We start from the raw sequence: 72,089 nt of genomic DNA, 5'->3' as shown, positions 1-72,089 counted from the left end.
CATTAGGACACACTGTCAGAGATGTAACAGGAGTCAAATCACGTAGGACCTTTTAGGTCAATGTAAGGACTGGTTTTTACTCAATGTGAGATGGGATGAATTGCAGGATTTTGAGTAGAGGAGTGACACGATCCCATTCAGTCTAAAAGGATCCCTCAGGCTGCTGTGTTGCAAATCTAGAGGAACAAAGGTGGAAACAGGAAGAACTATTAGACGCCATTACAGCAACTTGGGTGACATTTTATATTTGTTCAGACTAGTGTGGTAGCAATGGAGGTAGCAAGACATGATCTGACTCTGGATATATTTTCAAAGTAGAGCTAACAGAATTTTCTGATGGATGGATGTTGAGTGTGAGAAAAAAAGAGTCAAGGATGACTCTAAAGATTCTGGTCTGAGTAACTTGCAAGATAAACTTGCTGGCAACTGAAATGGGATGGCTGTAAATGGAGTAAGTTGTGGGAAAAGACAAGGAGTCTAGCATGGACATGTTGAGCTAGAGTTGTCTATAAGATATCTAAGTAGAATGCTGAATCTGAACTTTGGGAGAAATATGCTGGCTGAAGATATAAATTTGGGAGTCATTGACATGAGCCTAGAAGAGATTACCAATGAAGTGGATGTAGATAGAGAAGATAAAATGACCAAAAGTTGAGTCTGGGATACTCCAACATTAAGAGATCAAGGATAAGATGAAAGCTTTTTTTTCTTTTTCCAAAGAAAACTGAAAGGGCCATTGAAGAAAGAAGGGACTGGAGAAAACGTGGTGTCCCAGAGGCCAAGTAAAGAGAGTGTGTCAAGAAGGAGTGGATGACAAGTGTGCCAAATGCTGCTGACAGGTAACATAAGATAAGGACCATGAATTGCACAATACCTGTGGCAGTGTAAAGGTCCCTAGTGTACTTGGCTAGAGAAGTTCCTTTGGAGTGAGCAGAACAGAACCCTGATTGGTGTGTGTTTAAGTGATTGGGAAGAGATGAATAAAAAATAAGTTGACTATAGGCAACTTTTCCCAGAAGTTTTGATACAAAGATGAACAAAGAAATGAGTGATTTGGTAAAAAGTGGAAGTGGGGTAAAGATAATTTTCTTTTGATTTTTATGTTTTAAGATGGGAGAAATAGCTACATGTGTGTGTGGTGATGCAAATTATTGAGAGTAAAACATGATGATGTTGGAGGAAGAGGAGAAGTTCTTGAGTAGGTGAGAAGAGATGGGTTTTAGGGCACAAGTAGAGGGACTGGCTTTAGACAGGAGGATGGAGAGTTATCCTGTTATCAGACAGGAGTCAGAGCTTGTAGGCGCAGATGCTGTGGGTGGGGAGGTGTGGTGGGTGCAGAAGATGGTGGGTAGTAGGTGTGGTCAGTGGTAGGTGCGGTAGGTCTGTGCAAGTTTGCCTCTGATTAATTTCACTTCCCCAGTAAAGTAGGAAGTAAGGTCATCATCTGAGAATAAGGATGGTGGATGAATTGCTGAGGGTTTGTTCAGAGAAAAAAAGATTTGAATCACTGTCTGAGACTGAGAGAGGGACTGAGTTAGCAGTGGGTTAGGCATTGTATAATTGCGTACCAGCATTAAGGGCCCACTTGATGTTTACGGTAAGAAATTTAACATGAGACCACTCAGCCTGGATGTGCATTTTTCGTCTGCCCAATTTAACAGCAGGATTTCAGGCCCATAGGTGACAATAGTTGGATTCTCTAGGGTTATGATTCTCTCAAATATGTGATGAAGATAAAACAGCAAAGCACTGGGAACTGTAAGTACTAATTCACCATTTACGGAGGTGACATCTGGAATGTAGAAATGTTTTGAAATCTGTTAATAATGGACAATTAAGCATGTCAAAGTTATAGAATAAATAATTAAATTTCTTATAATACATACTAAATGAAATATATTCATGATTTCTAGAAAATTGGAAGTCCTTTCAATATTTCTAAAAGAATACTAACAATGTTATGACTATTAGCTACACCTTGTATTGTGAAATTAACTCTTTTTATGTTATCTATGTGTTTTCACAAAGTATATTTATGTGAATATATGTGAACTTATGTGTTTTAATGGCTAATGTAGTGCAGTTGTATTAATTTCTTACATATTCACTTCAAAATATTAACAGCTCCATTTTATCCAGAACCCACTATGCCCCAGGCACTTAACTGAACACTTTGAATACATGGTCACATATAATCGTTACAATAGCTGTTTAAAGCAGGTACTATGTCCGCTCTTCGAGAGGTGGGAAAACAGGATCAATGACTTGCCTAAGACTATGGAAGCTGGAAGCAGCAAGGCTGGGGTCGTATCCGGGTCTGTTTGGCTCCAAAGCAGCGGGCTACCCGTTGAGCTGTGCTGACCTCAGTGGTTTCTAATTCTCACCAGTCCCATTACTTGGAGAGGGACCGAGACAGAGACAGAAGCCATCCACAATCTGGGCAGATATTCCAAATGCTCGTGTTTATACTTCCATCCACATTTAGGTTAGAGGTCCCTCCAAATAACTCTATTTTCCTTGGCCTGTCACGAGGCCACTCATTCTCCCAATTCCATGCCTCTTACAGCCTAGTTTATCTGATTAGCATATTTCCTAGTTAGGTGCCATTGCTCTCACGGAGGTTGTTGAAATGTTTTATTGATGAAAACTTAGAGATCTTTCTTGTTCACCTTTGTGTCCCTAATAGGAATAGTGTTTCCAATACACAGGAGGCATGAATACACTTTTGTTGAACAAACTGTGAAACATCTGCTCCAGTTTGCTGCTGTGCTGTGCTGGTCCACAGGCTGCTTGTGCCCTGGTGCGTTCCTTGCTCTCCCCTGGCCTGCTCTCTGTTTTGTGAGGAAAGGACTCCGTGGCTGCCTTTCCCAAGCTGCCCTGCCTGCAGGCTTTTGCCTCTGTGCAGGGAGGTTGGAGAGCGAGAGGCAGGAAGTCGGAGTATTTCTCTCCTTACACTCTTCTTTTCTGAGCAGTAGCTGCATCTTCTCCCTGGGTCCAGGTCGCAGCAGACAGCACCTCCCTCCGTGTTTCCAGCTTTGGTGAGGAAACCTGTGGCGGCTTGAACTTCTGCCGGGTGGTCTCACCTCTGGCTCTGGAAACCCCACACGTGTCCCTCCAAGCCTGACGTAAATGGGGCTCCCGGCTGTTGCTGGTCCATGGCTTGCCTCGCTTCCCCGTCTGGCTTCTCAGCAATCCTAACACTTGGGTCATCAATTCCCTGGATTAGATTCCCTCTGTTTTACGTATAGGAGAGGCTTCTGTTTCCCTGGTTGGAGTCTGACAGATCACACTGAGCTTTATTTCTAGCTGTCTATTGTGCGGTTTAGTGTGGTAATACTAACTCAATATTTAACAAACTGTTGAATGTTATCCGGGGGGACCCTATGTCAAATTCTCATTTTACTGGCTTGAAGCACCTCCCCACTTCCCAAAATCACATGCGTTGTTTCCCTCCTCCTTGTGGGGAAAAAGTTCTCTTCCCTAGGCCCGAGGTATGTTTCTCACCTCCTTTCCATCTGGGCTACGCCTACAAGCGAGTCTACAGGCTTCCTGTCCGCGAAGGCGCTCCCCGCTCCGCTGTGCACAGGCTCCCCCACTCACCCTCGGCCCAGCATTCTCTGTCCTGGGCGTCCCCAGTTCCCAGAGCCCGCCTCGGCGTGAGCGCTCGTCACAGTGTGTTTGACGTGCACACGGACTTTTCTCAAGAATTCTGTGACCCACCATCGTCAACTGCATGCAGACCCCTAGAATTTCCACCTGGATATACACTTAATGACCTCCTTTCATTCATAAAGAATTTTTTCCAAATCATTCCTTTATGTTCAGGTTTAAAAATAGGAAATTTAATACCTGTGCTCATGTCTTGATGAATTACCTGCCCCTTCCGTGGTCTGGTCTCCTTTCTTCTTTTTATTTTGCCCATGTGATGTTTGTAATGTAAATTTAAAAAAACGTTTAATACATTTAATTTTCTTTTTAATTTAAATTTATCCATTTGAGTCACTTAAATTTATTTTAATTATTTAGATTTATTTCCTTTTTTAAATTACAAAGTAATATATAAAATATATGCTGTACTATTTCCATAGAAAGGGCTAAATTGTTATTAAGTTTTTACCCTATATTACCCAATGGTTGTTTACAGCTGCACCGTCCAGTGTGGTAGCCACTGGCCACGTGTGGCTATCAGGCACTTCAAATGCAACTAGTCCGCAGTCAGATGCACTGTGAGTGTAAAATACACACTGGATTTCAAAGGCAAAACAAGAGAGCATGGGAACTGAGGGCTGCCCCGTGGCTGAGCAGTTAAGTTCACGCTGTGCTTCGGGAGCCCACGGCAGCCCAGGGTTTTGCAGGTTCGGATCCTGGGCACAGACCTAGTACTGCTCATCAAGCCACGCTGAGGCGACGTCCCACATGCCACAACCAGAAGGACCCACAACTAAAAACTATACCACTATGTACTGGGGGGCTTTGGGGAGAAGGAGGAAAAATAAAATCTTTAAAAAAAAAAAGAAAGCATGAAAACTCTCTCAATGATTTTTGTATTGATTACATTGAAATGAAATTATTTTGGATAGATTAGGCCAAATAAAATATGTTATTAAGTCTCACCTATTCCTTTTACTTTAAAAATACTTTAAAATGATTGCTAGAAATTTTTCTTTTTTTTTGAGGAAGATTGGCCCTGAGCTAACATCCGTGCCCATCTTCCTCTCCTTTATATGTGGGACGCCTACACAGCATTGCTTGCCAAGCAGTGCCATGCCCGCACCTGGGATCCGAACCAGCGAAGCCCAGGCGGCCGAAGCGGAACGTGCTAACTTAACTGCTGTGCTACTGGGTCGGCCCCTGCTAGAAAATTTTAAATCACATGAGTGGCTTGCATTATATTTCTGTTGGACAGCGCTAGTTAGAACTTGCCAGCTAATGAGAAAATTTGCAGAGGCCACAAGACCTGCTTACTGGTCCAATGTCTGGCCCTTGTGGATTACACGCCTGGCTGGGTCAACTGATACAACCGTGAAAAATAATAAGGTGAAGAGCCCACTGGTTGCCAATGTCGACTAGTGTGAAGACAGTGATGTACTTTCTATTTCTTAGCGAGGGGGTCAGGAGGGTCAGTCTTTGTCTTAGCAGGTCAACTTCTTGTTCTCGTCCACTGGGGCAGTCAGATGGAACTTTATTTCATCAGATGAGACAGTAACACACTGTGAACAACAAAACGAAATCTAATGCTCATCTGTTGCATTTGCTTTTCCTCAGAGCAAGATGGAGCAAAGTGGCACAGAGTTCTCCTGATAGGAACTCGTTGAAAAGGAGAAATGGCACTCAGAATATTCCATGTAGTGTTCCAGTAACAAGTCAGTACGTCTGGTGTCAGTCAACTGATAACGCATGAAGCTAAAAATATTTCCTGGGCTTTACAGCAATTACATCTCCGATGGAGTAGCATTCAGTAAATACTTATGGATTTGATTTTTGTTTTGATGCTGGTTGGCACGTTTCTAGAAACTAAAGCATAACGCACTAAGAATGGGCTGCACATCCAAGTAACTGACAATTATGGATGCTTGACGGGGGCTGTGCTGAAAAGATAGTGATCTACTGACGGGCTGGCAGTTATCCCCAGCACAAAGTGCAGACTGCAGTTCTTTTTACATCTTTTTGTTTTAGGAAGGAGCACCTCATATATATGTACACACGTATACAAAGAGACGTAGGTAGAAAACATGATGTAACTGTTTATGGAAACGGTTTGCTTTCACAGCCTCCTTAAGCTCAGGCGTGTCCTTTAGGAAAGTGGTGTCTTCCTCATTTCACAGAGCACAAACCTTTCCTGAGCACTTACTCTGCATCAGTCACTGTGCTCAGTGTGCACATGCATGACACCACCGAGTGTTCTCAACAGCCTTATGAGGAACATGCATTGCTATCCACACATTACAAATAAAGGAATGAGGGTCAGAGTGGTGCATTAAGATGCACAGTGTCACAGTAAGCAAGTAGCAGGTCATCAACTCCAGACCATGCAAGGAGACTCCAGAGCCCCTGGTACTTTTCCTTCAGTCACAAAGCTATTTGCTAGACAGACTGGACTAGTGGAGGAGAATTCTTAGAATCTTAGGATGGGAGAAGGAAAAGGTAAGGAAACTCTATGATGAATCATTAATCCAAGGAGGCTTGTTAGAAAGCCAGATATGAAATTGAGGCAATAGGGTAAAACCCCAGGACACCAAAGAATGAGTTAACTGTCATTGGACATGTCAGTGCTAAGCTTAGTGCTAAGTACTTCATATGTACCATTTTAATTAACTGGATCTGCACAGGAACCATAAAGTAAGTGCTATAATTATGTCTGTTGTAGAGACGAGGAAACTAGCATGTTGGGGCCTTGTGACTATTTCTGGCCAGTGGGCTATGAGCAGAAGTGAAGCGTATTATTTGTGGGCTGAGTGGTAAAAACCTCTCACGTGACTCTCCAGTGCTCTCACTCTTTTCTGTGGCTTCTGCAGAGGCTGTGTCTTCCAGGTGGCACAGCTAGACATTGGTAGAGACTCTCACAGCTATGGCCTTGGGTGTAGGTACAGAGCAGTCTCCTCTGACTCATCTTAGATGTGTAGCATGGGGAAAAAACAAACATTTATTGTGTTAGGTCATTGAGAGTGTGAGGTTCTTTTGTTACTGCACTGTAACCCAGCCTAGTCTGACTAATAAGTCTCTGCCAGGTTACCTGGAGGGAATGTCAACAGTCTGCTTGACTTTGTGTGACACCAAACCACAGGGAGAGGAAAAAATTACACCGAAATCCGGGGATCTGCTCCAAGATGATTTTCAGAATTGTCCTCTTTGCTGTTCCAAAGCTGTCAATCCCCACCACACCTTCGGCTCACTCTGTGCTCTCTGTGCCACCAGCAGAGCAGGGCAGAACCATAGCATCTATACAAGTTGCCTTTGACGAGACTCCCTTTGCCGGATTTTCTCCCTCCCTTGATGCAGTTTAGCATTACTAGGTGCTTTCCAGGCATTCCGTCTTTCCACTGGTTTTCAACAAACAACAACAGAAGCAACAATAATGGCAGCAAGACTAAACACTCCAGAAAATTACAAAAAACACCAACTGATTTTATAGCTGCTCTGCTTGTCTTAAATGGCCAGGGTAGCTTCCTTTGCAAAACAGAATGGCTAGAACCGAGAATTTTGCTTAAGGAATAATAACTTCTGTTATGAAGATCTAATCGATATCTAATAATAACAATTAAATACAGGAAGAAGGTTGAGAGATGAGTTGATGGTGTGAGTCTTCATAAGTATTGGCAATTTCTAGAGAAACTAATGACCCTGTCTGAATCACCTAATACCGGACCATGCACCTTTGTTTCTGGTCCTTTTTCCTTTTGGCGTCCACCTGCCACATTTTCTTAAGGAACCTAAAAGGAGAGTGGAGATAATTTGAATGAGAGACACATATGTTTAAAGGAGACAAAAGATGATTTATTGCTTTAACTCAGCTTTGCCTTGAGAGTTATTCCTATCACACTTCAAAAATTACTTTCACCTTCACTATCTCAGTTTATTTCCAGCCGATCCTTAGAACAATCTTTTAAGGTGGCAGGACCGACATCACTAACACAATAAGGCAGGGAGTTAAGCCCCTGAGTGACTCACCTACAGTTCTACTGAGTGACAGGATTTTGACTCGTACCTCAACTTTTTATAAAAACATGGAATTTGAAGCATTCTAATTTAGGTGACTCCAGAGTTTATTCTTAGCACAGAAAAAGGTAGTGATTTCAGGAGTACCTTGTGACAGAGACTGCTAGTTGTCCCCTGATATCCCTTCTCCCATAGGAATAGACTTTTTAGCCGGGGATATGGCTGCCCAGAACAGAGTTAAATGTCCCTACCGCCTACAGCCAGGGATGGCCATGTTCTGAACAAAAAGATGTACTTAAAATGTTGTGTGACAGCCTTCAGGGACTTCGGGAGACAGGTGGTAAGCACCTTTTGCCCCTTTTCCTTCTTCTTTTTCATGCTTCCTCCGTCCTGCTCCTTGTAAGGAGGATGCGTCATCTTTGCGCAGAGGATGAGGGCCACGCTCTAGCGTTGGCGGTGCAGTGACCTGGAAAGCCCAGGAGCTGCCCGTCCCACCGCACATGGCACAGCTTCAGAATTGCACGTGCAAGGGAAGGCAATCCCTCTCTTGTCTAGGGGCTGTTGTTTTGGGTCTCCATGACTGGAAGCTGAATGAATTTAAGTGACACATGTGGTCAGAGCCATGCCCTCAGGGAATAGCTCCCATTCTAGGGTCAAATGCTTGGGATGACCAGCTGTCGTCAAGTCTGTGGAGGGCAGGGGGTGCCTGTTGTACTTGAGATGAGCCTGAGGTTGAGTCTTGGCCCCACGATCTTGGAAACAACAAAACTAGGGAACTTGCTACTTTAAACCTGCAAATTTCATCTTCTACAAGATGGAGATTTTGATCATCTTTGGTGCAGTTAGACAAACATGCATGTGACAGGAGGGATTTTCTGTGTCCACTTCTTTCATTCTTTTCCCTTCTTGCACTGGCAGAAAAGAGGTCTTTTGTTAAAATGCAGCAAATGGAATATTTGGCTTATAGATGCTCAGCTATGAAGAATTTGAAAAACCCAATCTACAACAATTGAGGAGCTAGAAAGAAAGGTATATAAGGCCTTGGTCTGGGAGAGAGCATGGAAACTAGCAGGCCGGGGCCAGAAGGGTGGGAAAGAGAAGCCAGAGGGAGATGAGGGAGAGAGCAGATTCCCAGATGCTCCTTGAGCTGACGCGGTGTGAAGAAGTGATCAGGACGCTTGAGGGGATGGATAGAAGCCTCTCCGAGGACTCCTGAGAGACTAATAAGATCGTTGTTTCCAATAATACATCCATTCACCTTTGCGTCTGCCCATGCTGTGGGTCATAGGAGAAGAGGTTACATAAAGCCAAATATTTCCTATGATAGGGACATGTTTGTGGAGGTGTGATGGGGAATGATTGGGAGGAAAATACTGTGTTGGTAAAATGAGAACATGGGGAAATCTATTTGTAATGACTAGGTTTACACTGCCCCAATGAGGAAGAACTGTTGCGTGTTGTCCGAGAAAGATGCGTGGGTTCTTGTTTGGGGAATTGCTCCCAGAAGATAAAAGAAATGTTTTCTTTGGGGCCCGAGTGACTAAGTGTGGCACAGAGCTGAAGGGAGGGGAACGTTTTCCTACCTCTGCATGGCAGCCAGCATCCCTCTCTTTCCCCGCTGAGTGGTCTCAGCAGCAATGTCCTTGGCAAGAACTTTGGCGTTCATTCGACTGGCATCGTGTCCAGTGGAGACGGCTCTTGAGTCCTGGACAGGGAGAGCCAGGGCTCAGAGGAGCAGGCAGACACGGGCAGAGAGTGAAATTGGACGACTGGTTTACGGCAGGTGAGGCATCCCTTGGTGGGCCTCCTAAAGAGTCGGTGCCACTTTGTAGGGGAGGCAAGGATCCTCCCTGAGATGGTGGGAAAGGGAGGGGGTGAAGGGTCATTAAAATCTGGGTGGACGGTGAATCATGGGGCAGTAGGATGGGAATCCATCAGAACGGCGGACTTGGGGCAAAGGGAGGAGTCTGTGCAAAGCCAGCGCCTCCTAAGAGCTCTAATGTGAACGCTCTGAGGGGCCCCTGGGGGACTGACTTCATATGGGACTCTCGACTAGCATAAATGCCAGCTAATCAGCAATGGGTTAGCCCTCAGCTCCTCTTCGGGACCAGCATTCTGCAGAGACTCTGACGGGGTTATTATTTTTAAAAACAAAAAGAAACTGGCTACAGTCAACAGAGAATCTTCTTACTTAGATTTTAAAATATGAGTTGGGATTTTTATAGCAAAAAAAATCTCCCTTTTGTCCCACAGTGTTTTTATTCAGTATCAGTCCTTTTTCCACTCTCACACCAACAAATTTCTCCCAAAAAACTAATAAAACAGTTTCAGTTGAGTACTTCTACCTCTGAGCAATTTCTTTTGATGTGACATTTTTGCAGATATTGCTATTTTAAAAAGGCAGAAGCCTGAAAGTATAGTTAGAAAAAAAAAAAGACAGTGCTTCTATGTGGATTGGCACATTTGAAGATTTAAAAAAGAAAATGGGTCACAGGGCTTTTGAAGAGGGTGAAAAGAGCATATATGACAGTGTCGTGTACCATTCTGGAGGACGACAGGCAGCGTAATTTTCATAAACTCAGTTGATCCTAGAATGATGAAAGAGGTGAAAGCCCACTTTGATTTGTAACTCGAGCCGAGACGGCGTGAGAAACCTCCCCTCTGTTTCTCACTCTTCCGGATAAACTGAAATAACACCAACCTTCACATAAAAAGTTCTTTGAAATTTCTTACTGCTTCATGAGGATCTTTCCAGATGCATCTTTCCACACGAGACTACGATAAGCAACCATATGGAGGCAGGGCTGGAAATGACCTCTGAGGCTGCATGGTCTCCACGGTAGGCTAATAATGCCCCCCACCCACCCCCGTGTCTACGTCCTAATTCCCTTAGCCTGCCATATTGCCTACGTGACAAAGGGACTTTGAAGATGTGATTAAAGGCCTTGAGCCGGGGCGACTGTCCTGGATTTTCTGGATGGGTCTCCTGTAGTCATCAGGGCTCTTACAAAAGTGAGGCATGAGGGTCATAACAGGAACATAGTAGGTGAGGCCATGTGACCACAGAGGTAGAAGCAGAGAGAATGTGATGATGAAGCAGAGGTTGGAGTGATGCCAGAGCTGGAAGGGGCCACAAGCCAAGGAATGCAGGTGCCTCTTAGAAGCTGGAGAAGGCAGGGGAATGCATTCTCCCCTAAAGCCTCCAGAAGGAACGTGGCTCTGCTGACACCTTGATGTTGACACAGTGAGACTCATTTCAGACTTCTGGCCTCCAGAATTATAAGACAGTAAATTTCTGTGGCTTTAAGTCACTAAGCTTATAATTCTTTTTAAGCTTGGAATTGCTTTTATTGGGGGCAAGAGCTGCAGAGCCCCCAGTTACGACTGAGTTAGTGTTCTGCCCTCATGGAAGCAGCTGGAAGCCTGGTATCTCTACCCACTGTGTGCCCTGCTTAGTGGACCACACAAAGCTCAGTCGGAGGTGGAGGCAGGGGTGGAAGCCACCAAGGCCAAGGGCTGGGTGGAGCAGGAGGGTGGAGTGGCACTGGGCTGGGGTGCCTGGGTCAGTGCAGACAGCCCAGCCAGCATCCCTGGGCCATGAAGGGGCTGAGGCTGTTCTGGAGGCTGAGGATCCCTGGGAGAGATGGGCAGGCAGCACCCCAGGGTGGGTTCACAGGCTCCAAGGGGCCACCAGGCCCCCAGAGGAGGACAGCTCTGCAGAAGTCCCGCAGCCGTACCCAGCCTGGCCCCGGGCTGGCACACCTGAGAGTGTGGGATAATTGGTTACAGCAGCCATGAGAAACCAATACAGTCACTCTCCTGACTCCTTTCCTCTCATGCCTGCTCCTCCGCTTCTCTCTTTGTGGGCTCTCACTGTCATTTATCCTGTATTTGACTCTGTATACCATCAGCTTCCAGTCTGTATCCTGATCTTTTAGCTCCACCTTCTTCCAATTCCTGGAACTTTCCTATTTTATTCAGATTTCCAGGTGAGAAAAATTTTGATTGAATCAGATCATTTTATGAATGAACCTCCTCTAGGGTCAGTTAACCTGGTGCCATCAGATCTGCTCCAGGATTAGGTTCACCCGGTTAGTGTCAGACTGGCAGAAGCTGAGAATGGGTCAGGCAATTATAAATATGTTTAGCATGCAGGAAATGGGAAAGAAAAGATTATGGTCTAATATTTCGTAGTTACTGTGCTAGACTCTTTACAGGGATTATGCCCATTCTACAGGAGAGAAAACTGAGGATCAAAGCTGAAGTAATCTGTCCAATGTCTCATATGTGGTGGAGTCAAGACTTAAACCCACGTCCAGCCCCACTGTGCGCTTTCCTCTGCATCTAGCTCTCAGAGAACCCGGGAGCTGGTTAAACACTCAGAAAAGCAACTGGCTGTTTCTAAAGGTGTAGACAAAGGAAAAATACTTTTGCTAAGGATAAGTCTGACCTCCTAAATGCCAAATTGATAAACTATTCACTTCTTAGACTTTATCTTATATGACTTTTGGATATTATTTTTACTATTGACTACTTTCTTCTTTTTTAAAAAATAATTTTTATTTTTTCCTGCATTTTTCCGCTCAACACTTTGTCATGAACTTTCATTCATGTCGCTAAACGTTCTTATAAAACTTGTTTTCAATTGTCAGGTGTACTTTGGTTGATCTAACAACCACTTTCCTACAATTAGACGAATTGTTTTCATTTTTTTCACTATTACAAGGAATATTGCAAACTTATTGCGCATGGCTCTTCATCTGCATCTCTGGTTTTTTCCTTAGGTCAGATGTCTAGAGGTAGGAATATGGGATATACGGATGCGGGATGCGGGCGCACGAGCACACAGACATTCGCACCCACACACACACTTAAAGTTGATGAGGATAATTATAGCAACGCCCTCCTTCCCCTGCTGGCAATTTACATTGAAAAGAAGATGTATGTATATCTGTGTGTGTGGAGTATTTGCCAGTTTGCCACTCAAAAAATTGTAACTTGTTTGTATTTTTTTTCTGAACTACTAGTAAGGTTGAATGTTTTCTCATTTATTTGTGGTTTTTTGGTGATTTGCTAGTTGATCTAATTTGCTTGTTTTTAAAATATGAGTAAAAGGATTATATCTTTATTTTAATAAAGAATCTTTAAATTTTAGTATAGCTGAATATAACAATATTTTCCTTCATAGTTTCCTTCTAATGCTTCAATGCAAATCAGTCACAATTCAAGTCACTAGTTTACTGTATCCTAGGTTGAGATGGTCAATTCATGGTCCCCACCCTTAGGGATCTCACACCCTGTGGAGGTGGACAGCTATGTGGATAAGGGCAATAATGCAATAAGGTCACAGGAACGGGAGCAGCTAGTCCCAGTTAAGGTCAGATAGGTCTTCTCAGAAGATGTTCGCAGGTATTTTCTGATGGGACATGGGAGTATTTCTTAGAGAAATATCTGTGGGGCGTGATCGGAGCATCACAGAGCAAGAGGACAGTCAGGTACTAAAGCGGGAGGCCTTAGAAGCCCAATTTCCTGAGATCAAAATTTGCCCAAGGCCAACCATGGGTCTCCTCAGGAGGTGCTTCAGAGCTGTGACTGTAGCTTTCATTTCTCCTGGCGCTCGACTATGCAAAAAGCTCTGTCAAATAAATGAGAGCAGACAGAGCACACCTGTGCAGCCTGCAGAGCTCAGGTGCCCTCGGACCAGCTGCTGAGGATAAGCCACAGAGTAGTCCTTGGTGCTTTGTGGCCTGGAAATGGGAAAGGAGTCCCTGGCCATGGCTGTGGCATTTTGGAGGAATCCTATTAGCAGTCTAGTTGGAACTGTCCCAAGGTTCACCTCTTGGTCACTTACATTCTTGACCTTTAAGTGAGTTGCAGTCTAAATTTCCAAGGTGAGGTGAGGGGTGGGAAGCTGACACCAGGGGCCTGAATGGTCTCTGCTGATCTCCACTGTGATCAGAGGCTGTTGCGAACAAGGATCAGGGACAGGCATCCTAAAGAGAAGTTGATGACATTAGGGAGGTGCGGGCTCTGGGTAAGTGGGAGAAGAGTCATGGTGATTGCACGATTTGGAATCACAGAGAAGACAGGAGGACCAACATACAGTGTACGAGGGATGTTGGACTGAAACTTGATAAATCTACCTCACGAACTTCATGGATGGAGGTCAGCTTTGCCTTGTTCTTTCCTGAACAGTCAGTAAGCTTTTACGGAACCGAGAAACCATCTCCATTCTAGGCACTGTTCACGACCAACAATTATGCTTCATGAAGAAATACTTTCAAAACGTAAACACGTTTAAATCTGAAATGCAGATATCAACATCAGAGGTTGTTTTAGTTCCTTTCCTCACTTGGAGTTTGGAGGTTTAAGACTTGAAACTTGCAATCGAGACTTAGTTTCTTCCTAGGAGATTTACCTCCTGCAGGTGGCTGCCACCGGGTGAGAGATGGAGCTGGATGTTGCCATAAGCTGTCGAGGCTTCCTGCTGTCTGGCAGGTGCATCTGAACACACGCCTGCCACAGCCTGGATCCTGCTGTACTGGCCTGTAAGTGAAACATGGGCAGCAAAAGTGAGCCCTATTCCTGAATCACAGATGCCCCCGCCGGAAGGCCCCTTGCAAAACAACAAGAATGTTCTTAAGTGTTAGATGATCTGTCACCTGTCTGAGCGGATGACTCTCACTGTGTCCCTGATAGCATCTTACTCTTTCCCAAAGCCTCTTTCCATGGAAACTTTCCCCACAGTTGTCCTCTGTCTACATTTTGTTGGTTTCCCCACTAGCACATCATTAATTTAGATAAAAGCCCTTATGAGAAGAACTGGACTAGTTACGTTGTTTTTGGAGATTCTCTAAGTCCATGTTGGAGTAAGGTGAGGTGTAAATAGTGATGGTCTGCCAGAGGCAAGCTATCCTTCTTCCAGGCCTGGACTGACACTCTGGGTGCACCTGAGACATTCTGGGCCTTGGAGGAGGTTCTGGGAAGGACGGATGGAGCCACAGCTGAGGCAACGCTCTATGAGTCTGTCAATCTGGAGCTTCTGGAGCATCGACAGCTTTCCTCCCTTGTAGACGAGTGTGGTATATACAGAACTAGCTTTAGGAAGCAGCGGGGTCCTGGGGTCCTGGGCCTCCAGCCAGCCTTGAGGTCTGAGGGAAACCACTGCAGAAGGAATAAAGAGCTGGGTTTGTAGGAGGTGGAGGAGTTTTGGGACATTCTGCTGGAGTAGGGCAAATTCTCAGCAGGCGGGCGTCTCCACCTTGCTCAAGCCCCATGGCTGATGTCTTAGCCAATCATGATGTCTCCACTTGCCTTTGCCCACGGAGTTCCAACACTTCTTCAGAATCCTACCGTCCAGCACCCCAGCCGGTGACTGCTGTGCCCACCACGGAGATGCCACTCAGGCCCCCTTGCAGGGAAGGACTCGCTGTCAGTCTCTGCCGGCAAGAGTGTGGTTGGTTAACAGCCCTCAGCTGTTAAATCCCTCAGCGTCTGTCTCAGCTTTGAGCTGAGGGTGTACCTTTCTCTGGGTCCTATCATCTTCATAACATCTACTGAGCACCTATCATGTGCCAGGAATCGTTCTGCATTGGCTCCTTTCCAATCCCCGAGCAGGGCTGTGGCATGATGGCCCAGCCATTTCTGCCCAATGCAGGACACCTCTAAGCGGCAACCTCTGCTCCTGAGCCACTAGATGGGCTGGCAGAGAGAACTCCCGCTGTCTACCCCGCTTCCTCTCCATGTCCTTTACAGAGATTCCTCCTTAAGAAACCTTGTGCATTCCTAACTCTGCAGCATGTCTGCACCCAAGTAACCCCAGCCAGTATAACTAGTAATCAGCTTAGCAAGAAAGACACACTGACATCTACTGAGCACCTATCATGTGTCAGGAATCGTTCTGCGTAATCAATATGTATTCTTTTTATTTATTTATTATTTTTATTTTATTTTATTTTTGAGGAAGATTAGCCCTGAGCTAACATCTGCCGCCAATCCTCCTCTTTTTGCTGAGGAAGACTGGCCCTGAGCTAACAGTTGTGCCCATCTTCCTCTACCTTGTATGTGGGACGCCTACCACAGCATGGCTTGCCAAGCGGTGAGTAGGTCCATGCCCAGGATCCGAACTGGTGAACCCTGGGCTGCCAAAACGGAACGTGTGAACTTAATCACTGTGCCACTGGGCCAGCTCCAATATGTATTCTTTTTAAATCTTCACACAACCTTCTGTGCTAGGAACTATTTTAACTGTCTTTATTTTGAAAATGGAGAAACTGAGGGACAGAAAACAAAGGACTTGCTCAAGCTCAAACAACTACTTGTATTCGACTTGAGGCTCAACAGGCTGACTCGAGTGTTCCTAACTGTTTACCTCAGCTAGCTTATTTGCCATTCCCAGGCCGAATCAACCACTTTAGCCAACTCTCAATACCACCATTTAAGCAGGCAGATTTGCCCAGGTGGCAGATGGTTATTATGTGAGTGGGAGAAGATGGGCCTCTTCATTCTCTTTCTGGGACTTCCAGCCCATAGTGTGTTTCCAGGCACATAATAGGAACCCAATAAAGTTTTGCTGTTGAATAAACAAAGGAGAATTGAACATCCTAGCACCCTACCTGGGATAAGGAACACGACACAAACGAGAGCGATTACTGTGGGACGAGATGATGACTGTGTGGGGCAGGTGTGACGTGGAAAGAGAGAATCTGGAGGCTGAAAATTATCTGTGCGCTTTTGTAATTTTGAGCTCACTCTAGTTTGAACATAGCTTTAGCTCCCATTAGTCTGGCCAGTGTGCTGATGTGGGACGGAGTATAAAGCAGTGAACTCAAATATGTTTGACGGTGTTGTGTGGATCCGTACTCTCCCCTAACCAAAACAGAACAGTGTCCTTTAAAATTCAGCGGGGATATTGACAGGGAAGTTTCTCCGAGAGGGAAGCTGAATTCATGTTTTAAGATGTAGTTTGGAGTCATCCAACTACCTTCTTTCTCCTTCTTCTCGTTCTCCTGCTGAAGTCCACACGGGGTGGGGACTCTGGAGGTACTGGTTAAGATGCAGACACCTCCCTAGACACCGACCCTGGGTGTCTGCTTAGGGATAGGATGGCTGGGGCCCTGCCAGCGAACCTAAACCATGGTGTGTTCACAGTTTGTGTGCTCGTCAGTCTGAATGGTGCCGTCGGTGCATCTCTGAAAAGACCACCCCCTCCAGACCTGTGATGAGCGTGGGTCTGAGTTGTGGCCCCTCCTTTGCGCTTCCTTTCTTTACTTCTCTTCCTGCTTTCTGAGCACAGTTGTTTGTCTCTCCTCCAGGGCTGTAAATTCCCAGCGGATAGGAACTATATCTCATTCACCACTGTTTCTCTGGCTGATTCCTAATCAATTTAAAATGATGTGCTTCTGTAAATTTTTGTTGAGTAAATGAAAAATAGCAGCTTGGGACAGCAAAGGGGCTGGGGCTCTGGGTCTTGAATCTGCCTTTGTATTTCACTAGCTGTGTGACCGCAGTCTTATTCACTTTTTTCTGAGTCTCTGCACCATTTTAGGTTAATAAGGAATAATATTCTTGGTGATAAAGTTGTGTGAAGAGTAACTGATAGGAGATACATATATGTGGATTGGGACTTAATATTCACCCCTTCAGTCTTTGACGGAACTATTGCCTTTGAGCTTTCCTTTCACGGTATTCTTAGTAGCCAGAGGAGTGGTTTCCCTCTCTGAGAGCACACAGGAAGCCCGCTCCGTCCCTGTCCTGTCCCGTCCCTGTCCTGTCTTCTGTGGATTGTCAGTTTCCGTCACTGATGGTGAAACTCTCGTGCTCGTGCTCTTCTCCCTACAACACAAATCCCGGGAAACGCTGCAACCAAATCCAGAGGGAGTTAACCAAAAAGGAGACTTTCTGATCTGAAATGTGACACCCATTTCAGCTGATAGTAAGGTTTGTAAATGTTTACATGGATTACACTTCTTGAAAGGACTTCTATTGAATTTAAAAAGAAAGCTCAAAGCCTTGAGGTTTAAATTCTGATTCTACATGTTTTCTACTTGTAGCAAAATCCTTTGAATCTTCTTCTCCTGTGGGAAAGGTTTAGCAAACGCTTGATGGACCATTTCCAGTAGGGAATTGTCTTTATAGCCATGAGGAGACTGGATATTTTAATTGATGCTTGAATTCTGGTTCCTAGGCATCTAAATGCTCTGTCTTCTAGAATGTGAGTGATCAGTTGGCTAACTCTATTTCATGACCCTGATTTATATACAGTTCACATAGAGAAGACATTTAACGAGTTTATCCTTAGTATCCTTAGAACATAGTTCTAAAAGCACAAATATATCCTAGAACGTAAGAATGATGATAATAATAATAGCAGTCACATTAGTTATGGCAACTAATATTTATTTAGTGCTTAATATATCCTAGGTAATTTTCTAAGGAGTTGACATATATTATTTCATCTAAGCTTCATAACAACCCTGGAAAGTAGGTGCTATTATTACCCCCAAATTACAGATGAGAAAGCTGAAAGTTGTGTAACTTGCCTAAGGCAATATTATAATTGGCCTGACTGTAATGTTATGATTCTGGTTCCCTTCGGATCACGACAGCTTAAGCACGACAGCTGGTAGAAAATAGGGGCTGGTGTGTGAAGGTCTGTTGGAAGGAATATGTTCCTCTGCGGACTCAGAATCTCAGCATTAGAAGAGACCAGAGAGGCCATTGAACCTCATCACTGATCATTTGTGGAATGCGGTTTCTGGAGCAAAGGTCTTGGTAAGACCCTGGCGTTGATGGACGAGACCTGGTCTTGTCGTGGATCGGACAACTTCCTACGTCTTCTTAAATAATCTCTTTGTGTCTAAGTTTTTTTAAACGCTTAAAATGGCAGTAATAACATTAGCCAAACTATCTCAAGGCAGTGTCACATGAGCTGATAGATATGGAAAGGTTTCAAAAAGCATCATATACAAGGTATTACCGTAATGAACGCCTTCACATCCTAACGCCACAGTAACGTTCCGGTTTGACTTCGATGCCAGTCTTGAAGGGAGCAGTACCCTAGCTTGTCTGTACATAGAATTACAAAAAAAATTGTAGAGAAATTTTGTATATAATCCTACAACCTAAGGTATATATTACCCTCAATATTCAGAGACTAACAACATGTTAAGAAGAATATTAACATGTTAAGAAGATTAAAATATTAATAATGATTAAATATTAATACATTTGGAAAATATTTATAGTATCAAAATTAAAAAATCATATCATTCTTAAGACTTAAAAGACCAGTGTGTGCAGGCTCTAATCCTCCTGTTAAGTGATTGGATTCAACACGAATAGAGAGTGAGAATGGTTACATTTCTACTGACCCTGAATTGAATATCAAAGGACACAGCAATATTAAATTCCAGACATCGTAATCCCACTGTACAAAAGTACCTGAATCCTGAGTAACTGTCTCTCCTTGTAATGAGGGGCCACATTAAAGAGGATCTACGTGTCTGGCAGATGTGAGAATCACTAAGTTGTCAAAGGAAACTCCTCCTTCCCCCAAACAGCTGAGTCAGTAGCATCGACATTTTCAAATGTCAGCTGCTGGATTCTTATTTAATCCTGCCTGGTACAAAACAACATTAGTTCATTCGTTCAAAAGCCATTTTTTGAGCACCTGCCATATCCCAGGCACCATGGCAGGCTTCAGGAGGAGCCAGAGATAAACAATAGACGGGATTTTTCCTGAAGAATCCACAGCCCGGTGCAACAGAAAGACACACACAGAACTGAACTTCAGATAGAGAAATTGCTAAGAGGGGCGCTGTCCTCGAAGGGAGTTGGGTCAGGATGAGCAGGATAAATGGGAGGGCATTCCTGCATGAGGAGGTAGTGTGCACAAAGGGACAGGGGCCACAGCACTCTGGGCAAGGGTGTGGGAACGCCTGTCACTAGTGCTGAAGGGTTTTGAAAGGCACTAAAGGGATAAAATTCAAAAGGAGTCAGAACCATCCCATGGAGGGCCTTGGGTGACGGGCTGATTGTTTTATTCTCAGGGGGAGCCCAGGTGGCAGCCTCGAGCTGAGGATGGAGGTGTGGCCCAAGAGGGGCCCTGGAAGGTCTGTCTGTAGGGTGCTTTTCACTTCCTACAGTTTGACACCATTGACCATTCTCCTTCTTGACACGTGTGTATCCACCTTCTCTTCTAGTCTTCCTCCTACTTCTGGGTCATGCCTTTTCTGTCTCCTTCGTGGGCTCTTTCCTTCCGTCTCCCTCTGTCATTTTCGCTCCTCATGCTACAGGCTTCCCTAGGTAGAGCTCCCTCGTACTCACACAGGAAAGACTCCCAAGTCTTTCCCTCCAGGCCCCGTGCGCTGCGCTCAGCTGCAGAGCCACATGCCTAACATCTTCCGAAAATCTCCCTCTGGATGCACATCCTTAGAGGCTGAATTGTGTCATTCACTCCCCACATTGTATGTCGGAGTCCTAATCCCCAGTACCTTTGAATGTGACTGTATTTGGGATAGGTTCGTTAAAGGTACTTAAATTAAAGTGAGGTATTAGGGCAAGCCCTAATCCAGTACCTCTGTGTCCTTGTAAGAGGAGGGGATTAGGACACAGACACACACAAAGGGAAAACCCTGTGAAGATGCAAGAGAAACGGTCATTTACAAGCCGAGGAGAGGCCTCAGAAGAAACCAACTCTGCTAACACCTTGATCTCAGACTTTCAGTCTCCAAAATTGTGAGAAAATTAATTTCTACTGTTTTAGCCGCTCAATTGGTGGTATTTTGTTACGGCTGTCCGAACTAATATGGACGTCTCGGACTTGACATATCTAAGGTGAAACCCTACCATCATCACCTCCCTCCCAGGCACTGAAAATGAGACCCTTTTAGGGGGCGAAGTTCAGTGTTAGTCTGAGGGCCATTGGAGCGCTTTCAAACATCTATCGGGACAGCCAGATATGGGAGGTGTGTTCTGATTCACTGGAAATAGTACTGGATTGGAAGTCAGGATTAATGTCTGGGCCACGAAAGGAAGGTAACAACACATAGATAAGCAACTAGAAAAGATAATAAAGTCACCTGAAATCCCACCACATTCAGATATATGTTTCCCAACTTTCTGTCATGCAAACAATGCATTTTTGGGGCAAACATGGTGTGTTACTATCATACTGTTCTTTAATCTGCTTTTTCCACTTGTCAATACCCTTGAATATATTTTTCAGTATGTATGTCAGATAGACAGGGTTTGTCTCCAAGCCAATATCATCTCTTGCTTGAATTACTGCTGTAAGCCGTTACCAGGTTTCTCTATTATTTTTCTTGCTTTCCTGCTGTCATCACCCATTTAGCAATCAGAGTGCTGTTAGAAACTGATGATAATATAAGGTTGCACTGGGTCATCTTGTCCTCTTGAACCCTCTCCTTCAGCCCTCCATCCCTTGGCTGCTCTGTGCACTTCAAATACAATCTACGCTACTCGCCGAGACCACAGAGCCTCACCCACGCCTTTCGGACCCAGTCTCACCCCGCCTGCTCACCGAGCCTCAGCAACGGTGACGTCTCGGTTCCCAGAGTGTTGTCAGGCTTCAGGGCCTGTGCATTTTCTGATAGCTCTTCATAGACTCCTCTTCTCTTTACTCTTTGAACGACTTTTTACTCCTCAGGTCTCAGTCTGCCTTATGAGGAACAGCATCTTCTGGGTCACTGTTACATTCCTCTCTTTACTTCTTTAGAGCTGGTGACACTTGCTGCGATGGCCGTGTCTGACTCTGGTCTGTCCTGACAAGCACGGCGTCTCCACAAGGGCAGTGACTCTGTGGGTCTTGCTCGTGGTGTCCAGAGGCGTGCCAGCATACAGCCAGCACTTACTGCGCATGTGGTTACCCAGTAAATGAAGAAGACCCACTCTTCATTGTCAACTTGAGATTATAACTTTTTTATAGTTTTTAATTGGGAGATATTTCATGCATTTAGAGAAGAGGACACACTCTCAACAAATGCCTCTATACCCATCAGCTGGTTTTATACTTCTTGATACTGTGCCATTTTGTTTTGTCTTCAGACCTTGTGTGTTGCTGAGAGCTTAAACACTGAAGTTTTAGGTGACCGCCCTGTGAGCCTCTTTCCATCGCATCCCCTTCCTTTCCTTTGTAGGGGTAACACTGCCCTGAAATTACTCATTGTCGCAGGAACAGGGAAGGTTTTTTTTAATAACTAAGAATATGAGTAACCCACAATTTCTGAAGAGTTTGCAATTATGTAAAGCTTAATTTCTTGTGGCAGAAGAAGAATCATGCCCTGATTCTAGAGTTCCAGAGGTAAATAGGCAAAAAATCCCTGAGCCGCCTTCCATGCTTCCCTTCCTCGTTGCTCAGAACCAGCCTCACTGGGCGGCCTCCTGGTAGTAACAGCCAGGCTACCCTCCTTCGTATGCCCTCCCAGGGAAGTGCATAACTACCAGCGTCTGACTAGCACCGATCACTCCACTTACTCTTCCAACCAGTGAAGGCAGAATGAGCTCGTGGACTTGGCTCTCTGCTCACAAGGTGGGTTTGGCTGCATCACTTCACCTCTTTTAGCTAAGAGACTGTTTCCTTGTCTCTTACACGGGAATGGTGGTTTTCACCCTCTATACCTGTTGAAAGTATTAATTCTCACACATAATTAGTGCCCACTAGCCCCTCCCTTTGTATGTTATATGCCTCTGATTGTGTGCATCTGGTTATAAGGGCCTTATTTGGGTTCTTGGAATTTATAGAAATGAATAATTGTCCCGAAACCCTGTGAAGTGTAAGCTTCTTTGAGTCAGGCAGGTGTAGATCATGTCTTTGCCACATGGAGTTCACCTCCCCAGTACTGTCTTCCCTGCATCCTTGCCAGTTTGTTTCAGGGCAGCAACACACCCAGCCCCAAGCAATGAATCACGACTTGGCTGAGCTAGTCTTGACAATGCCGTTCCCTATACCAGATACGAGATTTCACACGTTCCCTTGCAACTAGGTATAGCTATGGAGGCCAGCTTGGACCAGTAAGGCACACGGTGAAGTCTGATTGGCAGACAGGTGGGGAGGCTCCTGAGAAGAGGGAACTGAGGCCTTCGCAATCTCACGGAGCAGCTGAGCCACCCTGCCGCTGCCACTGCAAACTTCTTGCTATTGAGGCCATAAACCCATATTTATTGAGGCTACATTTTTTTAAATTTGCAGCTAAAAGCGTTCCTGTCTGTAATAAGGGCTTAGAGTAGAGATTTTTCCCCAAAGCGTCTATATTAGTTTTCCATTGCTACTAGGGTTAGGGAGAACAGATTCTCCTTCAGAATTCCCAGAAGGGTCCAACCCTGCCAACACCTTGATTTCAACCTTCCAGCCTCCAGAACTGGGAGAGAATAAGTTTCTGTTGTTTAAGCTGCCCAGCTTGTGCCGCTCGTTACGCAGCTCTGGGAACCTGATACAGCCGTGAGACGTTGCTGTGCCCTCCGACTCCGATGCTGGGCTCGGCCACGCGACATGCTGTGGCCAGTTGGATGCTGGCAGATGTGGTGCAAGCAGAGTCTTGAAGAAAGCACCTGCGTGCAACTGAAATTGCCTTTGCTTTTGTGCATCTTCCTTTGCTTAGAAACATGCCAGACTGGGCTGCTGGAGGATAAGGAACATGGAGCAGGGCCAAGTTGCCTGGTCATCCTAGGTGGGCCAACAGCCATACCTCTCCCAAGCATGCGAATGAGCCCCACCAATATCAGTAGAAGTACCGGGCCAAAAGCCAGTTAATTTCAGACACGTGGTCAGCACACTTTTTACTCCACTGGGGCTTTGTCATGATTTGCTACTCAGTGTTGTTGTGGAGGCAAATAATTGATACAGAGAATGATAGCAGCATGGTGATGGAACAACAGAGCCACCTCTGTGCAACCCAGGCTGCACCCCTGCACTACCTGGGGTACTGCAACGCAGTTTATTCAGCAGACTCTTTTGAAGGCCATGTCTTTAGGAGCCCACTTTTGGACCCAGACAAATTTAGGCTAGAATCATGGCTCCACCATTTACTGACTATAAACTGTGCACAGGTGATTCAACCTCACAGAACCTCAGTTCTCTCATCCCTAAAATGGGGGAAATAACATCCAAGTCAGAGACCTGTTGCAGGAACTAAAGAAGTTGGTGAACCTGCATTTAGCCCAGTTCTCTCCCCACAGCGCACACCATAGACGGAAGAGCACATATTGCTCTTAGCAGAGGAAGACACTGAAAGTGGCTTTATTCCCTTGTCCTTGACACGTAGACATGCTGCAAATCTCCATTTACTGACTTGAAAGTGCCTATATACATATACACACATATATACACACACATAATACAATAATGTGCGTGTGTGTGTTTACCTATATACGTGTGTACAGTCGTGCGCCGCATAACGATGTTTCGGTCAACGACGACCGCATATAGATGGTGGTCCCATAAGATCAGTACCACACAGCCCAGGTGTGTAGAAGGCTGTGCCATCCAGGTTTGTGGAAGTGAGTGCTATGATGTTTGCACAGCAACGAGATGGTCTAATGAGCCATTTCTCAGAATGTATCCCCATTGTTAAGTGACGCATGACTGTACATGTATTTGTGTGGACACAAAAAACATTCACCATTTTTTACAACATCCCTGTAATACATAATATTTCCTCAGTTTTAAGTGAATAAATAGAGCCTCTAAGAGATGCAGTGACTTGCTCATAGCCGCTCATCTTTGAACTGCCAATCCAGCTCTGTTTAGATAAAGTCCAGGAGCTTTCTGCTAGAAGGTTTGCCTCTTCTCGATTTTCAAGTGAAAGATAATCTCGAGGTGCTTACTGGTAGATGTCTTTGAAATAAAGCTGAAGATGTGGTATGTTACTCTGTCTTGCATGACTTGGAGAATTTCATCCCCTTCAAGTCTCAGTAATCAGGACTCTGGTGACAAAGGGCTGAGGAAGGAGAGTGTGCTTTGGGCAGGCGGCCACTAGGTGACAGTGGCGCACACCCACAGCCCAGGTCACCGTGCTGGCAGCCAGCCGCGTCCAGCCGCGTGGCTGGAGGTGATGGATAACCTTGTACACCACTGGCCTCTCATCAGCATCAGATCACACCGAAAGAGCAAGGCTCTGGTGTTTTGATGCAGAACGTTAATAACATAAGTGGATGGGAAACCTGAGAACTGAAAATGCCATCTTAGCCTCAAGCCCCAGGCATGGGACAGACTCACTGATTCCAAAAAGGCCCTATCACCAAATGAACCACCAAGATTAACTGTTCTGGGCCATCTGAAGATCACTTTCCCACTCCGGCTTGTGAATTCTTTTTATTTTGAAATAAAAAGAAGCCATGCAGAAAAACAAGGGTTTGTACCGTTGGGAACGTCGTCTCCCTTTGAGCAGGTGTCTCTCTGTTTCCCCATCCTTCCCTTCCTTCGATGCACTCAGACCTGTCATTCTCTGCCAGGGACAGCTGTTAGCACAGCACAGCTGCAGGAGGGGCCTGCACACTCCATGCAGACTGTGCATGCCGGGGTCTGGTCGGATGCCTCCTCCTTCCCCCTCTCATTACCTCACAGGAATGGGATTCCTCTACGAACCTCTGAGGGGAGGCACATGTGCCAGCGGAACCTGTCAACACAGCCGGACTGCTTCATGCTTCTCCCTGAAGGCCACCCATCCTGAGGCTAAGACCTTAGCATCAAAAGAAGATTCTCTTCCAGTCGGCCAGTGTTTAGGATTATTTGATTTGGCGAGTTTAAGTTACTGTAACCCAGTGTTTCAGACTATTCTACCAGCAGCATTTTTTTGGGTGATGTTTTGTGTGTGATGATGAAAGGAGTCCATTGTCAAATCTGTTTGTGGAATGCTATATTTGACAGTAGCAGGTGCTTTGTGCTGTTGCTCCTGGACTTCTTAAAACCACTAACTTGCATTAACGCAATGGAATCTTTAAGGAGGAGACACAGTGTAAGTGACCACCGAATTACCACTCCCACCCCTGCCTTCACTTTTTTCTCAGAAAATTTAGTGGTATCTCCCAAGACACGAGGGTTTCTCTTAGAGTGGTGTAAGAAATATTGGCCTATCTTATTGCTTATTGTATCATTTTTCTATTGCTGCATAACAAACCACCCCAAATTTGGTGGCATAAAAAAACAACCACTACATTACACTCAAGATTCTGTGGATCAGGAATTTGTAAAGGGCGCAGTAGGGATGGGTTGTTTCTATTCCGTGGTGTCGGAATGCTCAGCTGGAAAGACTCCAAGGCTTGGGGTAACTAGAATGCTGGAATCGTCTGCAGCCTCTTTAAGGTGTCGCAGGGGCAGGCATTCAGCTGTGGCTGTTGGCAGGAGCACTTACACATGGGGCTCCATGTGGCTGTTGGGGTTCCTCACAGGATGGTGGCTGCTTTCCATGCGTGAGCATCCCATGAATCCCACGCAGAAGTTATGGCACCTTTGATGGCCTTGCTTTGGAAATCATATGGTGGCTTCTTCCATAGTCACAAGCCCACCCAGATTCCACATGTCTCACCTCTCAAATGGGCAGAGTCAACATCATTGCAAGAAGACCGTGGGGGACAGGAGGTAGCGTTGTGGCAATTTTTGATATCCACAATCTGGCACACATCTACACTTTCTCTTCAGAAAGCCATTGATGAACAAGTGGAGGGATGATGGGACTCCCGTCTCCGCAATATCCAGCATTCCTTCTGTGGGTGGGGTCTTGAAGGATATTACATCACAGAATGTTGGAACAGAAGGGGGGTTATGTAGTCCCCTCTCCAGGGAATGTAACTTTCACTTCTGACAGGAAGCTTTGTAGCCAGCACCTCAGGATATCAAAATACATAAAGAAAATAAGGTTTCAAAGACGTAGTGAAGTACAGACTGGGATTCGAGGGCTCAGAGAGCTTAAGGGTCAGCATGGAGCGGGGAGGCGTCCTGTCCACAGAGACTGTGAGGGCAGGGCTGTTGGGGTGGGGTGAGTGCACCATGTTTCAGGAGGTTGAAGTGACTGATCAGTAAAGAAAGTGCAAAGTGGAGACTAAAAGGAATAACTGAGGCATATTTGTGCGTCGTTGTGCTGAGGAATTTGAACTTTGCCCTCTGGCCCACAGGAAACCATGCAAGGATTTTGAACAGAGAAGTGACAAGGTCAGGCTTCTGTTTTAGAAAGGTCCTCTCTCCCAATGCGGAGGATAGACCAGAGGTCTGGGGCAGCCAGAGCGGGAGACACCTTTTAAGAGGCACCTGTGATCCAGAGAGAGGATGACCCCCTGAGTTAGGAAGCTGGCGGGAGCATGGAGTGGAAGGGGAGGGTTTGAGTAGTGCGTAGGCCATGCATGAGTTAACGGCTGTGAAGCACCGGGGTGCGGACTGGCGCCGAGAAGCCCTCAAAAAGTGTAAGGCACTGTGAGCGTTGGTATTAGTTATCTTTGTAAGAACTGGATTTTCTGAGGCACTGGCTGTAAGGATGAGGAAGACAATGTCTAAGATGACACACATTCCTGATTTGGTGACGGGGAGCCGTTGGTGCCACTTCCCAACAGAGGAAACAAGGAGGAGCAGCAGCTTTGGGGAGGTACACAGTGAGTGCGTTAGGGAGATGGGGATTTTTAGGTGTTTCTGTAATCCTGCAGAGAGAAGTTTTAGTAGTTTGTTGGAAATATGGGTCTGGAGTGCAGGAGCAAGGTCTTGGCTTGGTGACCGTTATTGAACGTCCGTGGAAGTTGTAACGAAGCACATTTCATTAATCCGATGTTTCAGGACACTTGTCGTTTCCCCCGCCATTGTTTGCACCGTTCCTCAGGGGCTGCAAAGGCACTTTATTTATTTATATCCTTTTTAAAACACACTTTTAATATACCTCTTAAAATATGATAATATTCAGAAGGTACCTTGGCATAATTTTAACCTTAATAGACTTGAATGTGAAGAATCGTAAACTCTATTTTGATAGAATCCCACTGCTCTTTGCAAAAAACCCAAAAGACCCGACATTTCCTGTTTTCATGATTTATTTTGGTTCCAGGTTCTGATGATTTTGATTTCATTGCTTTGGTTTTTAGGCAATTTTATTAAACTATTGCTTTTGCTTTGTTAGTATAAACTGTGCTTTGCCAGAGAAATTCTATCCTGGCTAATCAATGAAACACGGTGGGCATTAATGTAGTGGTGAATAGATTAGGTGGAACCTAAGAGGTTCCAAAATTATCTTTGATCCAAAAACGACTGCACAGCCTGCCACTGGATCAGGTAGAAGGAAGAGAATTAGTCTCTGCTTTGGGCTAAGGCCGAACTGACAGACGTGTGACAACATACTGCAACTCCTCCCTTCCACATCTCTGGGAAATACGACGGGGCCCAGAGGTGGTCCCAGACCTATCCTGGAGCATGCCCCTGCAGCACCGATCGACCAGCAGGTACTTGTAACAAAACCAGCTGTCCACTCCATCAAAGGTAATGTCTTCATCAGGCTCCTGGAAGAGTATTTTATTTTAATATTTGTCCCACCAACACATTAGTGAGGATGATTCTGAGGGTGGTTAGGTATCACTGGCACAGAAGACCAGAAAACAACCCAGCGCAGACTTGCCCCATCCTGAGCATGTTCTCCTGGATATCTTTGCCCAATGCGTGGAGGAAGACAAAATAAAACCAAGCTAATCAATTTTCTGGGAGATGAACCTGGAATGTATACTTAATCATGAGATTCTTCTCAAATCTTGATAAGGTAGAATAAAGACGAAGGCTGACAAGATAAGATAAAACTGGTTAGAAAGAAGGTAAAGTTCTGCCAAAAGTTCCAACAAATCCATAATCCAAGCACAGACGGGGTGAGGGGAGGAGGCTAAGGATGTTTCTGAGGGGAAGCACAGCTCATGGTCGTTTCACAGACACTGTGCGAATAGGCGGCGGCTTTGCCCAAAGCCTGCTCCGTAGGAGAGACTATTCAACGAAAATGTCGGAATCTGTTAATTTTGGAAATGCTTGGTTAAGTTAAAGTCAGCAAGTGTCTTTATTGCAGGACTTCTCAGAACCCTAGATATGTTAATGTGCATTCTAATTCTAGAAGAGGAGCAACATTTTCCAAACTGATTTTATCAAAACCCATTCTCCCTACAGAGAAAATGTGCCAGCCGTGTGGCGCCTTCTGGAGAGGCTGCTTCAGGTGTTTTGGTTGGCTCAAGTTCAGTTTTAGCTAATGGTGGGGTCCACTGGACTTGCTGGGCTCGTACCCCGCCAAAAGCACCATGTGTGGGTGAAGGTGGAAGACAGTCCCACTACATTCTACTCTGATTAGGCCGTTTATTCATCGAATACTTACAAGATGCTTAATATGTGCTAACGTCTAGTAACAATACTATTAATTATCTCACGTTATGGATGAGGAAACTGGAACAAGAAAGGCTTGGTAACACGGCAAAGGTCACCCAGCTAACAAGTGGCAGAGCCGGGACCCAAGCCCTGGTGGTCTGTTTCCAGAGTCTGGGCACTCTCCTACCACTGCTGGAAACCAACTGTTTCCAGAGCTTTCCGTGTTGAGAGCCACACTCAGCACCCCAGTGAAACTGAATTGGTAACAGTATCACACACCATGTGGCAGGAGACTAAATAGAGAATGAGGACACACCAATGGCAAAACCCACCTTTAGTTAGCCCAAGTTTGGTGTCAAATTGCCATTGAGAAAGACCCCGAGTGTCTCTGAGAGAAGGCCTTGTTCTCACGGTTTAGGGGACGCTGGAATACTCCTGGAGTGTGGTCTTTCAAACAGCTTTCTGCAGAGTGGCATTCTGAATTATTCTGCATTTCTTTCAGACCAGTAGGCAGGCTGGACATATATTCCAAGCCAGGACACCTTTCTGACTGCCGCTGCGTCTCAGAGGTGTGACTGTGAGTCATCCAAAGAATTCAAGACAGTTTGAAGATATATTTAAGAGTATTTGGTGTATTACTGGCTGTAATAAAAAGTTCGGAAAAAAGTCCATGTCCAACATCTGGTTACAGAAACTGTAGTAAAGAAATCAATACAGAAAAATACTTGGCAGCCACCAAAAATATTATCGAAGGATGGATTTTATATATGTATTTAATATGGAAGGCTATATTAAATCTCAAATTTTCTCTAGAGCACTCTATCCAGTAGAATTTCCTATGATGATGGAGGTGTTCTATCCGTTTGTTGCCTGAGAAAGCAGCCACTAGCCGTGTGTAGCTGTTGAGCACTTGAAACGTAGCTAGCGTGACTGTGAAACTGGCTTTTTATTTAATTCAATTCTAATTAATTTAAAGGCAAATTTAAATTTAAGTAGCCATGTAAGGCAAGTGTCTACCTCATTGGACTGCACAGTTAGGGTGCAAGAACAAGTAATGTTAACATTTCTTCCTTTTTTGTACATTTATATATTTTTTAATTTTATAGTAATTTTTAAAGATAAAAATGCTGGCTGTCTATAAAAATGAATTCTCAATCTGAGGGGAGTAGGAAGAGAGAAACAGGGATCTAGAAGGTCCGAGGGATAGAGTTAAGAAGCCCACAGGATAGAAGTTTGGGGGTGTTCCAGCAAATTACAGCCTTCCCCGTCTGAGTTCTGAGCCAAACGAGAAACCAGAGAGAAGATTGAGCAAGTAGAGGCAACATATTACCTATATTATGCATAAAGCTGCCATTGCAGAATGTGTTTATATCGTGCTCATGGGCTTCCCAATAATAACCCCTGGGTAGAGAGGGACCACTGAGTCACAGGTAGCGCTGGCCCCTGCAGCCCCATTCCCATGGCAGGGCCTTGATGATGACCGTGTTTCCTCCATGGCTCAGGGCAGCGGGGAGCACATATTCTCTGCATGTGGGCCACTCCCCAGGTGAAGGAAGAGACAGAGCAGTGCTACAAGAGTACAAATGATGCCTCTCTCTTCTTCCCTGGGGGACAGTGATGGGGCAAAAGGCTTCAGAGACCTTGAACTAGTGGACCTCCCATTGCATGGAAGGAAGTATCAGGAATGGGAAGAACATTCTACCTGCTGCCCCCACCCCACAAACTCCACAAAGATTTAGGGTGGAGGTGTGAGGAAGTTGAAGCTGCATTTCATAGAGTAAATGTGGCCATGACCAGGGAACGTGGCTGAGACGCAGTCACTAAAAGAGCCCTCCTTTTCCAGACTACCTGTTATTTGTTTGAGTTAGAAAGCCAATTGTAACCTACCACATTTAAGCTCCTTAAAATAAGCTGACTTGCTCCCAAAATGTGATCTGGCAGCACATAAAATTTTGTCAAAGAAATAGATAACAGACCCAAATATGATAGCTAGGACTATAAAATTTCTAGAAGAAAATATAGAGGAAAATTTTTGTGGTCTTGTGTTAGGCAAAGATTTTTTACATAGGACACAAAAGCAAGCTATCAAAGAAAAAAAAATTAGGAAATTAGATTTCACCAAAATTGAAAATATTTGCTCTTCAACAGATTCTATTAAGAAAATAAAAAAAGGCAAGCCACAGATTGGGAGAAAATATTTTCAAAACATATATTTGATAAAGAATATGTCTTCAGAGTATATGAAGAATTCTTATAACTTAATAATAAAAAAGATGGGCAAAAGATTTGAATTGCTACTTCTCCAAAGCAGCACGTTAAAGCAAATGTGCATGTAGGTCATTAGTTAACAGGGAAATGCAACTTATAGCCACAGTGATATACCACAGCGCGCCTACTCGAATGGCTGAAATGAAGAAAACGGATAGGAGAATACTAGGTGTTGATGAGAATGTGGAGACACTGGAGTTCTCATTCACTGCCGCTAAGAATGTGAAGTGGTACAGTCACTTTGAAAAACAGTTCGACAGTTTCTTAAAAAGTTAAATATACTCTTCCATAAGCATTCACTCACCTAGAAATTTATCCAGGAGAAACGAAAACATATGTCCACACAAAGGCTTTGTATACAGATATTCACAGCAGAATTACCCATATTATTCAAAAACTGGAAAGCTCCAGATCCCCATCAACTGGTGACTGGATAAACAAAATGTGACATTTACGTATAATAGAATACTATCAAGGAATAAATTAGTGATGCACACAACAATATACACGAATCTCAGAAGCATCACGCTAAGTGAGGGAAGCCAGCCTCAAAGGACTGACATTTGGAGTGATTGCTTTTGTATGAAATTGCCAGGAAAGGCAAAGCTATAGTTAGACAAACTTTCACCAAAAGTAAATTACAGTCATTGCTTTGGGCTGGGGTGGAAATGAAGTTTGACTGAAAAGGAGCATTAGATAATAAACTTTTAGGGTTGATGCGAGTATGCTAAAATTCTGTTGTGGGGAGGGTTGCATGACTATATAAATTTACAAAAACCCATTGACTTGTTCATTTAAAATGGGTGGATTTTATGGTATCCTCAATACTGCTCCTTTTTTGAGCTAGCACAGGCTTTGGTGTTCTCTCTGCAGAGTGCTAGCAGGAGTTTCCCCTTGCTGCCCCAGTCTATTGTCTACACAGCATGCACAGAAACCAGAATGATATTTTTAAAATGTAAATCCATTTATATCATTCTTTGCTTAAAAACCTCCAGGGATTTTCCTCTGGCTTGATAGTTCATCTGACTCCTTACTGTGGCTTTCAAGCCCCTCCAGGATCTAGCCCCTCCCTCACTCTCTGACTCAAATTCTCTGATTACCTTCCCTGAAATCAGGCTTTGAATTGTTTTTCAAGCACACCAAGCTAATCCCTGCCTCAGGCCTCACACTTGTTATTTCTTCCGCCTGGAATGCTCAGCCACCAGGGAGTCTCACGGCTGGTCCCTTTTCATTCAGTTCCAACAAACACCTTCTCATGACACCTTCCCTGACCATCACTCTAAATGATTTTCCCCACAAAATTGGTCTCTGTTTTAGGCATCAACTTCTGTGTAACCAACCGCCCCAAATGTAGCGGCTTACAACAACACCCCATGACTGTGGGTTTCCCGGGCTCACCGGTGATTCTCCTTATTGTGTAGGCAGCTGTGTTCAGTGAGGAGCTGCTTGGAGCAGGAATGTCCAGGCTGGTTTCTTGTTTGCTGGCCCTCCCTCCATGTGGCCTCTCTCACTCTGGAGTTCGGCCTGAGATTCTTCACGGTATGGCAGCTGGATTCCAAGAGAGAGAGGGTCTTCTTAAGGCCTGGTGGGAAAATCTTGGAATGCCACTTCTGCTGTGTTCTGTTGGTCAAAGTAAGTCACAAGGCCTGCCCAGATTTAAGGGGGGAGGAAATAGATGTGCTTCTACTCAGAGGAGCGATCTGTATGTACTTGGATGTGACGAATTATTAGCCGCCATATTTTCAATCAACCTAGCATAGTCTCTAACACAGCATGTTCCCCATAACACCTGGTTTTATGTTGTCTGTTTACGTGTTAAATGTTTTATCATCTTCTCCCACTGCAGTTGGTGGCTATATATAAATTACCTTATCACTCACAACTATTGCATGACCACCAATGTGTGTCGCATTGTGTAGTGTGGTGACCCACAATCTGTTGGAGAAAGACACAACTAACTCATTACATTTCCTTTCTTTCTATTCCTTGGCTTGACTCCTGCAATACTGCATAAAAACCAAAAGTTAAAAGATAAACCAATATACTATTGTCCTTTGTATTCAGAACTTGGGCAGCTTGGCTCATGAATGCTGGTTAACTTAATATTGGTCCCTGAGTCTCACAAAGATGGCTGAATCTCCTTTATGTGACTCATAAGCTTTTAGTATTGTAATTACGAAAATCAGTTACTTTTAATTTGAGTGGATACCATGAAAACTGATTCTCTTGTCAACTTCATTAGCCAATCTTTGTATGGTATTTCTCCCCAAAAAGGAAAATAAAGTAAGTTTTGACTCTCTGTTTGGTTGGATCCCAGAGGAATAGAGTTTACAGCAGGTTTTAATCCTATTATTACCATTTTATGTTGTATTTTTCTTCTGCTCTTCAGTGAATTAATCACCTCAGGCACAAGTCACTGAAGTTCTTAATTCATATTAGAGCTGCTTCTTTTCTAAATGCCAGTCCGTGAATAGCTGAATGAGGAGACACGCTTGCCTGCTTTATCGTAGAATGCTTGGTGAGAGCGAGGTGCACCTCGCTCTGCTCACCAAAGCACAAAGGTGGGCGACTTTCTTCTATGGAGAAGAAAAGGTGGGCTTACTACGTTGATCCGTTTGGAGCTACTCTGAACTTCTTTGATTTGGTTTGGGAGCGGGATTGGCCAGACTTTTTCTATAAAAGGACAGGTGATAAGTATTTTGGTCTTTGTGGGCAGCCTGGTCCCTGTGGCAACTCCTTAACTCTGTCATTGTTGCATGGAAGCATGTGGGCAATATCTAAACAAACGGGCATGACTCTGTTCCAATAGAAGTTTACTTACAAAAACGGGCTGCGGACCAGCTTTGGTCTCTGGGTGGTAGTTTTCTGACTCTTATTCTAGGGTTAGTCTCAGGATAGTAGGGGTGGGAGGGGAGACGCTGTCTAGTGTAATGGAAAGAACACCAGCAACCAGAGTCGGGAGACTCGGTGTTCTGCCCTGGGTCTGCCAGTTTGGTTTGACTCTGAACGTTCGTAGAGCATTTACTGTAGGTGTGGAAACACTGAGCACCGTGCTGTCCCGCTCCTCTCCTGAACCTGTCAGCAGGCAGCACTGTTTAACCACAGCTCTTATCTACGCAGAGTCCAGAGGGTCTCAGAATCCTTCTCAACACTGCTCTTCAGGCAGCACTATCAGTGGGTTGGAGTTGCTGTGGGCGATGAGCTGACCTGTCACCCTGGAAACACTACGTGCCAGTTGCTGTGCAGGGTGATCAGCATGTCAGGATTAGTTAGACCCAGCACTTACCTTCAGGGGCTCAGAATCTGGGGCTGTTTCCCTAGGTTGGATCACTCCACACCTCTGAAGTCTGTAAAATGGGGGTACAGGGTGCTACCCATCTCTCCCACTGGACTGTTGTGAGGATCAAACGAGGCACGGTGAGTGAAAGCATTCTGTGAATGGCAAAACATGGAGTCACCTGTCTTTGCGTAATTTCAATAGTTGTTAGTGAGTGAAAGCCCCAGACAGGCCTCCGCCAGGCCTCACGTCATTCCTTCAAATGTGGACAGTGCCTGAAGGAGGACCATCCCTGCAAACTTCCAAGGTTTACCTGAAACTGCTCAGCAACTGGCACGCGAGAAATTTAACCACCCATAAAAATGATGTTATTTTGAGAAATTAGGCCAAAGATTTTGCTTCTGCAAAAGTGACGTGTGAATTGTGTTGCCTAAGGTGTCCTCTGTTCTCAAGTCTTACAAGCGCCAGGTGCCAAATTCTTCCAAAATAGTTCCTAAAGGACAGGGATCCGAGTGCAGTAACAGTAGAAGACGTTCTTAGTGGAGACAGCCATGGATGGGAGCCCTTCAGGGGCAGCTCTTTGAGACTTGCAAAGGACTGTAATACTTTTGAGTTCCGGGTAACAGAAGCCAACTTGCTCTCACCTAACAAAAGATAGGGAATTTATTTTAAAGAAACAGGGCTTTCTCTTAGAACTCAAGAGCAGCCAAACCAAATAATGCAGCCGGGAAGTGCCTGGAAGCAGAAACAGAAAAGCCGTGAAGCTGGTCTGGATGTCACTTGAGTCTCATGTGTGATTGTTTCAGGCCTTGCTTACGCTCTCTTTGTGTGGTTCTCTCTACACCCCTGGTCTGTGATGGAGAAAGATGGTCATACTTCACCTTCCAAATTTTGTTAGAGGCCTCAACTAAGTCGACTCTTGGTTGTAATTCCAAATGTCCAGGGATGGAACCGTATGCATCAAATGCCTTCTGGTTCAATCAAATCCAGTCAACAATTGCAAAGATATGACAAGAAGACATTTTGGTGAGTTGGAGGGATATATATTTTGCTGAGAAAGTGGGTAGGGTCATTTACTGACGTGTGGGGCAGACACTCCAAAGATGCCCTCTTCAGACTTCCAATGATAAGATGCCCTTCCTGCCTAGTAGTTTATGGCTGTAGTATTTGGTATAAAGTTGAGTTAGGGGGAAAAAGTGGCCCTGGCCATGTCACCTCCAAGAGTTTCACCTCAGAGAGCTTGGCTTTGCTCATCCCCTTCATCCTGGACCTGTGTTGTCACAGCCTGTGTCCTAGTGTGGATTATCGAGGGTCCTATGTGGAAATGGTGACTAATGAGTGTTCCACCAAGTGTCAGTAAATGGGTAATATGGTTCATACTTCTGTAATATTCTGCTGTTCAAGAAAAGGGTGTATAGCCAACTCTTTCTCCTAGATCTAATGAGAATCTTTCTAGTGAAGTGAGTTCTCAGAGCACTGCACCTTCTGTAAATTCTCGTCCTTTCATAAGTGCATCAGAAATCTCTGGAAGAGAAGAAAATATTTGTTCTTTTATATTTTCTCTTCCCCTCTGTTGCTGAAACACTACTGGGCACATGGCGGCTGCCCCACCAATATTCGCCAAGGTTGCTTCTCTGATGGGAGGCCAAGAAGATGGAACCGTAAGGAAGACTCGTGTGGCTGGGAGTGATCCAGAAGAGAATCCTTTAATATAGAAGCTGGAAAGGAATTTAGCTTCTAAACTAATGTGGCAGACTGTGTAATGACTCCCGTGTATGTCCGCTTCCTAATCTTTCGGAACCTGTGAATGTTACCTCATATGGCAAAAGGGGATTTTCGAATTTGATTGAGTTAGGGATCTTGAGGTGGGGACATTGTCCTGGATTATCTGTGTGGGCCCAATGTAATCATCGTGCTTCTTACAAGAAGGATGCGGAGCACTCAGAGTCCTAAGAGAAGGTGACATGATGACAGAAGCAGAGTTGGAGCCATGTGCTTCGGAGATGGAGCAAAGAGCAAGGGGCCACAAGCCCAGGAAAGCAGGAGGCCACTGGAAGCTGAAAAGGTAGAGACACAGACTCTCCCCTCAGAACCTCTGGAAGGGACCAGCCCTGTTTACACCTTGACTTTAGCCCAGGGAAACTAACACAACCAGCAATCTCAAAGTGAAAGTCATGGGCCACATCCAGCTAGCACAGTTTTATTCAGCCAGCATTGTATTTTGAGAAAGGAAAAGAAATAAGCCAACCTTTAATAATGGACATGTTTCACATAAAAATCTGTATTTCTGCCTTATCTGAAAACAAAAACAAAAATAAAATGCAGAGATCTAGAAATATAGGCTCTGCATTCCTGTGTGGTCGCCATCCACACGGTGGGTCTGTGCTGCAGCTCCTTGCACCGCTGGATTTGTGCCTGTCAGCTGCTTCTGCTCCACTCCTTAAGCGTCTCTAACTGGGGCTGAACGATCAAGACAAGATTGCACTCTGTTCTTCTTTAGCGGAGAACTATAACTCTGTTCTCATATCTCTAGATAGGCTGAGAGGACTGCATATTTTAAGAAAAAAGAGTTGTGATAAATGTATAATACTAATATAAGATGTTAACAGGAGAGGAAGCTGGGTGTGGGGTGCTATTTTTGCCACTTTTTTGGAAATCTTAAATTTTCTAAAATTAAAAGTTTACTAAATGAAAGTGAACATATTTCTTTCTGAAACTGGACAGTATTATTATGCATTAAACATGCAAGCAAAGCTTTTTTCCGTTGAAAGAATGGTCCCTCGTCATTACTCTCTGGGCCTCTTTGAGCATGAATTTGCAACCTGCAGCCATCTTCATTTTACAGATGAGAATTCTGAGGCCCAGAGAGATCAAGTAACTTGTCCAGGATCACAGAGCTAGTCAGGGAGGAGCCGTGAGTGGGACCCAGGCCTCCCGACTCCCTTCCAGCCAATGTTCTCTTTTCTGCTGCTGAGAGGGGTGATGGCAATAGGGAGAGCATACTAAGGTCTGCATTTCGGAATGCAGAGGAGTCTCACTTACCTTTCTAGAACCCTCTGTTAGAGAAGGAAGCAACACGAGACTCAGAGCAGCCTGCTTGCTTGCCTTTTTCGTTTTTTTTTTTAAAGTCCCTCACTTATATTTCCTATCTGGTATGTACGGGAAACATTCGACATTTGTCCAAATATCAAACGTACCTTGGATTTCTTCACTTTCGCATCAGCAAACTCCAGCCACGCAGGAGAACGTTGCCTCTGAAGGCGGGGGCCTCAGGGTTTGAGGATGTCGGAGCCCAGCCTCGTGATCAGAGCAGAGTGGCTGCGAGGGGCTCAGGTCTTTGCTGATGCTGTTGGGTAGAAGCCGAGGCCGGCATTCTGTGTGGGCTCCTGCCGCGCCAGGAGGCAGGAATTAAGGGATTAAGTGGATTTGGGAGGCTATGACTGCTTCCAGAGCACTGTGCGTTCCTGGCCTTGGGTCTAAAGAGCCTTTGGTGTGGCAGGCTCAGAGCTGGCCAGAAGGCCAAGTTCAGCTGTTGGGAGACTAAACAGGCTCAGAAACAGGCTGGCCGCTGGCCTTCCTCCGCAAGGCCATTTCCATGCTAGCAGCTTTCTCTGGGGCCTGAAGTGGTGAGAGTTACTGAGAGAGGTAGCTTTTCTAACTTTTCCTGCGGTTGAAAACTCTGGAGGAGTCTGGGGAAAAAGGGAAAGGGAGAAGTAAATGATGGCAGCTGCAGCTTTATTGAATGCCCCCTGTGTGCTCACGTGCTGTATGTGCTGTGTGTGCAAGCAAAGCGTTTCTCTATGGAAAGAGTATGCCTTAGTCTGTTTCATTCATTGCGTTACACTTTGGGCATCTCCAAGCATGAATTCATGACCCCTGGACATTTTCATTTCACAGATGAGGATTCTGAGGCCCAGAGAGATCAAGTAACTTGCTCAGTTTCACACAGCTGGTCAGGGAGGAGCTGAGAGTAGGACCCAGTCCCCCTGACTCACTCCTAGCCCAGTGCTCTCTTTTCTTTCTGCAGCTGAGGGGAGTGATGGCAATATGAGAGGCATAATCTTCAGCTCAACCCTCGAGTTCATGCTTCGACTAGTAAGGCAGGATGGTGCCATGGCTATAAGCAGAAACTCTGGAGCTCATTCTCTGTGTTTAGACCCCAACTTAACCACTTAACAGCTATATGACCTGTGCAAACTATTAAACTTTTCTGAACCTCTGTTACTTCTCCTATAAAATGGAGATAGTGATAGTACTCACTTCAAAGGGTGATATGAGGATTATGTGAGTTAAGAAATAAATAGTCCCCAGCTCATAGTAGCTGCCATATAAATGTTAGCTCTTACTGTGACATGGTTATAAATATTATCCCTGTTTTGAAAATGAGGACACAAGCTCAGAGAGGTAACCAGCAGCACACAGAAAGGAGTCAAGCTGGGATTTTTCACTCACATCTCTGCTCTAAATCATCTACTTTGCTACCTATTAGCAATGAGGGTTTTCTCAGACCAGTATTCCTTGGCCACTTCTCTGGGCAGCCTGTGGTATGTAAGCAAAGCTTCTGTGTTCATGTTGGTAAAATATCGGTAATCTGATAGGTCTTAGATCTTTCACCTTCTCCCTTTAAGTTCTTGTCTTGAATATTTTTTTCCTGTTTTCTATGTGAAAAGAAATGCAAGGAATAAATGATATAAAGTCCAAACTCAGTAAGCTGACTGAGTTTCGTTGGTAGGTAGTAACACCAGGTGCAAAGAAGAATGCTTATCTTTGAAATAGGCAAAAGGCTTTGTCTTAACGGTTCAAACCTCAGTAAGTAAAAACAATCACTTCAGGTTCACTTGAAAAGGAGTGGTGTTTGACCACAGGCTGACTACACAGACCCGTAGTGCTCAGAGAATAGTAAGACAGAGTGCTGACCAGGTCATTAGAGCCTCGTACCCATCAGGCATCCAGCCAGGAGCTCAGGACTTCATCGTCATGTATCCACGGTCTTCGAAGACCTTCCATTCACATCTGTTGTTTGTGGTTATTTACTGTCTTCTGTCTGGGTCTATTTTGCCCTTTATGAATCCCCACACTTTACACAAGTCCTTAACATACAAAAGAATATTGATCAGGACCATGGAAGGGCCTGTCTGGACACTGGATTATTCAAAGGACAATCGAATGAACTGCTAATCTTCAGGCTGACGATGAGAACATAGTTGCTCTCCTTATGTGAGTGGTGTTCAAGCAGGAAAGAGATTAATCTTGTTTTGGATGGTTCCAGGAGACAAAACTGGATAGAAATTGCAGGGGAAAAGATTCTCAGTTCAGTTTGAATCAATCCAATTAGACCACGAAAATGCCAAGGGTTTACACAGGAGGGAGTGAGGCAGACAGGATCCCTGCATCCAGGGAGCCGCTAACTCGTTATTTTGATGACCAGAGCTGCAGCGTGGTTTGGCATAAAAGTGTTGCAGAAATACAGATGTATGTGGTGGTCTACACTTTACAGTTAGCCACACCTGAATCAGCTAGTTTGGTTGACAAAGTGTTTGGCATAGTGAGAAATATTCCAAAGAGAGTCTAAAAATGAGGAGTGCAGAGTTGTAGTTCTGATCATCTTGCGGCCTTTGTGATCTCGGGCCCCAGTGTTAACAGCCAGTAAACGGCAGCTTTGAGCTGGAGGCTTCTATTCTCTCTCATTCCACAATTCTATTCAACTCTCATTTTGTCCTTACGTCTTTGTTCCATCAAAAAAATATAATCACATCTCTTCTTGAACAACAAGGAAGATGATTATTATGAGAGACCCACCAATTTAATATGTACTCAATTTGAGAATTTCAAATTGGATGAAAAAAAAACATTTGGAAAGAATAATCCTTTTTTTAAAATAATTTATTTTAAGTTCTTTTCCAGCTTTATTGGGGTATAATTGACATCCAACACTGTGTAGGTTTAAGGTGTGCAATGTGATGATTTGATATGCGTATTATATCGTGAAATGATTACCACAAATAAGGTTAATCAACATCCACCACCTCACATAGTTACCTTTTTGTTTGTTTATTTCTGTGGTGAGAACTTTTAAGATCTCTCTTAGCAACTTTCAAGTATACAACACATTTAACTATAGTCACCATGCTGTACATCGGACCCTCAGAACTTACTCATCTTATAACTGGAAGTTTGTACCCTTTGACCACCTTACCCATTCCCTCTGTCCCCCAGCTCTTGGCAATGACCAATCTACTCTTTGTTTCTATGAGTTCAATTTTTTTTTTTAATTCCACATATAAGTGAGATTATACAGTATTTGTCTTACTCTGTGTCTCTAGTTTCACTTAGCCTAATGCCTACAGGTCCATCCATGTCGTCTCAGATGGCAGGATTTCCTTTTTATGGCTGAATAATATTCCATCGCATATGTATATATATACACACATCTTATTTATCCATTCATCTGTCTACAGAAAAGTTGTTTCTATGTCTTGGCTATTATAAATAATGCTGCAATGAACATGAGAGTTCAGATATCTCTTTGAGATAATGATTCTATTTCCTTCTGATATATACCCAGAAGTGGGATTGCTGGATCATATGGTAGCTCTGTCTTTAATTTTTTGAGGAACCACTATACTGTTTTCCATGGTGGCTGTACTGATTTAAATCCCACCAACAGTGCACAAGAGTTTCCTTTTCTCCCCATCCTCACTAGCACTCTTTGGTCTTGCCTTTTTGATAATAGCCATTCTGACAGGTGTGAGGGGATATTTATTGTGGTTTTGATTTGCATCTCTCTGATGAGTAGTGGTGTTCAACACCTTTCATATACCTGTTGGCCATTTATATCTTGTTTGAAAAAATATCTGTTTAGGTCCTTTGCCCATTTTCTAATCAGATTATTTGTGTCTTTGCTATTGAGTCTTGTGAGTTCCTCATATATTTTGGATATTACCCTCTTATCAGATATGTGGTTTGCAAATATTTTCTTCCATTCTGTAGGTTGCCTCTTTATTCTATTGATAATTTATTTTGCTGTGCAGAAACTTTTTAGTTTGATATAGTCCCACTTATTTACTTTTGCTTTTGTTGTTATGTGTTTATGTTGTGGTGTCATATCCAAAGTATTCTATTGTTTTTGATGCTATTATGAATGAGATTGTTTTATTTTTATATTTTTTGCTGAGGAAGATTTACCCTGAGCTAACATCTGTGCCAGTCTTCCTCTGTTTTGTATGTGGGTCACCGCCACAGCATGGCTGACAAGTGGTGTATGTCCATGCCCAGGATCTGAACCCATAAACCTGGGCTGCCGAAGTGGAGTGCACTGGACTTAACCACTATGTCATGGGGCCAGCCCCTGAGATTGTTTTATTTTTTTTCAGATAGTTTGTTGTTAGTCTATAGAAACACAACTGACTTTTACATGTTGATTTTGTATCCTGAAACTTTACTGTATTCGTTTATTAGTTCTAACAGTTTTGGGGTGCAGTCTTTAGGGTTTTCTTACATGAGATCATGTCATCTGTAAACTGAGACAATTTCACTTCATCTTTCCTGATTTGGATGACTTTTATATCTTTTTCTTGACTGATTGCTCTGGTTAGGACTTCCAGTACTGTGTCGAATAGGAGTGGTGAGAGTGGACATCCTTGTCTTGTTCCTGATCTTAGAGGAAAAGCTTTCAACCTTTCACCATTGAGTACGATGTTGAGCTGTAAACTTGTCATATATGGCCTTTATTATGTTGAGGTGCATTCCTTCTATACCCAATTTGTTGAAAGTTTTTTTTTTTAATCAAAAAAGAGTGTTGAATTTTGTCAAATGATTTTTATGCATCTATTGAGAAGAGTAATCCTTGATATTCATGTGCTCAAAAGTATATTAGCTTGAGCTTTTAACTAGATTCCAAAAAAGACTTCCCACTGAATCTGAGCTACAGACAAATAAGATATGCTAAGGGTTTCCGATAATAAATCAATTTTAATGTAGACTGAGGGGTGAGGAGCAATAGGGATAAATTAAGAAAGTGATGACTTCAGAAAATGACAGAAAGTTTCACTGAAGCAATTTTGGTGGGTATATTTTAGGGGGAAAAGGCCACTAAAATCCATTGGAATTCTTATTGATATTTCCAAGGGAATGATGAGCACAGGTAATATTTACAGAAGCATTTTAAAAGATTTTATTTTTTCCTTTTTCTCCCCAAAGCCCCTCCAGTACATAGTTGTATATTCTTCGTTGTGGGTCCTTCTAGTTGTGGTATGTGGGACGCTGCCTCAGCGTGGTTTGATGAGCAGTGCCATGTCCATGCCCAGGATTCGAACCAACAAAACACTGGGCCGCCTGCAGCAGATCACGCAAACTTAACCACTCGGCCACGGGGCCAGCCCCTACAGAAGCATTTTAAAATACAGTTCTAATAATTTCCCACTAATATTATGAAAATACACATGTATGTGTCACGTGTGAGTAGTTCAAGAACGTGAAAAAATCTAACGTGCCTTTGGTAGATCACATTGTTGAGATTTAAGTATGTTTCAAAGTGGAGATCCTAAGAGTTAATATCTTTAAAAGCAATTTAATTCATGAAGCATTTTCAGTGTGTAGTCTTTTGAAAAGAATAGATTTGAGAGAACATATAGTCAAGTGACAAAGCAAATGCAGAGAGCCCAAAAAACACAGCTTTTCTCTCTAGACTGCCAACACTTTTTGAGAACTATTTCTGTGAAAAGTTAATTGACAACTAATTTAAGGTACCTTGTTAAGTTGCTTGATGTGCTGTCACATGGACTTTAAGGTTCCCATCCCACAAAAGGAGGAGGATTCTGGTCGAGATGGCACAGCAACTAGTGACAGGTGATGTCTGATTGCCTGAGAGGGAGTTTTGTGGGAGACTAGAAATTCTTGATCAAACTTTTTTAAGCAATAGACTATGTACGGGATAACAATTCTGGAAAAGATATTTAGTGGTTTTACCATTGAATTTCCACAGGCCCAAATTAATAGTTCTTGCCTTGGCTTTTAATTCAAATCTGAAATAAAAATTAAGATTTGGTATTTCAGACTGCAAATCCTGAATGGTTGCCCTGTTCCTGGCTTACCATTCTCCTCCCCTGCTCCCACCTGCACAGGTCAACAACAGCTTCTCTGCCAGGAAAACACAGACAAGGTGGAACTGATGCCGCCACCTCTGTGGATCAGCAGAAAAGTGGGCAGTCTTGGCTCAGTCGCCGCAGCTTCCTCACTATCCCCTCAGTAATCTACAACTAGACATAGAGCTAGGTACCTGCTGTATGATGCTATATAGCAGCATTGGCCGTGCTCCTGCAGGCCATGCATCTACTAGGAGATTGTGTTCCATTTAGTTCTCCTACCTAATCATCTTGAGACCTCCTTCTCGCAAGTCTAGGTTTCTCATCTGTAAAATCATGAGCATGCTCTAAAGGACCTCTAAGTCTATTCAAAACGGGAAACAACTTAATTCCAGTTGCATGAAACTGACAGAGCCCAGCCCTAGGACACAGGGTTAAGTGGTGGTGGGCTCCCGCCCCTGCCCTCAGTTCCTGCAGCTCCCGCTCTGCCAGGAAAGCAGAGGTCAGCAGGAGCTCCCACAGCTGTTTTCAGCCTGAGCACATGGGACACACAGACATTTTGGGTAACTTGGTCCTTCAGGACAAGGGCAGGCAGCCCACAGCGTCAGCGCTCTTTATTCCTTCATGTCACCGAAGGAGCAGTAGCTGGGCCCCAGACCTCGCACGGTGCAGTCAGTGCTGTCGCTATTACATTTGCCACAGTGACAGGCAGTGGCCACCGGGTACGTGTTCAGGGAGTCTGCGTGGTGAGCACAGCCAGGCACTTTCACTGTCTCGTACACCAGCTCCTTGAAGGTGCATGTTTTCTGGATGTTGGGCCGGGCTGGGTCCTTGTACACCAGGTCCTGAGGAGTTTAGGAAGGAGAACCTTAGGTTACAATATTCTGGAAGTTTCTGTTTGGCTTAATCAAAATGTGACAGGGATAGAACTGCTTGCTGGAATATTTGCTCTCTGAAAACCAGCTTCTAGGATCCATAAGCATAGGAACCTTGACCTCATAAAGGAGCTCTTCTGGTACCCCACTTTTCTAAACTGTCCTGGAAGTCACAGAAAGTGTAACTGCATCCTTTTGGCCACAGAAAATAAACTGCATCCTTCCTCCCCACTGTGATAGTGCTTACATATTTAATATTTCTTGTAAAGCTTTGAATTTGTACAGTATAAAAGAATATAAAGATGAAGGTATGACTTTTAGAATTTTAAGATGGCTTTTTCTTTGGTTCTTACTAACCTGAAACTATATTAATGATAGAAAAAAACACATAAGACTTGGGTTTAATTGCTCAGAAAAATACTTCCAAGTGTTCTTTTCCATGTATATTTGAAGGAGGAGTAACAGTCATAAGCTGACTTATTGATACTTGGCCTAAAGTGTTAAGGAAGTCTCATATCGGATTCTGGACATTCTATTGCCTTTCGGGTTCTTCATTGCCACTGCCTTAAATTCTGTATATTTGCAGGGTTCTTAACCCAAAAGTACATAATACAGTTTCAGTATCAAAACATTTAATTCAGGCCAAATCTTTTTCACTCTTTGACTTGCCCAATGAGAAAATAATTGGTTTTAAGGGAGAGAAGGGACTGCTGTTTAACTCATTTTCCTAACTGGCCACCAGGTCTGTATGCCACCAAAAGTGCAGTAAGGTGAGTTTTATTGATCAAATTAATTTAATATCAAATAAAGCATATTCCTTAAAATGCAGGCTCTTTCAGTTTCAGTTTGTCAAACTCCTGCACAGCCAGATGCCACAGAAAAATGGCAAAGGAGACACACTTTCCCCTTTAACCGGCCTGTTGTGTAGAGGCTGCGAGAGTGTACACACGCGGCTGGACGCCTCCATGCCTGGGTTTTCTGAAGAGTGTGAAGAAGGAAGTGGGTTTGCTGGTTCATTCTGGTTCTAGTCTACAGGGATTGGCTGTTCACAGGCTGCTGGTTGGCATTGGTATTACAGTGGACCAATAAAATAAATTTTATAATTGGCTGCTGGCATTTTTATTTGGTTTTAAATGAATTTTTGTGCTATCATACTGCAGAGGCATGCCTTTTATTATTGCAATTGGCTTTTTGAGGCTATTGACAGCATTCCATGATTAAATATAGATATGTACTCATGCCCATGTTTATCCCTCAATAGGTAAAGCTAGCAGAAAAATACTTTTAAAATGCAAAATTGGCGCATTACTGAAGCATTCATTTACATCCATCTGAGCTGCCCCAAATTTTGTTTTACCTAAATTAAATCCAAACCCAAACGAATATCGTGGTAATTAACCTCAATCACAACACAGACAGTGTTGGCTAAGGGATTCATGGCTGTTACTTGGGAAACTTAAAATATTGGTAAAGTAGAAATTAAGGCAAGTTGCCTCATCCGGACTCTCAGCACCCTCGCTTCAGCAAGGCCAAGCAATGGCCCGCACACCAGGTGGTGTTGACGCTTATGCAGAAGCTGCATTCCTCCTTCTCCATGGCGATGGGGATAGTGGTCAGCTCACAGCTATTGCAGCAGACTGCTTTCCAGCAACAGGAAAGCTAGCAAACCTAGACTGACTTCATCCTGGGCTGGAAGCGAACAATTAGAAACTCAAAGGATTTTAACTGCCATGGCCTTTGACCCAGTCAAAGTGAACTGAAATAAATCTGCTCCCCAAGCTGCACAGTCACGGGCAGCTTCAGCAGGCACTTTCAGACAAAGGGAGACAGATCACTGGTCAGAATTCCCCATGGAATTCTTGAAGCGGAGGTGTGGTTTTTTTTTAGGGTTACCTTAAAATGGGGATTACCTTAAAATGGAAGTGATTAGTTTGGAGCAAGGCAATTTTTGTCATAAGAGGTCCCTTTAATCTCAGTTTAATGACCATTTCAATTTTAATAAAGAAAATTTTGTACATGAGAATTCTTTTTTTGGTTGGTTTTTTGGGTTAACCTAAACATGGGCACATAATTTTGTTCAGATTTGATTACTAGAAGAATATTTCAAAGGCCGGGTTAATTGGTCTATAAAATTAGTTACTTGCCATCCCCGTTTTTAATAGATATACAAATTTTGAGAAAGCAGGCGGGCATGCCTGAACTCCCTACAGGACAGTAATGAAAAGCTCTTCACTGAGAATCTCAATTTGTTTTTTATCAATAATTTCAAAAATAACTATCCCCACTTGATGACTATAGAAGCAGAGAGGCCTGTCGTCTCCTGGGTTGGCTGAGGAATGCCATATACAGAGGCAGGTGTCAAGTTCACCATTTATACTAAATACACGATTCTATTTTTGTATTTTTTTCTTTTTAGATTGGCACCTGAGCTAACATCTGTTGCCAATTTTATTTTCTTCTCCCCAAAGCTCCCCAGTCCATAGCCGCATATTCTAGTTGTACCTCAGTCTGGCTATGCTACGTGGGATGCTGCCTCAGCATGGCCTGAGGAGCAGTGGTAGGTCCGCGCCCAGAATCGGAACCGGCGAAACCCTGGGCTGCTAAAGCAGAACACATGAAATTAACCACTCAGCTATGGGGCTGATTCTTATATTTGTAGTTTTTTGGCTTTTGTTTTTGTTTTCAGGAAGATTAGCCCTGAGCTAACATCTGCCGCCAATCCTCCTCTTTTTGCTGAGGAAGACTGGCCCTGAGCTAACAGCCGTGCCCATCTTCTTCTACTTCTATGTGGGATGCCTACCACAGCATGGCCTGCCAAGTGGTACCATGTCCACACCCGGGATTCGAACCGGCAAACCCCCAGCCACCAAAGTGGAACATGCGAACTTAACCGCTGCGCCACCGGGCCGGCCCCATTGTATTTGTAGTTTTATTCAATTATATTGGGTTTAATTTACTCTTCTTTTTCTACCTTCCTAAGATTGAAGCTTAGATAATTTATTTTGCACTTATCTTCTTTTATAATATAAGCATTTAAAACTACAAATTTCCCTGTACGTATGGCTTTAGGTTCACCCCCAAATCTTAATTCATGTTGAGTTGTCATCATCATTCAGTTAAAAATATTTTCTAATTTCTCTCTTTGACCCGTGGATCACTTGGAAACATATTGCTTAATTTCCAAATTTGGGGGGATTTTCAAGATTTTTTTTTTGTTATTGACTGATTATTTAATTCCATTATGTTTAGAAGATATACTTTATATAATTTTTATCATTTAAATTCTTTGAGATATATTTTTTAGCAGCCTATGGATTATTTTGCTGAGCATTTGTGTGCATTTGTAGAGAATGTGCATTCTTCTGTTTTGGGGTGGAATGTTCTGTAGATGTTAATTAGCTTGACTTGACTGATGGTGCTGTTTGACTCTTCTATATGCCCTCTCATTTGCTATCTGCTTATTCTATTGGTTACTGAGAGAGGAATGTTGAAATTTTCAGCTATAATTTTATCTATTTCTTCTTGAAGTCTATCAGTTTTTCCTTCATGCATTTTGAAGTTCTGTTATTAAGGGCATACGCATTTTGGACTTTTACGTATTATTGATGAATTGACCACCTTATCTTATGAAATGTTCCTTTTTATGCATGGCACTATTCCTTCTCCTGAGCTATACTTCTCCTGATGTTAATATGGTCACTACAACCGTATGATCAGTGTCTGCAAAATATATCTTTTTTCATCCTGAGTCTTTATATTTAAAGTGCTTTCATCTAGGCAGCAAATAGTTGAGTCTTGCTTTCTAAAAACATCTGGCCTTGTAATCCTTGCCTTTTAATTGGAGTCCTCGGAATCTTCACATTTAATATAATTTTGATATTCTTGGGTTTATGTTCACTATATTGTTATTTGTCTCATCTATTCTTTGTTCATTTTTTTCATTTTGCTTATTTCCTTTTGATCTGGTTATTTTTTAGTGTTTGTTTTATCTCTACTATTGGCTTATCATTTGAACAACAAGACAAAAATCATGACTACAGAAGAACTACACAACTTTAATGTAGACAATGAAGACGTTGAAATTGTTAAAGGTTTTGTTTACCTTGGTTCAGTCATCAATGTAAATAGAGACTGCAGACAAGAAACCAAGAAAGGGGCTGGCCCCATAGCCGAGTGGTTAGGTTCGTGCGCTCCACTGCAGGTGACCCAGTGTTTCGTTGGTTCGAATCCTGGGCGCGGACATGGCACTGCTCATCAGGCCATGCTGAGGCGGCGTCCCACATGCCACAACTAGAAGGACCCACAACGAAGAATATACAACTTTGTACCAGGGGGCTTTGTGGAGAAAAAGGAAAAAAATAAAATCTAAAAAAAAAAAAGAAACCAAGAGAAGACTGAGACTCAGAAGGGCAGCAATGAAAGAATTGGGACAGACAATCAAGCATAAGGAAGTGTCATTAGAGGCCAAGGCCAAGATTATCCACACCCTCGTAATCCCAATTACTGTGTACAGGTGCAAAAGCTGCATGGTGAAGGCTGACAGGAAAAAAATGGACTCATTTGAGATATGGTGCTGGAGGAGAGCTCTGTGGATACCCTGGGCTGCCAGAAAGGTGAACGTGTGGGTGCTAGAGCAAATTACGCCTGAACTATCGCTGGAGGGAAAATGATGCAACTGAGGCTGTCCTACTTTGGCCACATCATGAGAAGGCTGGATTGTTTGGAAAAGACAGTAATGCTGGGAAAAGTAGAAGGCAGCAGGAAAAGAGGAAGACCAAATATGAAATGGATTGATTCCATAAAGGCAGCCATAGGCATGAGTCTATAGGAGCTGAGTGGGGCTGCTGAGGACTGGACATTGTGGACATCACTCATTCACATGGCTACCAGGAGTCAGAGCTGACTTGATGGCACATAACAACCAATTGGCTTATCAGCTTGCTATATTACTTCTTTGTTTGTTGCTTTGTTTATTTGGTTGCTCTCAAGTTTAAAATGCATATCTTTACTCAAATAATATTATTCCACTTCACACATAATGAAAGTATCTTATAAACCTTCTACTTCCATTTTCCTCCACTCTCATCCTTTGTGCAATGTTGTCGTTTATTTTACTTTGACATTGTTCTAATCCCTCAATAAGTTGTTATATTTGTCCTAAATAGTTAATTATATTCTTTAAAAGCTTAAAAAATGAAAAGTCTTTTATATTTATATGCATATTACCTTTTTCAACACATCTTATATTGTTTTCCTTCTGCCTAAAGAACATCCTTTAAAATTATTGTCATGCACATTTTCTGGCAATACATTCTCTCAATCTTAACTTCATTAAATATGTCTAATTCAATTTAATTTTTGAAGGATCTTTTTGCTGGTTATAGAATTCTAGGTTAGCAAGTTTATTTGTTTGTTGATTGTTTTGTTTCCACACTTCATCTTCTTTGTTTGTGTTGTTTCTGATGAGAATTCTGCAGTCTTACCTATTTACTCCCTCTATGCAATGTGTCTTGTTTCTGACTGCTTTTAAGATTTTATCTTTATCACTAATTTTCAGGATGCTTTGCTGAATTTATGCTAATTTACGGCCTGCCTTGGTATAGTTTTCTTTGGGTTTATTCTGCATTGGTTTCAGTAGCTTCTTATACAGGTTTATAGTTTTGCTAAATTTGAGAACTGTACAGATAATTGCCAGATTCTGTTTATCATTGCCTTGAATGCAGAGTCAGGAAAACCATTCACTATTTCTTTGGCTTCTGTCTTCTGATGTTTCAAAATATCTTATTGTTTATTTTAAAAACTGTCAAAGTAAGCCTTAAAATAAAGACGAGAATCAGTCTCAATTTTGGTAGGGTCCTAAGACAAGCATTTTGAATCTACTTCTCATAATTCTAGGTGTAATAATTTTCTTAACACCACGTTCCTCTGCTAGACTGTAAACTCCATGAAAGATTAGTAGGAACAGAGAAGGCACTCAGTAAGGTTTTTTTTTCCAGTAAATGAATGAATAACACATGGCCTGCTAACTCAAAGCATGGGGGCAATGTGGATTTCTCAGAAACCAAGACAGGTGGGGAGCTCGTCAAGCAGGGGAAGGTGAGGTTTCAGGTGGGGAAACCACACTAGACATGTTGTCAGAGGTGCCTCCACAGTCTCAATCCAAACTCCGATAAAGGTTGGTGCCAGGCAGTCTAGCCAGGTGGGTGGGCTCAAGAGCAGCTAGAGACTCTGCCCATCTAGACTACATGACCCAACAGAAAGGCACAGATGTTTGGAACCCAACTATATTAGTTTGCTGGAGCTCTCATAATAAAGTACCACAAACCAGGCCTCTGAACAATAGAAATTTATTGTCTCACAGTTCTGGAGCTAGAAGTTCAAAATCAAGGTGTCAACAGGGTTGGTTCCTTCCGAGGTCTGTGAGCAAGAATCTGCTCCACGCTTCTGCCCTAGCTTCTGGTGGTTTGCTGGTAACCTTTGGAGTTATTGGCTTGTAGAGTATCACCTGATCTCTGCCTTCATCTTCATGTAGCATTTCTTCCGTGTGCATGTCTATGTCCAAATCTCCCCTTTTAAAAGGACATCAGTCGTATTGAATTAGGAATCCACCCTACTCCAGTGTGATCTCACCTTAACTTCACCAACTGTATTTCCAATGACCTTATTTCCAAATATGGTCACATTTTGAGGTGCGGGGAGTTAGCACTTCAATATAAGAATTTTGAGGGAACACAGTTCAACCCATAACACCAACAGATTTGGATTTGAATGCTAGCTCTTTCTCTTACTGACTTGACATGTTTTCACATCTGAAAATGGGGATAATAGTGACTACCTTGCAGGGAAACTGTAAAGATTAAATGAGATAATGTCGCCAAAGCACTTAGCTGGAACCTGACACGTCGTAAGCACTCAATCCATGGTGGCTCTTACTGTTCTAAGCTAAATGCCCATTGATTGATTGAAGATATTGTGCTCCTCTGGCATATAATTGAGAAAGAGGTCCATTTTCCATTGGATCCTCTTATCCATTAGAAATAGATCTGGCCTCTGTGAAACCTTTGCCAGTTTCCCTCTCAGTTGGTTTCTGGGGAGGCAGGAAGACTACAGAATCATAAGTGCTTAAATAATTAAGCCAAAGTGAGAGAAAGTTGATAATAAACACTTTTCTGTGCATTATCATTATAGAGCAATATTGCCTAGATAGTTGACCCAGGAAGCTTTATTGATTTAACTGAAACTTAATCAATTAACAACTCAGAAATACTGTTGGAAGTGCCTCTCCAGAGAGCGTGGTAATTAGCAGCTGGCCCCCTTCTGGGCAGTGGCGCTGCCACCTTGCTTGAGTTTGGTCAAGTAATTTTTCAGCTGAGTGATCATCCCAGAGGACATCGTGTCCCTTAATACCACTCCCTCCGTTTCACCGGCTACAGCAAATGAGCCCAGCTTTGCTCCTCAATGGTCAGGACTCTAACCTGAGCCTCCCTTCTCTTGGGAGTGAAGGACACACATCCAGAAATCCAGAGACTTTGGAGGGAGATCTGACGGTCCTGCCTGCTTCTGTGTGGGCAGCTCAGGGCTTCAGCCGCCTGGACGTTCTTCCAAATTTTCTCCCTAGTGTAACTGGGACTGGTTTTTAGTTTGTGTGTTCCTTTATTCCTTCTATAATCTTCCTGGTGGACTGTCTTTCATGAACAAGGAGCGTGCCTTTTTCCCCACTCCTGGTTTCCCATAGGAGCTGTCCTAGCCTCTCTCGAAATCTTTACTGCTCCCCACTGGGGATGATGGTTCTACCTGATTGTCAACTTGGAAAGAAATGCTGAGTCTGCTGGGCCTCACTCTGCCCTCCTTCTCTTAGACTTGGACTTGCCTACAGAGAGCATTCCTCCACTGCTCCTGTTCCTTTGTAGAGGAAGACCGGCCTCTCCCTCAGCGGGTGTCCGCCTAATTTTGGGGTGGAGTTGGCAGGCCAATATTGCTTCTCACACCACGCTATGTTCCAGCTTAGCCTCCATCAGTAATAAGGGGGTTACGTGGGATCCCGTCTGATATTCTCATGGCTCTGTTTCTCAAAATTTTGGGGACTTGTGAAGGGATGTGCAGTGCTATTTGTTTGGGTCTTGTAGGAGACAACGTGGGCCAGCCACTGAGGGTCATCAATAGAGTTGGTCTCTTTAGCCGAGTGGTGATCTCTGACCGGGAACCATTTCCACGTATCTCCTGTTATCACTTCAACCAGCGACTAGAGAATCTCTGCTTGGAAAGGAAAGTCCAAGATGGAATTTGAATATTAGACACCCAAGACACTTAGAGAAAGAGAAGGAAGAAGTAATATTCATGGAGCAGCCATTTTTTCGGTTCCAGATCCTGTGGTGAGCACGTTATTGACATAATTTCATTTAATATTGAAAAGGGCCAAAAATCAGAGGGGATATCATTTTCCCTGGCAAGTCTTTTCTGGTTTGTGAGAAAACAGTGGAAAACTAATCCTTTGTCATTAAACAGCCTCCTAAAGAATATAATTTCCCTGAGTGGACCATCTCTAGGCAGAGAACCAGGGGTTTTCCTAGTCTCTTTCTCATGTGAGTGATTCTTCTAATACTAATCCCGAATTTGGCCTGGCGAGTAGCTTATGATTGAGAGGTGGAAAGAGTGTCAGAGGTGATGAAGTTCTGGTGCTGGATTCTTTTTGCAGAGGAAGAACACATCCAGAGAGGTTAAGGAGTTGTCCAAGATCACATCGCTACCCGGTAGGAGAACTGGGATGAGAAGCACCGCGTCCGAGACCTAGGCTGACCCTCATCCTGCTCTGTCCTGCTGTCCCCTAACCTGGCAGCGACTGACAGCAGTCAGCCACCTCCACCACCAGTTCTGTTTTTAAGACCATCCTCTGCTGGTGAATGAGAAAACAGTCAGAACCCAAGAGCAGCGCTCGAAGGTGAGCCCTTCACTTCATAATGACTGATGTCAGTAGCTTGTGCCATTCTTGCCATTCCCAAGAATTAGCATCTACTGCCTTTCCTCCAGGATGCCAGGCAGCACACAGCTACCTGATGGCAGCTACAACTTGTCTTTTTGACAAGACGGACAGTATTTCAGCAGAATTATATTCTGTAGCATCGATCACCATGACAGGATATATGATAATAATCGGGACACTCACCATGCACCCCATTACACTTCGAAGTTGGTCACTGAAATTTACATTTTTACTCTTAGCCAGTCTTGTCGGCAATTTGTTGAAATTCTCCAATGGTATAATCATTTCTTAGGTGCTTTGCCTCTGATATTTAAGGAAATTAGTAAGGGTATGTAGTTGCTGACTTAGTTTTTTGGGAATGAGTTGAGAATCATTTGGGATTAAGCCCGCCTTAAATGCCGCCTTCTTTGGGGTGTGCGGGGAAGCTGTTCCTGATGTTGCCAGACTGGACCGCGGCTCAGCTCTGGGCTCCTGTGCACCTTGCATCTCTCTCTATCAGAGCCCCTATCACCCTGCACTGTCGTGGTTTCTTCGTGAGTTTTTCTCCTTTCTTAGAAGGTGGGTTCCTTTAAGGTGGGGTTTTTAGAGTCAAATGACCTGGATTCAAGGCCTGGTTCTGCCATTTACCAGTAGTGCATTTTTGGCCAAGTTACTTAAACCGTCTAAATCTCAGCTCATCTAAAGGATGGGTGAAATAATATCCTTCAGAGAGAAGTTTTGAATATTAAACAAAGACACGTGTGTCAAGTGCACAGCACTAGAACTGTACAAAGGAAGCATTTGATAAATGCAAGCAAACATTTACTTTTATTTTAATTATTATCATCCCAGGGCAAAGCATGATACTTGTCACATGGTAGGAGCTAAAAATGAGTGCATGTTGAATAAACGAAAGACCTTGGATATTGCTCAAGCTCTTCTGCTCTGACGTTATCCTCATGTTATGCTGGACGTTAGAGCTGTGTCTGCTTCTCTGGTCTCTTTCCTCCTGGAGCTTCTAGTCCAGGACACGCAGATTTCATCTTTATCAAAGGGGGAGAGATGTGCGATGTGATACAGGTGTGTGTGTGCTTGGTCTGGCCTCTATCCTGGCCTCCCCTTGCTCCAAACGATACCAGACGCCTGTCACCAAGTCAGCCAACCACCCCCCACAGATGCTTAATAGTCAGCAGGACCAAGATACACCCAGCAGGGGTCGGAATTAGAGCCAGAGTCTGTTGCTGAGCCTCCTGGGTAGATTGCCCCTTCTGAGAACAGGCTGGGGCTGGTCTGATATCCTGTGGTAGAGAGTGGAACGGCTGCCCTGGTTGTTAAAATGCTGAAGCACTCTTTATCTTGGGGTAAATGGTCCTGCCCTTGGCCCCCTGAGTGACTTTGCACACAGGTACCCAGCCCCTTTAGACCCTCTCCAGGACGTCTCGGATCTCCCCACAGTCGGGGAACTGAAGAGTTCGTGCCTACCATGGCCAAGGGCCCCCAGAACTGCACCCACTCTGATTGCTGGGTGCCCGCTCGCCTGCTTTTTAAGATTTAGAGTATCACCACCACCACCAAGTGCTCCCTGATCTGCTTCTCAGTCCTGCAGGCTTCTCCTTCTTTCCCAGTGTGCTGGTGTTCTGTCTTGGGGTGCCAGCAACAAGTCTGGGATCCGGGACCACCTTCCTTGCTGTGCTCGACCCCCCAGCACTCCTCTGTCCAGCATGTCCCTGGCGCCCTCTGCATACGGCATGTCTGCCAGTGGTTGAAGTCTCCTCCTTTGAGCCAAACTCCTCTCAAACCTCATGTTAATGGGCCAAACTTGGCCTTTGACTACAGGCCCCTCCCCTTGGGGCAGGTTGGCCCAGCATCCTGTGTAGACAAGGGCATGTCCTGTATTTAATGATTTTGACTTGAATCCTATGTTGACTTTGTGGGGACAGCCTAAGTGTCCTGATTTCAGCTTTTTTAAAAAAATTGAAAAACTATGACAATTAGAGCTATTTTTCAAATTTAATTGGGTATCTTGCTCCCCTCCTCACCCCCCTCATAAAATCTGGCAACCCTATCTTCCTACCTTGAGGACCACGATTTTACCTTCATTTTCTTGCCTCCCTATTACTTTCTGCTGGTTCTTGTTCCGTCTCTGAGCTAAGGGCTTCCCCTCGTCTACAAGGCTGTGTGGCCTACAGGCTAGGTGGGCTGCACCAGTTCCCTGCTAATTAGGACACAATGAGTGAATGGAGAGAATAATAAAAGGAAAGAGTTTGCTCCATAGGATTCTCTTTATCTTTAGGATCACAGCTCTCCGTGTTTAATTACCTTTTGTTTCTCCCTTAGCAATTAGTAAAGTGCCAGTCTGTCTCAGATGTGCTAAGGAGAAGCAGGAGAAGATGTTTTTGTCCACACTTGAGCCACTGTGTTAAAGGAACAGTGGTACACCTGGCGTGGGGGCTGTGGGGGAGTGGAGACAGAAAGTAATTAATATTTATTGAGTAACCACCATGTCCTTTTTTAGACATGATCTCATTTTATCCTCACAGTAACCCTGCAAAGTGTATTCTAGATACAGAGTCTTGTTGAGCCAGGCTAGGTCACTTGCTCACACCCTAGAATTAGTAAACAGCAGAACTTGAATTTAAACCTAGGTTTTCCCACGCAATGCTGTCCTGCCTCACGGTGGGGGCAGCAGCCGTGATCAAAGCCAGAAAACTCAAGGGGAGGGTAACACTCTAAGACAGAGCCAGGCCCACTCATCCTCTTTCTCTTTCACCCTCTTTCTCTTTCTATCTTCTGCTCATTCTAGAACATTCCTGGCGTAGTTCCAGATTCTCAGGATGCTGATGAGCTGATGAACGCAGTCCCTGACCTCAGGCAGTTATATTCTAGGGTAGATTTCAGAGATTGAAAAAGTAATTCCAAGCATGATGTAATCGTGAGAGTTATTTTGGAAGCCTCTAGGGAGATAATGGAGGATGGCAGGTGTTGGAGAGGAGGGGATCAGCAAAGGCCTTGTGAAGACGGAAATGTGAGGGACAAGAATAGTCGAGCTGTGCCAAGAGTCGAGGGGACAGTTGTTTCAGGCAGAAGAGGACAAAGACGCGATGCATTCAAGAAAGTGTGACGAGACTGGCTTGTTCAGTGCAGGGTCCCGCTTTATTTCATTAAGGGAGGCAGGCAGCCTGCCCCAGCAGGGAGAGGTCAGAGTCCTGAGTGCGCAGAGGGGCAGTCACACGGAGAACTACTTGATAGAGAAGGGCAGTCATGCGGGCTGGCTGGATTACAAGTGGTGAAGGAGGCAGAGGCAGAAAGTGGAGATAATGACACACACAAACGAAGGACTGGGGAGGGACATTTAAGTTGAATCATTTGATAAAGACAATCTCCAAGTGCAGTGGCAGCACTGACTTGGCTCGTTTTAAATTTCACCTGGAATGAGAAGACAGTAATATCATAAAAAGCTCCTCTACACTGGCGGAGAAGACAGTGAGTGGCAGCTGGGACTGTGATCAAATCCAGTGTCCCCAGTTCTCTCATTGTAAACCGTTTTCCGAAAGTGCAGGAAGGTCGGCCGACGAAAGTGCACACTCTACGGTAGGCAAGTGCTCCCTCCACGTGCCCCAAATCCAAGCAGGTCCTTCATCACGGAGCACTTTCTGTATTAAATATTAATCAAAATAACTTCATTTTTCAGATTCAATACTTCAAATACCTATTCAGATGATGGATCATGGACTTTAAAGCCGGAGAAAACCTTAAATGCATCTCCCCTCCACTCCCTGCATTGACAGAGGAAGGAGCTGGGATCCAGAGAGCACGACTGAGTGCCCAGCATCACAAAGCCAACTTATGGGAGTTAAACCAGGCTATTGGATTGTTCCGGGGAAAAGAAAAGAAAATCAGGTTGACATTGAGCTTCAGCTCCATCTGAGCTGTCCACTGATAGCATACAGAACTTTTCCTGATATTTCGTCCCATGATAAATATTTATTTTTCTGGCTTCTACCTCTAATGAAATCTCCATGGTAGAGTGCCTGTTGCTGTGAGAAATCTGGAAGGCGTCTCATGAAAAGTGGGGTGAGGGGAGTGTTCATAAAGGTGGCACGTGGAATTAATCATGGATGATGGAACATCCCGGAATCACGTTGCTCTCTGCTGTGTCATGACAATGTGCTCCCTAACCTGCAGAGTCATCGTCTGCTTCCCCTCTTTTTCATTCAACCCCACTGAGCACCTGCTTGGACCCCGGTTCTTTCCCGGCTACCAAGTGCTGCCGTGGAGACACACTCTAGTCTTAGGAAGTTTACCATTTAGATGATTTTGATAATGAGTAGGCAAAAATGGACATCTGTATTAAGGGAAAAAGGGGCAAATAAAATTGTTGATAGAGCTGGAATCAATACTCCTGCAGTGCAGCCTTCAGGGTGAAGCAAAACGAGACAACCAACACCTGGCACCTGGAGCCATTTCCCCGTTGGTCAGGGAGGAGAGAGCTGAAAACAGGGAGGGACGGAGCCGGTCAGGGGATTCCGCTGGGCTCTGACTTGAAGTTAGGAAGGGGCTGGAGGAGCTAATCAGAACTTTTCCTACCATCAGGGTTCAAGTCACTCCATGTTTCTTTGCTAAGAAAAGACTACGTGATAGGAACAGGGGGATGTATTACCACACAGAGATTATCTGGAACCGATGCCCAGGAACCCATCAGTAAGTGCTAACTAAGTCCTTCTCCTTCCACTTGTGCCCACTGGCAGACACTGACCAATCATGGTGTTCCTTTCCCTTTTGAGACTCAGAATCTTTCTCAACACCGTTTCAGACAAACACTAATATATGATTGGAGTTAGTGCATGAGATGAAACTGAATTCCAATCCTTGTGCCAGGGTGTAAAGTACAGAGTCAAGGGACATCAGTAATGCTTGGAGGATCCTGCGTGGCCCAGTAGAAGAGATGGCATGAGTTGGGCTTTGAAAGGTGGGCACATTTTGGGTAAGTGGAGAGCCATCTTGGGAGAGAGTGCCGTGGGACTCGAGTATAGAGATGGTGACGAGCGTAGCTGTTTGGGGGAGATTGAAGATGCTGACCTGAACCGAGGAAGGGGTATGTGCAAGGACTAGGAGGAAGTGTAGTTGGACAAGAGTGTGTCAGATGGTACCAAACATCCTGAATTTGTTGTGATAGGAAGTAGGGAGCTGTGACCGGCTAGTGCGGAATGGTGTATCTCTTTAATGCCTGACAGTGGGAGACAGCGGGATTCTTTGATCTTCCGCATTCACTTGGTACATTCAAGAGAAAACAAGTGTGAAGAAGGGGGATACTATCTTAGTGTTATTATGAAAATGGTTTTGACCTCGTGAATCCCCTGAAGTGGTCTCAGGGCACCCAGAGACCTGCTGTTCTGGACCCCGCTGAGGAGATGGGAAAGGGAAACTACTGGGTGGGGTGGTTAAAACAAGAGCGGTGACATAATCTGACATGTGTTTAAAGAATTACCTTGGCTAGTGTGCTGCAAAAGGATTGTGGGCAGGACGTCACAGAAGTGGAAGCAGGAGACACACCAGGTAGTTGTACCACGGTCCAGGGGTGAAGTGTCCTGGCTTGGATGAGGGTGGCGGTCCAGGGGTGAGGTGTCCTGGCTTGGACGGGGGTGGCGGTCCAGGGGTGAGGGGTCCTGGCTTGGATGAGGGTGGCGGTCCAGGGGTGAGGGGTCCTGGCTTGGATGAGGATGGCGGTCCAGGGGTGAGGGGTCCTGGCTTGGATGAGGGTGGCGGTCCAGGGGTGAGGGGTCCTGGCTTGGATGAGGGTGGTGGTCCTTGGATGAGGGTGGCAGTCCAGGGGTGAGGTGTCCTGGCTTGGAGGGGGGTGGCGGGGTGGAATGGGGTGGAGGCATGCCTGGTTGAAAGTGAGAAACATTTCAAAGGAGCGATCATTGGTTCCTGTTGCTTCTCCTTTGTCTCCTGTCTCCTTCTTCCCTTCACTGTTTCTTTCTTCCTTCTCATTCTATGAACGAGGGTGGCCAGGATATAGTGAGGAAAGGAGATTTAAAAAAAGAAGAAAAGTGGGAAACTGGCCTGCTGAATCAAAGTAGGAAGGCTTTTTCCCGAACCAGATACTTCCTCTCTGTTGTTATCGAAAGAATAAAACAAGAATTAACAGCAATGTTTTAAATATCAGGTGACCTATTAGTCTACCATTTTAACACAGTGAATATTTGGGTTTTTTTCTATCAGCTGTCATGTGCATAGATATTTTTACAATATTGCAATCTACATACATTTTACTCTGTAGTATGCTAATTTAACCTATCAAATATGTAATTGTCCATGTGTCTATATAACTTTAGTTTTAAAGGCTTGTTTTCTTGTGTCTTGTTGCTAAGCCATAATTTATAAAACTCTCTAAGGGTTAACATTTCCATTACTTACATTTTATTCTCTTCTAGATAAACTGTGAGGATTCTCACAAAGATGGTTTTCACTTTTATTAAACCATTCTGCATTTAGGATCTGAGGTGTGGAACAAGGGAGTCAAAAAGGATTGCTAGCTTTTTGTGAGCTTTCTAACCTGGGGAAACTTTCCTCTGGGTATTAAGGACTATCCACTTCTTCAAGAGAAATAGATTAGTAACTGCCAAGTACACGGGCCCCAGACCTTGGAGTCCTTCTTAGGGAGAAAGGGTGAAGGGTTTATGGAAGTTCTTGTACTAGCCTTGAAATTTGTCTATAAATTTGAAAATACTTAACAACCAAAAATAAAGCAAAACTTATCTTTTTCCTTAGAAAGAAAGGAAGGCATAAGCAGAAAGGCCAGACATAAGCGCTAAGAACACACAGAGACTCAGAGCCTAGGTGAGCTTCTCTCATTGTGCCGCATCCTACACTCAGTCCATCAGCAATCCTAGCAGTTCAACCGTGAACATAGAACCAGAGCCTGCTAGTCCTCCTGCCTTTGCCACTAGCACCCTGGTCCAAGCCATCTGTCCTCCTGCCTGGATTATTTCAGTCGCCTCCCCCTGGTCTCCCTGCTTTAGCCCTTGCATCTGTCCTCTCCCCAGGAGCTGGATGGTTCTTTTAAAGTGTAAGTCAGATCATGTCATCCCTCTGCGTAACCTCCTCTAAAGCTTCCCTTCTTATTCAGAGTCAAAGCTAGAGCTCTCAAAGTCACCTGCAAGGAGGGGACCATAGAATTTATTATCCAAAGTGGGACTGCTTGGGGAGAGAAAGAGGGCTCTGTTAGTAATTGTGTCTAGACGGCAGACATGAACGCAGACTGTCCGGGCGTACAGCCACCCTTCCTGCGAGGCTTCCCTGCGCTTCCCTCCACCTCGTGATCTCATCTGTCTCTCTCTCCACCAGTCCTCTCTGGCCACGCAGACCTCCTAACTGATTCTCGAACACGCCTGTCATGATGCCCTTCCTCCAGAAGGCTTCGCGGCTCCTTTCTTCACTTCCTCAGGTCTCTGTACAAAGTCACCTTATTAGAGAGGCCTTTTCCACCCATCCTATATAAAGCAGTGTCTCCTCTTCCACCCACTCCCACACCTCCTAGCCTCCTTAACCCATTCTGTTTTCTTCATAGCACTTACCACCCTCTGATAGGCTTGCTTCTCTGTATGTTGTTTTGTCTCTTTCCTCTAGAATGAGTGTCCATGCAGCAGGGAAATTGCTCTGTTCACTGTTGTATTCCCAGCACTTAAACAGGGCCTGGCATGTGGTAGGCGCTCCATAAATACTGGCTGAGTGAATGACAGAATGTGAATGGATGGTGGTCAGCTGCTTGGATTGACCTGTAGCCAGAAGCGACAAACTCATGGCTCAGCGTCTTTCCTGAGAGTCCTGTTCATAGCCCAGGCTGATGGCATCTCTGGTTCCTTCAGCTCTTCCTGCTCTCTTGGCTGAGGATGCACATATTCCTGTGCTCCAAGAGCAGCTGAGACTAGCCTTTCTCCCAAGCACATCTAATTGAACAGTCTGTGTTCCTACCTGAGCCTTTTCAATATGGAACCTCTCTGGAAAGTCTACTGGAGTAACAAGCAAACCTCTTTTCAGTTCTTCAGTGAATTTTTTCAAATCAAGTCAAGAAGTGTTTCCTAGGAGCCTTGGGAAGCAGCTCAGCCCTGGCCTCCTCTGCCTCCTTCCCCACTGTCTTGCTTCATGCCTCAGGTGCCATGGAGGAAAGCAGTGCCCTGGTTTTCCGGCCATGGGGTCTTGGCAATATTGTTTCTCTGTCTTGAATACTCCTCCACCTCCTGGTGGTCCTTTGATTCCTTAAAGCTCAACTCAAGCACCTCCAGAAAAAGCCTCCTTTGACTCACACGGGCACAGTTGATCACTCCTTCCTTTGTGTCATTGACGTTCTTTGTTACACGTCTGATATACTCACCACACGCTACTGCATATGTTTCCTAAAATACCTCCCCCATCAGACACGGTACTCTGTAAGGACAAGGACAAGGACTACATGGCATCTTCTCTGCTTGACAGTTCCTGGCACTCAGCAGGCAATAAAAGGGCAGAGAAACTAGAAAGGAAATGCCAGGATGGCTCCACATTCCAGGAACAGCAGAGATGTCTCAGCAAGCCCCGATGCTTATTGATAGCGCTCAGAGTGATGTGCTTGAAATATGCTGTGTCTCTTCGACACTCTTCCAGACCAAGGAGGGAGAATAGAACAAAGAAGGGCTTCCTCTTGTATGGTCCCCGATTTCATCAGCACGTAGAAGCCTGGCCCTCACTGGTTAGACATGTTTGCGAGGTGGCTTTATCTTCCGAGAGTTTTTATTTGCTGCTCTTTCTCCTTCATGGTTCAGCAGATGATATTTCAGTTTCTTGGTTGACAGAGTATTTTTACCCTCTAAGTTTTGGAGAAATGGGAACGTATATCTAACCGCGAGACCAACACAAAGGCTTGGCACGTGTAACGTGGTCCGTAACTGCCAACGTGAGAGGCAGCGGGCCCTGTGGGGAAGCAGGGGCTTTACGGCCAGGAGAGTTAGCATCAAGTCCCGACTGCATGATTTTCTTGCTGTGTGACTTTGGGACCCTCTGAGCTTTAGTTTCTTCATCTACAAAACAAAATAATTTCAATCACGTCGGGTGGTCATACGAACTTGGCACAACGCTCCACAGAAGCCGTCCGGTGCATGGCTGTCCCGTTATTTTCGGGGAGCTTGCATTTTAATGACAAGGCAAAGGTCACATCTGAAATATTTGGAAAACAATCACAGCAGTGAGTAACCGAGAAGGTGTGTTTGTGGGCTGGGACAGTCAGGAAAACTTTCCCAAGAGAAAAGAACTGATTTGAGGAGGACCTCCAAGGATGAGAAGGAGTGGACAAGACAGGAGGAGACAGAGCCTTTCAAGGAGCCAATGAATCATTTATGGGGATTGGGTGAATAGTAATACCAAATGTAAAAGTAAGCCGGCTAAGCCTTGTCCAGTGCATGGAAAACACAGCCTGTTGCTGCTGTCACTGCTGTTTCCCTTGGTGAGGACCTCTCAGGCCAGCAGTGAGCCAGGCTCCAGGAGAGAACGTGTGCAGAGGATGTTGGGCTCACAGCCCTCCCTGGGTTCCTCAGGCTACCTTTGGAGCATCCTGGACCCTGTGCATCAGAGCTGCACACTCTTCTAGCCTATGGGCCCGATGGAAAATACCTGCAGCTAAGGAGCTATGGGGCTTCCCTTCTGCCTGGCTAGGTTGACACACGGAGCTGGGCTGAGCAAATGCTCTTTGTGGTCAGCTACAGGAAATCCTGTGTCTTGGGGAAAAGCTGACGCATTTTGAGAACATCCTTCAATTCCTGCTCAAAAGCAGCAGAGACAAACTCATGCTCGCATGCGGAAAGGTACAGCATTGAACTGCTCCCTGCAAGGCTGACAAGAAGAGCAGGAAAGCAATTTCACACATTGCAACATCGTAGTTCAGGAGGTTTATCCACAGTTCTGCGATTTCCAACAGTAAATTCTAGAGTTAGTTTGACTGGAGGTTCACCCTCTCAGGGTGACCATGTACATATCAACCCTTTGTGATCTACTTCCATGGCAGCCTGCTCTCTCCATGGGCGCAGTCAGTCATCTCTAGGTTGAAATTCAGTGACCTTTTCTCAGTTCTCAACCTCCTTGCTTGAGTTGCCTCGTTTTTTTCTCTCCTTTGAATTTTTCCTGTGCAAGATGATCGTTCACCTTGTCTTAAAGCTGTTGGTTGCTTTTCTTGCCCATAACTGGAAGATAAGGAATATATCTTACTCATATTCCTAACCTGCCCACCCCAGTGACTTCTCCGTACCAATGTTGGGACTGATGGATAGCTCTGCTCTTTATATGAATTGATGAGTTCTGCAATGAGTTACGTTATTCTGTCTTTCTAATTTACACTCATCACAGACTTCTGATGGCCTTTTTACTAAGCATGAGCCAGGGCCCTTACCTGCTGTCATCATCAACAGTGCTTACAATCACAAGGTCATCCATGAGTTTGGAAGAGCAACACTGGATGTAGAAACTCTGAGCCATCTGGAACTATAGTCAGATGAGAATTTTGAAGCAGCTGTGTACCGGGAGTCAACAGAACTGCAACCTCACATCAGCTGAGTGACTTTAGACTCCCTGTTTTTGAGATGAGCAGACAAAGCACAGGGAGATATTCACCTGAGAAGTTTGTCACGAGGGTTCAATGAAGACATATTTGTGAAAACACTATGTGATACATGAAGTGCGATTCATGTCGGTTTGATGATGACAGCGCAGGGGTCCCACCCTGGACTGTGTGTTAAGTTGGAGAAGGTTCAGTAGAGAAAATGCAGAAACATAAAGCTGTTCAAAATATATTTTAACATAAATCAAAATATATATCACTTTCCTTGAATATGGCTTCACCTTTGTGAGGAAACCATATTGTTAGTTCCAATCAACAATGTCGAAAGCATTTTCTGCAGATATGTGAATGACCAGCATTCCTTGGTTGTATAATTTGGAAAACATGGAGTGAAAGTTCATCCAGCTTCTATACTTATAACTTTTTAGACCTTTTAATAAGCCAATTTTATTAAGAAATTTCCAAAACATTTGTGTATGTATGTTTGTGTGTGTATGGTCGCGTGTGTGTGTGTTGGATGTATCTTGCTGTATTTCCTAAATATATGTGACTGTGGAGTGCCCTCTCTCTTTTTTTCCACAGAGCATCTTGGGTCTAGAATTCCATAGAATACATTTTAGAAAATGCTTCTGCAGAGGGTGGATGTGTTTGTGACCCACATATTTCGCTGGAAGGTAGGCCTGAAAGAGCAGTTGATAACTACAGGCGTAATCCATCAAAGGGACTATATATTCTTGAGATGTGACCAAGAAGCTTGATCAAGCCTCCGTTTGATTTGGCAGCAGAAGTCATTACCCTCAAGCAAATGGGCCAGCTGAGAGGGAGGTCCCAGTGGTCAGGCTAGGATGTGGGTGGCACTCATTAGAAAGACTTCCCAGGCTTCTCAGTGATAACTCCAATGCAACTATGGAAGTCAGCCCCGCTCGTTACTCATGGCATCGCTTCTCAGTACTTGACTTTCTCCAATAGACCCAACAGATGATTTAAAAGAAGAACGTAATTTTATAGGATTCTATTTGGGCAATGCTTCCTCGTGATTCATGTTTGCTGTAAGAATCTACAAGGTATTTGGACCGATAAGTCACACGTACAGGGTCCTAAAAGGCCAGGAGTGGAACTTGGGTTGGGGTGGCTGTGGCGTGCCTTTGACAGAAAGGCGTCCCTACCAAGATGAGCTGAGAGCCAAACAATGAGAAAAGGGGTCACAAGCTGTCGGTCACTGGCTGCAGCCAGCTCTCAGGTATTTGCTGCTTAGGCCATGTGGGTTTCAAAAGTGAGGGAATTGTACCACAATTGAGATTTTCACTTTCTCTTAAGAACTCAGAGATTTCTCCGTGCGGGACTGCACTGCTGCATGAAAGCCATCACTGAGAGCCGAGTAGCCCTGCCCGATTTAGACAGGCCGTGTGCTTTCAGTTTGCCACAGTCCCCCGCCGTTTCTGTTTTTGGACATGAGCCTCTTCACTCATTTTTTTTTTCCTGCCTACGTGGCCCTGTAGGACTTTGTAGGTGGCGACCCTGCACTGGAAGTACTTCTTCAGAGCTAATGGGCACTGATACTTTTTCTGACCACTCTGTTTAGGAATACAATGAGCAGGAAAACGAAGGAAGCGTGGAGTTCACCCATCAACATGCAGTGAGCCTGCCCACCAGGCTGTAAGCTTGGAAGGGTGAGGGCTTGCTCTCTTATTTCCTCTCATAGCGACTGCTGAGCACAAGCCCGCTACGTAGTGGGCACTCAGATGTGTGCTGAACGACAAAAGAAGTAGGGAAAGTAAGAGAGAATAAAAGCGAGACTGAATGAAAGAAGGAAGGAAAGACACAATAAAAGACAGAAGGAAAGAAAGAGTGAAGGATTTAAGGAAAGGAAAACAGCAAGAAAAAGCGAAAAAGAAAGAAAGGAAGGGAAGGAGAAAAGGAGAGGGAGGGAGAGAGAGAAAGAAACTGTTAGGGTCTGATCTGGGCGTTGCAGATTCAAAGATGCATATATTTTTGTTCCCTACTCTTGAGTTTATGACAATATTTTCTCTCTCACATTGCTACTGAGGTGGAGATTTCTGGATATTTACTTACCTGCAAAGACAACATGGAGATAGTGTGACAAAAGAACTCCTTTTGCTGTTAAAAAACTATTGTTAGCTGGTCTTGGAGTAGAGCCGGGGAGGCAGGAATGAGGAGGGTGCCCTGAGAACTGGGCGCAGCTGTGGCTGATTTGTGCAGTCTTTTGCGTTCTTCTGCGTTGTTAAGAGCGTATGTGGCTCCTTCTGAATTTCTATATTTACGCAAGACTTAAAGCTCTTTAATAATAACAATAATATATGAAAATAATAAAAGATGTTGTTGAAGACTTTTTTTTGGATCCCCTATTGAACTTCTACCCATGTAATTGCCACTTCTGGCAACGATGAATCAATCATGAATTATACAAAAATGTTTAAGCTCAAATCTATTGGCATGTGTATCCAGGGACCTGGGTCGGCCCCTGGACTAAGCCTGCTCATACAATTTCTCTAGGGCAGAATAAAAAACAACAATCCTCAAGCCGCACGGGCCTGGCTGTGGCTGAAAAATACAACCACAGCAAGCCGCTCGCAAACCACCTTGAACTTTATGGAGCCCATGAAATTAAAGAAGCATGAACATAAAATAGCTGAAGTCACAAGGATGTTAAAGACCAAAAAAGAGAAATCTACTGAGGTTTAATATGAGTGGTAAGCACGGCTTGTGAGTGGTGTCTCATGGAGTTGTGCAATGCCTGCAACCTATGTGGCCATTCACTATGGCACTGGTGGTAACTATGAAAATACCTTAAAAGTGTTCTATTAGTGCTGCTTGGCGGTCAAGCCAGGAAGGCCACTAGGATTGCCCCCCATAAGCACAGATGTTTGGGAAGCCTGTGGCAGTCTGCTTAGCTGTCTATCTTCTGGCCCCTTCTGCATATTCCAGACTATGCGCTTCCTGATACCCGAGTTGGGCCTTTTGGAAGGCAAAGTTGTGGATGCTTCATGCAGAGCCCACAGACTGGGATGCTGGGAGGGCTGGCTCCTTTGTGGTCCTTTCTGGGAGGTGGAGCTGACAAATCTTTGATAAGCAGTCTTCACTGTATGTCCTGAGAACTCAGACTAGACAGTTATGGGTCAAGATCTCAAAATAGTCATGAAACCACGTTAATAACATCAACAATAACAAAGTGGCAGTATTTTTCTTCTATCCTTTAACTGTAAAGTATGAAAACTCAGGTCCCAGAATTAGGCTTGGTTTAATTTTCAGTTATTTACTAACTGTGTGATACATGACCTATCTGAGCATTGTTTTCCTCGTCTTTGAAATGGAAATCATTTTTTATAAAAATTATTTAGGATAATTCATTTAAATTTCTTAGCAATATGCCTGGCATATATAAAATATTAAGCAGCCATTGTAATAGCTTTTTGAGTTTTGTGTGCCCACACATAAACATAAACGCATAAGTACATACAATACACATATCTATGGAGAAATTTTGAAATGATTATGATCCCAAACTGTCAATGAACCCCTGTCTCAAAGAAGAATGTTTTATTATTAATAATAATGATCGATTCTGACTGAAATACTATTTTCATACTTCTCTGTGTATTTTCACGTGCATTTCAACTATCTATATCACCAAACTCACAAGGCAGTGTTCCATTGCTTGCCTTAAGCAGTTCAATGTTAAGAAATTGAGAGAAAATAGTTTTTAAAAAATGTTTGCCAAGATATTTACTATTTCTGATACTCTTCGTTCCTTCTTAAATATCTACAATTCCAACCAGTGTCACTTCCTTTCAGCCTGAAGAACTTTCTTTAGCATCTCTTGGAATGCTTATCTGCTGGTGGCAAATTCTATTAGTTACCAATTATCTGAAGAGGACAGTTTTTCTGACACTTTACAGGTGTTATTCCACTGTCTTCGGCAGTAATATTTTTGGTTTTTGTGTTTTTTTTAATGAGAACTTGAGTCGTTTAAATTGTTATTCCCCTGAACGTAATGTGACCTTTTTCCTCTGGCTCCTCTAAATATTTTCTCTTTATCTTTTGCTTCCAGAGTTTGTTCTTCTCTAAACTCTCTCTTCTTGTTCTCCGAATCAGAAAGGTTGAGCTTTACTCCTCTATAAGGTTTCCTCTACAGGATTCACTCTCCAGACCTTCACTCAGTTTTTAAATTTTGTTGAGAGTTTTAGTTATTGGCCACAGGAAGATCAGTCCTGTGGGAGCTTTCTTGCCTGAGTTGGAAGTGGAAATTTTCCCTTTATATTTCCATTCCCAGGCAGTCATGACATCCTGAGGCTGGCCACCCATTGAATCAGTAAAATGCCCTGCTCCCATGGGAGGGCAGAGAGACCCTAAAATATAAGAAGCATTGAGCTACAAATTAGGCTTTTGTTTAGTCCATAGCAAGTCAATAGTGTTGAAAGACAGGTGTTATTAAGAGAATAAAGAACTTACAAAATTCCAAAAGCTTCTATTTACATACATATCAAGCTGGAAAGAGCTGGAGACCTGAGCACAGAGTTTTCCAAAAAGCCATAACGTAGAGAGATGTGGCAGCTGATGACAACGGCTTTCCTAAGACTGTGAAAGGAAATAAAGTAAAGGAAGAGATGAAAATGGAGAAAATCAGAAGGGATTAGACTAGCTTCTTATACAACCTGGGACTGAGAGTGGAGACAGAATTCCTACGCCACTGAATTCTGCCCATCTTTGCCCTAAAGAAACCAAAGATGGGTAGAGAGAGATCCACGTTGATGCAGTTGGTGCTTTGCATCCTTGTCCGACGCAGGATAGCACGGCAGCTCTACTCGAGGAGCCTTGGGGGACGATGGCATTCATGAGCATGAGCCTGAGATTTCATCCCCAGTGTGGGCCTGGCATGCAGGAAATTCAGAAGATACTTCATGCCCTAATCAATCAAAGGCATGAAATTGCTGTAGAGGACAAGTGGACTGAAGGAATCTGGGGTTGGGCCAAGAAGGCTAGAGAGACAGGGAATTCATTACCCTAGTCAACAGTAAAGTCCACGTCCTCAGCTGTGGGTCTGCACAGTGCTCCAGGCCCGGTACAGGTGGGTCACGTCTTACCAGGCATCAGTGAAGATTGTCTGGAGTCAAGCCAGACCCGCCTTGCCGCAGTGGCATCAGGGGGTTCCAGGAGGACAACACTTGGACTAGAGGCCTCTCCCATTGATGCGGGCCCCGTGAGCCGAGGAGTCAAAAGAAAGATTTCTTGGACTCTCAAGGTCGGGTAGTAGTGCTCCTTTATTCAGAGAATAGCATGGAGTAGCATGGGGACAGGACCCATGGGCAGTAATGAGCTGCAGCATGGGGACAGGACCCATGGGCAGCAAAGAGCTGCAGGCATGGGAACAGGACCCATGGGCAGTAAGGAGCTGCCAGCATGGGGACAGGACCCATGGGCAGTGAAGAGCAGCAGGCATGGGGACAGACCCATGGGCAGTAAGGAGCTGTAATGGGTTGAGGGTAGGGTTAAATTTATAAGGCATAGGTATGAGTTATTTCTTTACAAGACAAAGGAAAGATCACGAAAAAAAGTCGTTAAAATGTTATAGTGCAAGCGGGGTCTCGTTATCGGGTGGTCCTAAAATTGGATACGAATCAGGTCAGATCAGGTGCTAGGCTTCCCGTAGGATGATATAGATCGGTATGTAGGGCAGGTCACCTTGGGCTTCTCTCCCTGGGGTAGCTTTGATCCTCATCACCATCATTATGTTATTGTCAAAGCTCTTCCCTTGCACTTTAGTAGGGAGAAGGTAAGAAGAAGGGGAAATGGGAAATAGCTAAAAAACATAAAATAAAACCCCAAAGAGATTTCTTAAATGGGAGAGAATTTTAAAATGGCAAGATCTGTGTGAGTGCATGCTGCACATGCACATGCATGCTTGTACTGATTTTTATTTCTATCAGCCTCCCAGAAAGACTGGGCAGGATGTAGGAAGGACCCAGAGTCTACTTGTTCATTTGACTTGCAAGCACACCAGCTGGAAAGCTCTGCACCTCTTTGCTACCCTCCTCACCGTGATGAGCCAGCAATCCCACTGCTCAAATGTATCCTCAGTTTTACCCATCCAAAAATACAAAGATATATCTTAAAGGATATTCTTTGAAGCATAGTTTATAACTGTTATTTGCTAAACTTTCTGATAAAATATCAATCAGGCTCTGAGGAAATAAATTTTGATGTATGCATAAATATATATGATTGTAGCCATTTAAAAATTACATAGGTTTATGAATGTTAGTATAAAAAGATCTACAAAATATATTATATGGAAGAAGCAAGGTAATACGATTTTAGTTATATAATATTTATTAACTTATATACATAAAACTGTATATACAGAGTGTCTAGGGATAAAGGTAGAAGAGTCTTACTTTTCATCTTAAATTCTTCTATACTTTTTATGTTGCTTCTTTTTTAACCAGTATATGGATTGATTTTATAATGAAAAAGTAAAATTCACGTCTTAAGCCTCTTTCTCAATGTTCTAACAGGAAGAAAGATAAATGTGAAAATGGAATCTTTAATATAGTTTTTTTAAATACATGTTTCCCTCTCAGTTTCACTAAATTTTACCTAGGAAATCATTTTTGTAGAGCTATTGGAGAAAGCTAGAGAGTTATAAGAGTTAGAAAAAATAAGAAAGCATTTAACTCCTACCTTTGCATGGGTGCCATTGTGTTATTCCAAATCTAGAGTCTTCTGTTGCAAAGGCTTGTGTGACGGGTGTTTTCAGCAAAAAAGACAGATGGAATTTACTTATTTGTTTATTTTAAAGTATGCAGGCCTGCAATCTTCTCCGTTATAGAAACCTGCAGCAAGCAGACGACAGGATGATTTGGTGAAGGTGATCATCCTGAGAAGATAAATAGACTCTAAAATTGTTTTGCCCTGAAAAATCAATTCAGTTGTCTACTGGCTTCACTGGAGGAAAATCACCTTTGCTGAGGAAAATATTATTTTTGCCTCTGAGAGGAACAAACCAACATCAGGGAAGAAAGAAGCCTTTTGAAGTGATGACACATCCCTCCAACTAAGAAGGAACCTTTACAGAGAAATCGGGGACATGCATTTATTTTTCTCAGCATTGAATTAAAACCTTGTCATCCTTTATTGTTCTCCCAGCTACAGGGCATTACTCCTTAGGAAAATAGGATAGAGGGGCCAAAAGCTGTCTCACACCGTGAGGGCAGCAGACTGGTGTCCTGAAGGATAAAGACGAACAACTTGAAGGAGAGGGAAGAAGTACCAGCTGAACACACCATCTTCTGGGTTGAGAGTCAGTTTCTTCTCTCTTCTGTCCTTTTGGTTTCCTTCTGCAGCTTCTTCTCTGTGTGGGGTCACCGGTGGGAAGAACAATTACTACAGATTGTCAGGAGCAGACAGAAGCATGAACAGACTTCTAGAGACTTCTGGGGAAAGACTAGCCGGAGATGTCTGACTTGTGATGGACAACCAGCTTGGAACCAGTTGCTTCCTAGGGGAGAAGAGAGTCGGAATACAGCCAAACCCAGTTCAAGAGATCCAGTGGAAATGAGTGAATGAGTGAGCCCCGAAATCAGCTGAAGGCTTGATGGAGCAGGTCGGGGGGGAATCCATATCCATGAGCACCTTCTCTTTGCAAGTGCTGCCGTTGTCTTCTCTTTTCATCTTAAGGATGTCTATGTGCCGTCGGGACATCTATCACCTTTCCACAGCCGAGGGCACAGACGCAGGGAGGGTTAGCCTCTCTCCTGTTGGTACACCACTGTTGGGTAACCGAGCCGCCTTTGACCCACCTCTATCTATTCTGAAGCCTGTGCATTCTCTTCTATGCCTTTGTTACATCCTCTTAGGAAGCTCATGGCCAGCTTAGCTTTACTATTTACCATCTTACTGTTTACCATCTCCAGAATTTCTCTCCTCTTCTGCCTTCATTCTCCATTAAGCAAGTATGACAACTCCAGAGGTTAAAAATACTTTATTTTTATCCACAGAGCAACCCTGAAAAATAGCTGTTGTTTCTCTCCGTAA

The 72,089-nt window shown here is 44.1% G+C and overlaps 1 protein-coding gene across 1 annotated transcript; it reads right to left on the bottom strand.

Moving 5' to 3' along the window:
- Window positions 1–44,229: 44,229 nt before the first annotated feature.
- Window positions 44,230–46,173, bottom strand: LOC100072550 (follitropin subunit beta). Its single transcript, XM_014741631.3, is given in 2 exon segments — window positions 44,230–44,467; window positions 46,022–46,173. Coding segments are annotated over 2 exon segments (390 nt in total).
- Window positions 46,174–72,089: the final 25,916 nt, after the last annotated feature.

Source organism: Equus caballus, chromosome 7, assembly GCF_041296265.1.
Source record: "Equus caballus isolate H_3958 breed thoroughbred chromosome 7, TB-T2T, whole genome shotgun sequence".
Classification (NCBI taxonomy): domain Eukaryota; kingdom Metazoa; phylum Chordata; class Mammalia; order Perissodactyla; family Equidae; genus Equus; species Equus caballus.
This window is presented reverse-complemented; position numbering and strand designations above follow the sequence as displayed.